The sequence below is a fragment of the Dendrobates tinctorius genome, unplaced genomic scaffold (assembly GCF_039654945.1).
Source record: "Dendrobates tinctorius isolate UK_male_01 unplaced genomic scaffold, ASM3965494v1 ptg000028l, whole genome shotgun sequence".
In the NCBI taxonomy this organism is placed as follows: domain Eukaryota; kingdom Metazoa; phylum Chordata; class Amphibia; order Anura; family Dendrobatidae; genus Dendrobates; species Dendrobates tinctorius.
This window is the reverse complement of record NW_027361696.1, coordinates 35,379,304-35,451,392: the sequence shown is the minus strand read 5'-3', so window position 1 is coordinate 35,451,392 and position 72,089 is coordinate 35,379,304. Positions and strand designations below refer to the sequence as shown.

At 45.5% G+C, this 72,089-nt stretch overlaps 1 protein-coding gene across 1 annotated transcript; it reads left to right on the top strand.

The window, feature by feature from the left end:
- Window positions 1-39,725: 39,725 nt before the first annotated feature.
- Window positions 39,726-61,684, top strand: LOC141084889 (phospholipase A2 inhibitor and Ly6/PLAUR domain-containing protein-like). Its single transcript, XM_073569843.1, has 5 exons — window positions 39,726-39,777; window positions 40,632-40,745; window positions 44,182-44,328; window positions 54,272-54,412; window positions 61,491-61,684. Exons 1-5 carry the CDS (start codon window positions 39,726-39,728, stop codon window positions 61,682-61,684), a joined length of 648 nt encoding a protein of 215 aa, XP_073425944.1.
- The last annotated feature ends 10,405 nt before the right edge of the window (window positions 61,685-72,089 follow it).

Here is a 72,089-nt window from a genome sequence, read left to right as displayed (position 1 = left end):
TTTGTTTCTTAAGTAGGGATGTCATAAGCTTACTACTTTTATTGCCATGAAGATAAAACTTCTGCTTACTTCTCATGTAAATTTTTGCTGATTGAATGTTTAAAAGGTTTTTTAATGAGGTTCTCAGATCTGTCAGTTCAGATAATGTTTTATTTACCTGAGATCTCTTATGTAGTCTCTCGTAGGAACTTATTTGATGTAGAATAGACACAACCTTTTTTGTTCGCTCTTTTTTCAAATAGGAGCCTAGGGCTATAAATTCCCCTCTCATTACTGCTTTATGTGATTCCCATACCATAGGCAAGGGCGGGCCTGAGTACAAATTATTTTGAAAAAAGAAGTCAAGAGTGTTTGTCAGTTTTTCAACGTGGGAATCCGAGTCCAACAGGGTCTCATTCAGTGACCATGACCCAGCCGGCCGTGGTAGAGTTTTTATCTCTACGTCAAGGAAAATGGGAGCGTGGTCTGAGAGAGAGATGATATCTATATTAGCTTTTTTAACTAATTGGAGATTAGCTGTTTGTATCAATAGATAATCAATTCTGTGATAGCTATTATTCGGATGGGAATAAAAAGTGTAATCTCTGCCCGAAGGAAAAAGTGTTCTCCAAGGGTCTATCAGATGCAATTTTTGTAATGAAAGGTGTAATCTTCTCAGCGCCCTTTGAGAAAGAGCCGACCTGCCCGTCGAAGTATCTAAAATTGGGTTCAAAGATACATTAAAATCCCCTCCCACCAACAACAGACCCTCAGTAAAAAGTTCTAGAACATTCATTGTTTTACACAGCCAACCTATCTGGTTCCTATTTGGGGCATATAAATTACACAGGGTAATCTTAGTGTTGGCCAAAAAGCCCTTAATTATAATGTACCTGCCTTCTGAATCCGATAAACAATCACTCAAAATAAAGGGAACATTTTTCTTTATAGCAATACTCACTCCACCCGACGCTGAACCACCCGTACTGTGATACCAGGTCGGGTAGCGAGATCTAGACATATCTGGGACTCTCCCTTCTTTAAAATGTGTCTCCTGCAGGAAAACTATACTAGACTTCTTTGAATGCAAAAGATTCATTACTTGGCTTCTCTTACTTGGGGATCATAAGCCCTTTACATTATACGAGGCCACTGTCATAGTGGCGAAGTTCACCTTATCACCCATAGTTTGGTAAAGGAAGTAATAATAAAGATTCCTCTGTCATCAAACCACCGAAATTAAAAAAAAACAAAGAGATGGAAAAAATAACAAAAACCCTAAAAATTATTAAGATAAAACAAGAGAAATATAACAAGAACCAACTACCTGCCTGTAGCAGAGGTAGGGGGTCAAACATACCTCCCATAACAGAGCAGGAAATAACATTTCCGACACACAAGTGGCACATGTTAACTTATACGGCAATTGAATGATATCAACACATGAGTAAATGTCAAACTTAGCAAGCTAAAATAAGATAGAACATGTCCGAGTGGACCGAGGGGTCCGGCTCCAGTATTGGAAAAATGCAACCGAGAGAAGCACAAGAAAGCTCAGGGGGGTATCTCCTTTTCCATTCCAGATTTCTCTCTTTTAGGAGTCGAGCGTTTCTTTCCTAGGACCCAGTCACCCTGCCCTCCAGTAAAAGCATGGACAGGGGGAGGTGTGCGATGATCCATGTCCAGAGTTAGCCAGTAAGGAATATCCATAGGGGCAATGCCAAAAGCGTCCCATATTTTGGTTAAATCTTCAGGGGTCCGAACCATTATTTGCCTACCATCTCCTTGTATAGATATACCAAACGGGAACAGCCATTTATATAAGATTTTACGTGAGCGTAACACCTCCAGGAGGGGCCTTAGGACTCTTCTTTTTGCAAGGGTTGACGGCGCAACGTCCTCATAAAGATGAATAGCAGATCCCTCATAAGAAAGATTTTTAATGTCTCTTGAGGCAGACAAAATAGCATTGGTATCCAAATAGCTCAATAGGCCGCAAATCACATCCCTCGGAGGTTCCATTGGCTTCGGCTTTGGTCTAAGTGATCTATGCACCCTCTCTATTATAATTCGATCACATGTTTCTTGTGGGATTAAGAGGGCGAAGATCTCCTTCGTAGATTTTTCTAATATTTCTGTGGAAACACTTTCAGGTAAGCCTTTTATCCGTATGTTCTTCCTGCGACTCCGATTTTCCTGATCCTCGTGAGCCAGAAAAGAGTTGTTAAGCTGTGCTCTGTGGTAGTCCAGATGCTCTCTCATGGCATTGGAGTGGCTAATGATAGAGGACTGAGAGGACTCCAAAGACTCCACTCTATTACCAATGTGTAGCAAGTCCGCTCTCATACCAGATATCTCATTAACTAATGGTTTTATAGCTTGTGCTAATAATTTTTTAAAAAACGATCTAGAAAGTTTCCCAGAATCTGATTGAGTGACATCGCTGCCTGAAGCATCATCACTGGAGTCTGAGTCCTCGACATGCTCCTCCTCCACAACCTCTGCAGGGAGCCTTTTAGCATTAGGCTTAGACGAAGCAGATTTATTTTTCAAAAATGTATCCATTTCACCCTGTTTGCTTCTATACGCCTCTGCAGCCAACGGTTTTGCACGCTCTTTGTTAGTTTTGACCATTTTGCTTAATTAAAGCGCGCCTTTAATTTACCACCCGTGCATCCAGAAAAGTCTAGTAGTGCATTTTTCTATATGAAAATAGCCCCATGCAACTTGGAGGGCGAGGGGTTAATATATGGAAACATCCGTGGGGATCTGCTGGAGCCGGTAGGGACAGGGTAACGTCAAATCCCCACCACGGCGCTGCAGAAAAGACACAATGTCCTCCTCATCAATGTCGCATAAATCTGTAGACAGCAGCACCTCTATGTGGGGAGAGCGATATCCCCCGATCCAAAAAACAACTCAGACCCTGGGAAATGTCTCAGTAAAAATAGGGGGCCGTCAACAACCCGTCTGGCCCAGAGCCAGCACCCTCCTCCACCGCACGTATCGATAGTGCTCCCCGCAGGCCCCAGAGACAGCTCACCGGGGGTTCCCTCTCACCGCCGTTTGCTCTAACGGGCGAGACCGCTCCTTGTTCCGCGGTCTCACGCCTCTATCGAGGGCCTCCTGCGGTCCGGTTTCCAGGCCTTGTGCTCAGGGGGATGTAAAGATGGCGCCCGTCTCTCTCCAGCGCTGCAGCACCCTCCACGAGGCCGCTCTGCGCTCCGGTGTCACGGCGGAGAGCAGCAGCCCCTCTCTTCTCCCTACCACCCCTCACCTTCTCCTCCAAGCCCGGGGCACTCTAAAATTAGTTTTAGCCACTTTCGTCCGGGCCAAATAAGGTAGTTTTGTGGCTGGAAGCGGGAGCTGCCATAAGACACGTCCTCCCTGTGTGAGATCCAGCTGCACACACGTTTTCTGTTGGGGGTGTTCAACCTAAGTTTTTTCTGGCTATTACTCTGATCTGCTCCCTGTCCACATTTTCCGCCAAGGCTTTTGTGGATTCGGGAGCAGCCCTAAACCTAATGGACTTGGATTTTGCTAAACGTTGTGGATTTCCGATGACACCTCTGCAGATGCCTATCCCTTTGAGGGGGATTGATGCTACTCCTTTGGCTAAAAATAAACCTCAGTTTTGGACCCGGGTGGTAATGCGGGTCGCCCCAGACCATCAAGAAAATTGCAGATTTTTGGTGTTGCATAATCTGCATGATACTATTGTTCTGGGGTTTCCCTGGTTACAAATTCATAATCCAGTTTTGGATTGGAAATCTGTGTCTGTGGTGAGTTGGGGTTGTCGGTGTGCCTTTAGTGAGGCTCCGGTGTTTTCCACCTCTCCTCAGTCGCATGATGTTCCTGATTATTTGGCGGACTTTTATGATGTATTTAGTGAGAATGAGTCTGCCCGTCTCTGCCTTCTCATAGGAGTTATGACTGTGCAATTGAACTGAGCCCGGGGTGTAAATTTCCCAAGGGTCGGCTCTTCAATTTATCTGTACCCGAGCATGAGGCTATGCGATCCTATATTAAGGAGGCGTTGGAGAAGGGTCATATTAGACCATCCTCGTCACCCTTAGGTGCCGGGTTTTTTTTGTAGCCAAAAACGATGGATCATTAAGACCTTATATTGATTATCGTGCCCTCAACAAAATTACTGTTAAATATCAGTATCCGTTACCCCTGATTTCTGATCTATTCTCCAGAGCTAAAGGTGCTTGCTGGTTTACCAAGCTTGACCTCAGGGGGGCGTATAATCTTATTCGCATTAAGCATGGGGATGAATGGAAGACGGCGTTTAATACTCCGGAGGGACATTTTGGGTACCTGGTGATGCCTTTTGGGCTCACTAATGCCCCTTCTGTCTTCCAGTGCTTCATGAACGATATTTTCCGAGATTTTGTCGATAAATTTTTGATTATCTATCTGGATGATATTTTGATCTTCTCCAAGGATTGGGATTCTCATGTGGAACATATTCGGACTGTGTTCCGGATCTTGAGGGAGAATTCCCTGTATGTCAAAGGATCTAAATGCCTTTTTGGAGTGCAGAGGATTTCTTTTTTGGGATTTATTTTGTCCACGTCAACTATTGAAATGGACCCGGCCAAGGTACAGGCCATTTACGATTGGGTTCAGCCCCCTTCTTTGAAGGCCCTCCAGAAGTTTTTGGGTTTTGCTAATTTTTATCGGAAATTTATAGCAAAATTTTCTAGTATTGCCAAGCCATTGACTGATTTGACTAAGAAGGGTGCTGATGTGTTAAATTGGTCTCCGGAGGCTGTTTCTTCCTTTCAGGAGCTGAAGCGAAGATTCACCTCCGCCCCGGTTTTGCGGCAACCTGATGTCTCACTTCCATTCCAGGTAGAGGTGGATGCTTCTGAGATTGGTGCAGGAGCTGTTTTGTCCCAAAAGGATCCTGTAACATCTAAAATGAATCCCTGTGCTTTCTTTTCCCGAAAGTTCTCTCCATCTGAACGTAACTATGATGTGGGGAATAGGGAACTGTTGGCCATGAAATGGGCATTTGAGGAGTGGAGACATTGGTTGGAGGGAGCTAAGCATCAAGTCGTGGTCCTCACTGACCACAAGAATTTGATTTACCTAGAGTCGGCTAAGCGCTTGAACCCTAGACAGGCTAGGTGGGCTTTGTTTTTTACACGTTTTGATTTTGTGGTTTCTTTTCTTCCTGGAACGAAGAATGTCAAGGCAGACGCCCTCTCTAGGAGCTTCTTTGCTGATTCTCCTGTGGTGACCAAGCCTGCTACCATCTTAGGCGAAGGGGTAGTTCTTTCTGCCTTCTCGCCCGATTTGAGACGTGCTCTGAAAGAGTTCCAGGAGGACAAACCTGAGCATTGTCCCAGTGGAAAGTTGTATGTTCCTGACCAGTGGAAGAAGAGAGTGATGTCTGAAGTTCATTGCTCTGCTTTGGCTGGTCATCCAGGTATTTTTGGTATTAGAGATCTGGTGAGTCAGTTTTTTGGTGGCCTTCCTTGTCTCGTGATGTCAGGAATTTTGTGCAGTCCTGTGGGACGTGCTCCCGGTCTAAACCGTGTTCTCGCTCTAGTGGGTTGTTGATGCCTTTACCTGTCCCCAAGAGGCCATGGACCCATATTTCAATGGATTTCATCTCTGATATGCCTGTCTCTCAAAGGATGACGGTTATTTGGGTGATTTGTGATAGGTTCTCTAAGATGGTTCATCTTGTACCACTCCCTAAGTTGCCGTCTTCCTCTGAGTTGGTGCCCCTGTTTTTACAACAGGTTGTTCGTTTGCACGGGATTCCTGAGAACATTGTATCTGACAGAGGAGTCCAGTTTGTGTCTAGATTTTGGAGAACTTTCTGTTCCAGGCTGGGAGTTCAGTTGTCCTTCTCCTCTGCTTTTCACCCTCTGACCAATGGGCAGACAGAGAGAACAAACCAGACCTTGGAGTCATATTTGAGATGTTTTATTTCTGCTGATCAGGATGATTGGGTTTCATTTTTGCCCTTGGCCAAATTTGCTTTAAATAATAGAGCTAGTTCTGCCACTTTGATGTCACCTTTTTTTTGTAACTTTGGGTTTCATCCTCGATTTTCTTCAGGGCAGGTGGAGCCCTCTGCCTGCCCAGGTGTTGACACTGTGGTGGAGAGAATGCACCAGATCTGGGACCAAGTGGTGGATAAGTTATCTCTCTCCCAGGAAAAGGCCCAGCGGTTTTCCAACCGACATAGGACCATTGGTCCCCAGTTTAAAGTTGGTGATATGGTGTGGTTATCATCAAAAAAATTGCTATGAAGGTGGCTTCTCCTAAGTTTAAGCCTAGATTTATTGGACCTTACAAGATTGTGGAGATTATTAATCCGGTCTTTTTTCGTTTGGCTCTTCCTGTCACATTTAAGATCCATAATGTGTTCCATAAATCTTTGTTGAAGAGGTTTGTTGAACCTGTTGTTCCGGGGGTGGCACCTCCAGACCCTGTATTGGTTGAAGGTAACATGGAATATGAGGTAGAGAAAGTACTGGATTCCCGTCTGGCTAGACGGAGACTCCAGTATTTGGTTAAGTGGAAGGGTTATGGTCAGGAGGATAATTCCTGGGTCTCTGCCTCTGACATTCATGCCAAAAGATTGGTGCGTGCCTTTCATCGGGCTCACCCTGATCGCCCTGGTGGCGTAGTTGAGGGTTCGGTGACCCCTCCTCAAGGGGGAGGTAGTATTGTGAGTTCATTTTCCCCTTCATTACTGAGGCCCGAGGAACTCCCTCTTCTGGTAAAGAAAGGTAGTGAGCCTGATTATCAAACACCTGAGGCTGATGATGATGACTGGCTGAGTGGAGTTACTGACTGGATATAAGGCTGCCGACGCCCTTCTGCCCTGCGGGTGATTTCTCTGTGGGATCCTTGGAGACCAATCTGAATTCCTGCTCCTCTAAAGCTAAGTTTGCTGCTCGGCCTTTTGCATTGGTGCTTTGACTTTGTTTTGCTTTGTTTTTCTGGATTTCTGCCATTCCCTGCTGGGGTGTGCTGAATTCCTTTAGCTCTGTCTTCTGAAAATACCTGAGTGCTGATTTAGTATTTGAAGCCTAGCTGCTTCAGGGCCTTTTTCATATCAGCTTGTTGGCTTATGTCTTTGATAGGGTTTTGGTAGATTGCAGACAGCAGCCTTCCTGTCCTTTCCTATCTAGGTAGTTTTGGGCCCCGTCTTTGCTCAGTCTATCTTTCTGTCTGTGTTAGTGTTTTCATCTTGCTTAACCGTCATTATATGTTGGGGGCTGCCTATTGCTTTGGGGTCTGCTCTGGGGCAGTTTAGATTTTCCCTTTCTTTCTTTAGGCCTATTTAATTCTGCGGCTGTGATCGAGGGGTCTAGGGCATCGTAGGAACCCCCCACGGCTACTGCTAGTTGTGTTGATAGGTTCAGGGGACTGCAATCTGATAGTTGCCAACTTCTCTGGTTTTCTGGACTTAGCTTGTATTTCTGTTTTTGCCTCCTACGGTGACTCATTCATAACATATATAGTTGTGTACGCCTCAAATGCATTTCCTTTTTTCCACTTTTTAGATTGCTGTGTAATCCATACTGAGAACACAGAGATTTTACATGTTTAAACTATGCTATATATACCTGCTATCCAGTGATAAAGTACCTTTTCTCAACTTTTTACAATCTGGTCAAATCCATACTGGGCCTGAGAACATCTGAGTCTGCCTCCTGATCTATAGACATATATTTTTAATGTGTAAACTAGGCTACATATATACGTGTTATCCGGTGAAACTGTACCCTTTATCAACTTTCTACAATGTTGCTGAATCCATACTGGGCCTGAGAACGGCTGCCGAGCTGTTAAGCAAGCTGCAGCACCTGTGGTTTGGACATGTAATTTTTTCAGGAATGACGGTTAGGCCTAACTCCGGAATTGAGGTTGACCTGAACTTACTGGGAAATCATCGTTCGCGGGGAATAATCTGAATCCCAGATCCTCATCACTAACGGAGTTCAGCAGGTTATCTGCACCTGTAAGCGACAAAAGCTGGTCCTTTCAGTGTAGAGTGCATGCAGCACCGGACATGTAATGGAATGCTAGACATGTTATTGCTCGATCTCACGTACCACAGCCTCGCGTATCCCTCTAGTAAGCTTGACGCGTACCGCGGGGGCCATGCCGGAGTCTCGGACGTTATCGGAATAAAGCTGAGAAATCGCTAGCACAACTACAAACACATACAGGGGCGTAACTAGAACTGATTGGGCCCCATAGCAAACTTTTAAACGGGGCCCCCTCAAAGACACACACCCTCACAGACACACCCCTTCAAGACGCACCCCCTTCAAGACACACCCTCTTACCGATAATGCATACTAGAGTCACATTAAGATCGCGGCGGAGCTGCTTACCTGACCTCTGCCGCGAACCCTGGCCTGAATTCCGCTGTGTACAGAGTGGCGGGGCCCTTGAGAGGACTATGTAATAAAAGAGGACACTGTAAATAACAAGAATACACTATGTAAGAGACAGCACTATCCATAACAGCAGAGGTGGCTATATAATAAGGGACGGCACCATATATAACTAGAGAGGATGGTACGTAATAAGGGATGGTATTATACATAATAAAAGAGGAAACTATGTAACTAAGAATGGTGTTATACAGAATTAGTGAGTACACTATATACTAAGGGACTGTGTTAGACATAGTGAGTACACTATATACTAAGGGACTGTGTTAGACATAATAAGCGATAAGAAAGTCTTCCTCCACCTCCCCCTGTTCCTAAGGCCATTATAAGTCCCCCTTCCTCCAATTCCAATCCTCCACACCCCTCATTGTCCTCCTCCCCTCGCATTCCATTATTGTCCTCTCCCCCACCCCATCATCGCCCTCTTCACCACCTCCATCATTTCCTCCTCCTCCACCACCACCATCATTGCATTCTCCCCCACCACCCCATCATCATTTCTTTTTCCCCCACCACCCCATCATTGCCCTCTCCATCACCCCCATCATTGCCTTCTCATTCAACCCATCACTGCCTTCACCCCATCACTCCCTGCTCCATCACCCTATCACTCTCATCATTGCCTGCTCCATCACCCCAACACTCCCATCATTGCCTTCTCCATCACCCCATCACTGCCTTCTCCCCATCACTCCCATCATTACTTTCTCCATCACCCCATCACTCCCATCATTGCCTTCTCCCATTACCCCCTCATGGCCTTCTTCCATTACCCCCTCATTGCCTTCTCTTATTACCCCCTCATGGCCTTCTCCCATTACCCCCTCATGGCCTTCTCCCATTACTCCCTCATGGCCTTCTCCCATTACCCCCTCATGGCCTTCTCCCATTACCCCCTCATGGCCTTCTCCCATCACCCCAGGCATCATCATGGCCTTCTCTCCCCATCGCGGTCTTCTCCTCATGTCCCCTTCTCCTCCAGGGCCAGGCTAACCTACACACACAGACACACACACAGACAGACATACACACATACATACATACCCACACACAGACAGACATACACACACATAGACATACATACACATACATACATGTCCAGGACTCAGGTCACACGGTGGTCAGGGCCCAGCCAGGAGGAGAGTGACTCACCGTCACCGGCGTCACGTCACGTGAGTGAGGAGGTCACGCGGCAGTCAGGGCCCAGCCAGGAGGAGAGTGACAAGTCAGGACTCAGAAGCCGCCGCCGCCGCTGGAGACAGCCAGCCAGGGAGCCGCCAGTGCCGCTAATTACATATGCGCATATGTAATGAGCCGCTCATTACTTATGCACATAGGTAATGAGCGGACTCAGAAAGCAGGAAGGAGTGGACAGCTGCGCTGACTGACGCCGCTGAGAACTGAAGATCATGGAGATAATAAGCCCGGGGCCCGGGGCTGCGTTAATATTGCACTACCCGGGTAGCGCCGATTGGAGCAGGGGACCCAGGCGGCGGACCCTTATATTGGGCCGGGCCTCAAAGCAACCGCTTCGGCTGCTACCCCGGTAGTTACGCCCCTGAACACATATACCACACCACACACAGAATCGACACAGCTTTCAAAGTGTGCATCTTTTCTTTAGGTGGCATGGTTGTGGTTTCCTGGGTGGAGTCCAATTAAGCCACAGGCTCCACTCCTGGTGGTGCCCTTTTGGACATTCCTTTAAGGTTCAGCTTTGCAATCATACTGCCCCCGGAAACCAAAAACTTTGCCTTCATGGACGCTGTTTGGAGGTTCGTGGGAATAACGCTGCCCGATCAGCAGTCGGCATATGGGTCGCCCTCCCAGGGCTGTGGGGTACTCGGTACCGGGCCGGTGTCAGTGGGATGTGTCACAGCAGCGGTGACCCGGACGGTGGCCCTGGGCGCCCATGTAAATGGCGTAGTATAATGGTAAAGAGTTTATATAGATAGTTTGATGCCACCTGTGGTGTTCGGCAACATAGATGTTAGGCCGACGCTGCATGCAGATCCTCTGGGACTGATGGTGTTGTGCAGCAAAGATGGTGAAGCTCCCCACAGGTGGAGCTGGAGTCCCAGGGAAGTGTAGATGTAGTGATGGGGGAAAGGCACAGGTGGTGTAGGTGCTGGTACCCAGATGTAGCGGTGCTGGAATAACTGTAGGACACCAGAGCGTGCAGTTCCAAAGCTTTACTCACAGTCTGCAGGTTAGACAGATTCCTGCCTCCGTGCTGTGTCCTCCGGGTCAGGACCTCAGCCAACCTCCGGGACCAAAATGGAAAGCTCCCTTCCAACACTCCGCCAACATGTACCTTCCTGAACGTCTCCTTTCTAGCGCTTGTGGGGGAAGCACTCACAGGACCGTGGTTCACTGAAGCGCCTCCTGTCTAACAGATGTTCCTCAGACTTTACTTGTATGGAAGACAGCTGTAGCCTTTTCCTTCTGGCTCCCACACGTCGATGCTGGGGCTCCGAGCCTTAGTTGGGTACAGAGCATTTATAGCTGCTTCTTCCCCCGGTTTCTGCTGCAGGAACGTCAGTGTCCCTACAAACTCGGAGACCGGAATCCGGACCATGCGCTCCAGCTAGGAGTGAGCCTTAACTCTGCTCATCCTCCAGCTCCCCTTCTCACGTCCACACACTTCCCCTTCCCTGCACAGAGTGCCCTAACTTACCTCCTCCCAATCACAGAGAGCAGCTACTCAGCAGTCAGGTTCAGAGGTCTCCCTGCTAGCCTGGAGTGGGAAATGTGTTGTGTGTTGGTTTCACTGCTAGAGAGATCCTTCGTTGCTCCCAAGCTTGACAACACACTCCCTAGGATGAAGGTAATGCCACAGTGGCGACCGTACTCTTGGGGACGCCACAAGTGCACTGAGGCCCAGCCACTGCTGGATGATGCTGCTGGTACATTGACCCAGACCACTACATTCCCCTCGCACTCTACACTGCCAGAATCTGACCCAGAGGAAACTCAAGTTCCTTTTCCCACATACTATACCACCTTACACGGTGACAAAGAGGAAGGCGCAGATGAAAGTGCAGGTTCCTTGAGCAGGTGGGGGTGGCATACTCATGGGCAATGGCACTGGCACAGGGCACCGCATAGTACGCAAAAGTGTCTCTGCTGGTGGGAGGGCCTAAACAGCCAAGTGCAGTGAGATGGAAGATGGGGACGACAAGGAGTTCAGAGTAGTGCTGGGATTCCCTAGCAAGGAGACTTATGTAATTGTTTTAAATGTTGGGACAGCAATTTTTGGGGAGCACTATACTCTGGTGAATGATATATGGGGTCCATGGGGCCCACCATACACTGGAGCATTCCAAAGGTGGACATCAGACACTGGAGCAGCATTTACAGGGCCCATTATACACTAGAGCAGAAGAAATGGGGACCATTATATATGGAGCATTATTTGGGCCCATAAGACAGTGGAGCTTCATCCATTGGGACCAACATATACTATAGCATTATGTGGAGCTCATCATATATGGTTTGAAACATTATATGGGATCAATGATTCCATATGGAGAAATATATGGGCCTCATTACTCTGTATAGCGCACTAAGCGCTGGCCATAATACTGTATGGAGTTATATACTGTCCGTTTTTGGAGGTATTGGAGAATTTAAAATGGATATCAGTCATGAGATGTAAGAAGTGAAGTATTTTTCATTGTACTATACTGCTATTTCTCTGCCGTATCGGCGCATCATGAGTTGTGGTATGTGTTAAAGGGGCGCTCTTTGGCCCTGGGCCCACGAAAACCTGGAGCCAGCCCTACCCCCCCACAACTGTAGCCAAATAACCCCCATTTTTCAGTGCGTAACTAGTATTATGAAGTAAATTAAGGTTGACAAGCTTAAGTAATAAGAATTGATGCTTTTGGCATTCAAATGGGCACTGTAGGTGTGTTTCCTGTCCTCCTCTCACTGCCGACTTTAATTCCCCATTGACTTACATTGGTTTTCATGTTTCGGTCGGAACCCCGACTTTTCCCTATAGTCGGCCGATTTTGCTCGACCCGACTTTTGGAAAAGTCGGGTTTCATGAAACGAAACTCGACCCTAAAAAACCAAAAGTCGCTCAACTCTACTCGTTAGGGAATCCCTGTACTAGTCTGGACTCCTCATCATCCCCATCTTCCATCTCACTGCACTTGGACTGTTTAGGCAGAGGGCGTACAGACATGATGTCATCGCGCTCTCTGACCAGAATGTCACTGTCAGGAAATGCGGAAGACGTCACGACGGTGGAGCAGGGAGAGGTAAGTATTTCAACTTTGCAAGTGCTGTGATCCTGAGCAAGCAGGGGGGGCCCCACTCATTGGCGACGGCACTGGCACAGGGCCCCAGGGCCCCTCATAGTACGGTGGTGTGTCTGACGGAGGGTTGTCCCTCCCACCGGCAGAGACACCCTCCCACCGGCAGAGACACTTTTGCGTACTATGAGGGGCCCTGTGCCAGTGCCATCGCCCATGAGTATGCCCCCCCCACCTGCTCAAGGAACCAGCGCTTTCATCTGCACCTTCCTCTTTGTCACAGTGTAAGGTGGTATAGTATGCGGGAAGGGGAACTTGAGTTTCATCAGGGTCAGATTCTGGCTGTGTAGAGTGTGAGGGGAATATAGTGGTGTGGGTCAATGTACCAGCAGAATCATCTAACAGTGGTTGGGCATTAGTGTACTTGTGGTGCTCCCAGGAGTACGGTCGCCACAGTGGCATTACCTTACTCCTAGGGAGTGTGATGTCATGCTTGGGAGCAACGAAGGATCTCTCTAGCAGTTAAACCAACACACAACACAGTTCCCACTCCAGGCCAGCAGGGAGACCTCTGAACCTGACTGTTGAGGAGCTGCTCTCTGTGGTCGGGAGGAGGTAAGTTAGGGCAGTCTGTGAAGGGAAGGGGAAGTGTGTGGACGTGAGAAGGGGAGCTGGAGGATGAGCAGAGTTAAGGCTCACTCCTAGCTGGAGCGCATGGTCGGGTTTCCGGTCTCCGAGTTTGTACGGTCTCTGACGGTCCTGCAGCAGAAACCGGAGGAAGTAGCAGCTGTTAATGCTCTGTTCCAAACTAAGGCTCGGAGGCCCAGCAGCGACGTGTGTGAGCCAGAAGGAAAAGGCTATGGCTGCCTGCCATACGAGATAGTTCCAAAAGAGAGTCAACAGGGGGAACTTCATTCAACTCAGTACTGCGAGTACCTCAGATAAGTGCTAGAACGGAGGCCACACTACCTATCTGCAGAGAGAGAATTTCAAATTTGCTTCCAGGCTGACCAACTTCTTCTCCATCTGTTCTCTGGGTCCTGGACGGCACTTAAAAAGTACAGGTAAAGGAACTGCATGACTGTCTGTCATCTTTCTCCTGCACCTGGCACATGGCTCTGCTACATCTTTCACTGCACACCATCTACCAACTCTTTCATCTGCCCTGCGACTACGGCCCTACCTGTGCAGGGCTTCTACATCATAACTGCACCACAACATCTGTCCCAGAGAAGCGACACTGCAGCGCGGGTCAATCTGATCAGAAACCACAGGTGGCGTCACGTATCATTCACCTATAAACGTTATTCACCCCTTTGCATGGATGCCCAGGGCCACGGAACGGGTCATCACCACCAACGTGACACATGCCTCTGAGACACCGACCCAGTACCAATTAACCCCACTGCCCTGGCTGGCCACCCACACTCCATGTCAGATTCATCTTGGACTGGGGAATTCACGATTTGACTTGATAACCCAGGCATGGTATGATAGAAAGAGCTACACGGACTAATGTGAAGTGTGGCCTGCTTGCATTTTTTGAAACTTCAGAAGAGGAGGGCATATTTGCTGGAGTTCCTGATGCTCCAGCTTTAAAAGCGGTTAACCTACTCCCAGAAAAGGTAGCCTTCCAGGCGTTCCGGAGCCAGATCATGAAGCAGGCTCAACACCTCCAGCCTTAGCTGCTATTGTGCTTTTGCTACTACCAGCAGATACACCACCACCATCAGCACCAGCTGGCCCCCCACCACGCCCACGTCCACGGCCTCTTCCACCAAACTTCAAAATGTTGCAGAAAATGAACCCAAAATAACATCGGATATATGGTACTGTATCAGAAGTGTACAGCTCTATATATACCATCAGTCACACAGAGATGCTCACAGGCTCAGTATGGATTAGACAAGAATATAAAAAGTACAAAAAGTGTACAGTATCATCAGATAGCAGGTATATACAGTATAGTTTAAACATTTTAAATCTCCGTAGATATTTCAGGAGGCAGACACAGACTCTCTCAGGCTCAGTATGGATTACAACACAATTTAAAAAGCCGTAAAGAGTACAGCTGTACACATTGTAGGGGTCATTGTTGTCAATGTCAGTATTTACTTCCACAGTCAGAAAATAACTCTCATTTGGTCAGTTTGGATTAGACCAGAATATAAAAAAGCAGTAAATGGGTAATGTATCACAAGCGCAGAGCTGTATACACTAGTGTTGGGGTAATTTTTAAATGTACATCTAAATTCCAGGAGTAACCCACAGACTGTCACACACTCAGGATGGATCACACCACAATATAACAAGAAGATCCGCAAGAAATAACCACACTTGTGGAACAATGTTACAGGTGTCAATGATACACTTAGAGTGGTGGGTGGAGGAGGACTTCCTGGCAGAAAGGGTACAGTATCACCAGATACCAGGTATATATAGCATAGTTTAAACATTAAAAATGTACGTCTATATATTGAGGAGTAGTGTTGAGCCACCCCGCTAGTGTTCCAGTTCGTTTTGGTTCGTCAAACACGAGGCAAGTTCGTCGAATGTTTGTCGAACGTCAAACACCATTGAAAACAATGGCAGGCAAACACAAACACATACAAACACATAGAAAACAATTACAAAACATCTTAAATGGTGTCCCAAAGCAGACAAAATGCTCAGAATACAAAAATAACATATGGAAAAGGGCAAGTACATATAGAAAAGAGGTGGAGGAGTAAAAGGAGGAGGAGGAGACACAGATATAGGCATGTCATGCCCTTATGAAGTCAAGAAAGGCTGGAATAAAAATGTAAAATACCAAAAAACAGTAAAAATCTGAAATCGAAGACGATCATATACCGTCGGACTTCCCACCATAAATTAGGCCAACTGCTGATTGGGCGGCGTTATTCCCACGAACCTCCGAAGAGCGTCCATGAAGGCAAAGTGTTTGGTTTCCGGGGGCAGTATGGTTGCAAAGCTGAACCTTAGAGGAATGTCCAGAAGGGCACCACCAGGAGTGGAGCCTGCGGCTTAATTCGACTCCACCCAGGAAACCTCATACATGCCAGCTACCGAAAAGATTGACAGATTGCAAGCTTTGTTGATTCTGTGGGTGGTGGTGTATGTCCGTTTTTAGTTGTGCAAGCGATTTGTCAGCTTAATTCCGTTAACGAACGAGACTCCGGCATGCCCCCGCGGTACGCGTCAAGCTTACTAGAGGGACACGCGAGGCTCTGGCACGCGCGATCGATCAATAACAGGTCTGTCATGCCCTTACATGTCCGGGGCTGCATGAGCGCTACCCTGAAAGGTCCAGCGTGTGTCGCTTACAAGTGCAGATAACCCGCTGAACCACGTTAGTGATGGGGATCTGGGATTCCAATTTTTCCCCGTGAACGAGGATTTCCCAGTAAGTGCAGGTCAACCGGATTTCCGGAATTAGGCCTAACCGGCATTCCAGAAAAAATGAAAAAATTAAGTGTCCAAACCATAGGTGCTGTAGCTTGCTTAACAGCTGGGCTCCTATGCTGAGTAGCACGCAGTTCTTACATAAACAGGCGGCATAGCTTGGTTCACTGGTGCATTGGTTCACTGGTGGGATCCTCTGCTGAGTAGCAGACAGTGCTACAAGGCCCAAAAGAATTTTCTGGACAAGATGCAGTAAAAAATAATTAGAAACACACACGGTGTAGCTCCTTGACAGATGTACTACACCGCTTGCTACCACACACCGCTACTATGCCATGAAACAGTCTATTAACATTGAAAACTAGAGTTGAGCAAAATGGGTCGAAAAAATTCAAAAGTCGCCGACTTTTGGCAAAGTCGGGTTTCATGAAACGAAACCCGACCCTAGGATGAGGTCGGCCACGAGGTCGGCGACTTACGCGCCAAAGTCGCGTTTCAAAAGTTTGTTTTGCGCTCTTTTTCAGCCAATCAGGATCCACGGACACTGTGGGCAATGTGATGACCTAGGCACGGGTCACCACCATCTTTCAGAAGGGCATGAAAGTGATTGGCTTGCTTTGGTGGGCGTCACAGGGGGTATAAAAGGGCGTGCACGCCGACCGCCATCTTACTTCTGCCGATCTTAGTATAGGGAGAGGTTGCTGCTGATTCTGTAGGGAGAGCGTTAGGCAGGGAAGAAGACGAAAAAACTGCTTCTGCTGCTAGCGATTTGGCCTGCACAACACACAAGTCACTATGTGTGCAGTGCAAGGGGAGGCTATATTGTGGTGTATCAGTGGTGTTGGTTGTTGGGCTGCCTTTTAAGGCTTCCTGACACGCTGGCATTGCTGTTTACCCACTGCTCCGCAAACTGCTTTTTTAAAAGCAATCCAATCTCCCTTATCCTCTAGCCACTTTTGTCACAGCTGTGCCATCGAGCCTGTCACATAGCGCTCAGATATCAGTGGGCCTCACACAATCCACAAGTGTCCAGTGTCCAAAAGCGTGCGCAGAGATTCAAAATCTCCATTATCCTCTCGACACTTTGGTCACAGGCAGCTGTGCCATCGAGCGTGTCACATAGCGCTCAGATATCAGTGGGCCTCACAAAATCCACAAGTGTCCAGTGTCCAAAAGTGTGCGCAGAGATTCAAAATCTCCATTATCCTCTCGTCACTTTGGTCACAGGCAGCTGTGCCATCGAGCGTGTCACATAGCGCTCAGATATCAGTGGACCTCACACAATCCACAAGTGTCCAGTGTCCAAAAGTGTGCGCAGAGATTCAAAATCTCCATTATCCTCTCGTCACTTTGGTCACAGCTGTGCCATCGAGCCTGTCACATAGCGCTCAGATATCAGTGGGCCTCACACAATCCACAAGTGTCCAGTGTCCAAAAGTGTGCGCAGAGATTCAAAATCTCCATTATCCTCTCGTCACTTTGGTCACAGGCAGCTGTGCCATCGAGCCTGTCACATAGCGCTCAGATATCAGTGGGCCTCACACAATCCACAAGTGTCCAGTGTCCAAAAGTGTGCGCAGAGATTCAAAATCTCCATTATCCTCTCGTCACTTTGGTCACAGGCAGCTGTGCCATCGAGCGTGTCACATAGCGCTCAGATTTCAGTGGGCCTCACACAATCCACAAGTGTCCAGTGTCCAAAAGTGTGCGCAGAGATTCAAAATCTCCATTATCCTCTCGTCACTTTGGTCACAGGCAGCTGTGCCATCGAGCGTGTCACATAGCGCTCAGATATCAGTGGGCCTCACACAATCCACAAGTGTCCAGTGTCCAAAAGTGTGCGCAGAGATTCAAAATCTCCATTATCCTCTCGTCACTTTGGTCACAGGCAGCTGTGCCATCGAGCCTGTCACATAGCGCTCAGATATCAGTGGGCCTCACACAATCCACAAGTGTCCAGTGTCCAAAAGTGTGCGCAGAGATTCAAAATCTCCATTATCCTCTCGTCACTTTGGTCACAGGCAGCTGTGCCATCGAGCCTGTCACAAAGCGCTCAGATATCAGTGGGCCTCACACAATCCACAAGTGTCCAGTGTCCAAAAGTGTGCGCAGAGATTCAAAATCTCCATTATCCTCTCGTCACTTTGGTCACAGGCAGCTGTGCCATCGAGCCTGTCACATAGCGCTCAGATATCAGTGGGCCTCACACAATCCACAAGTGTCCAGTGTCCAAAAGTGTGCGCAGAGATTCAAAATCTCCATTATCCTCTCGTCACTTTGGTCACAGGCAGCTGTGCCTTCGAGCCTGTCACATAGCGCTCAGATATCAGTGGGCCTCACACAATCCACAAGTGTCCAGTGTCCAAAAGTGTGCGCAGAGATTCAAAATCTCCATTATCCTCTCGTCACTTTGGTCACAGGCAGCTGTGCCATCGAGCGTGTCACATAGCGCTCAGATATCAGTGGGCCTCACACAATCCACAAGTGTCCAGTGTCCAAAAGTGTGCGCAGAGATTCAAAATCTCCATTATCCTCTCGTCACTTTGGTCACAGGCAGCTGTGCCATCGAGCCTGTCACATAGCACTCAGATATCAGTGGGCCTCACACAATCCACAAGTGTCCAGTGTACAAAAGTGTGCGCAGAGATTCAAAATCTCCATTATCCTCTCGTCACTTTGGTCACAGGCAGCTGTCCATCGAGCCTGTCACATAGCGCTCAGATATCAGTGGGCCTCACACAATCCACAAGTGTCCAGTGTCCAAAAGTGTGCGCAGAGATTCAAAATCTCCATTATCCTCTCGTCACTTTGGTCACAGGCAGCTGTGCCATCGAGCGTGTCACATAGCGCTCAGATATCAGTGGGCCTCACACAATCCACAAGTGTCCAGTGTCCAAAAGTGTGCGCAGAGATTCAAAATCTCCATTATCCTCTCGTCACTTTGGTCACAGGCAGCTGTGCCATCGAGCCTGTCACATAGCGCTCAGATATCAGTGGGCTTCACACAATCCACAAGTGTCCAGTGTCCAAAAGTGTGCGCAGAGATTCAAAATCTCCATTATCCTCTCGTCACTTTGGTCACAGGCAGCTGTGCCATCGAGCGTGTCACATAGCGCTCAGATATCAGTGGGCCTGACACAATCCACAAGTGTCCAGTGTCCAAAAGTGTGCGCAGAGATTCAAAATCTCCATTATCCTCTCGTCACTTTGGTCACAGGCAGCTGTGCCATCGAGCCTGTCACATAGCGCTCAGATATCAGTGGGCCTCACACAATCCACAAGTGTCCAGTGTCCAAAAGTGTGCGCAGAGATTCAAAATCTCCATTATCCTCTCGTCACTTTGGTCACAGGCAGCTGTGCCATCGAGCCTGTCACATAGCGCTCAGATATCAGTGGGCCTCACACAATCCACAAGTGTCCAGTGTCCAAAAGTGTGCGCAGAGATTCAAAATCTCCATTATCCTCTCATCACTTTGGTCACAGGCAGCTGTGCCATCGAGCCTGTCACATAGCGCTCAGATATCAGTGGGCCTCACACAATCCACAAGTGTCCAGTGTCCAAAAGTGTGCACAGAGATTCAAAATCTCCATTATCCTCTCGTCACTTTGGTCACAGGCAGCTGTGCCATCGAGCCTGTCACATAGCGCTCAGATATCAGTGGGCCTCACACAATCCAAAAGTGTCCACTGTCCACAAGTGTGTGCAGAAATTCTAAATCTCCCCTGTCCTATAGACACCTTGTACCTTGTTTTACATTACTATATAGTTTGTTGGATTTTGTCTACATTTCTACCAAAAATGAGGAGGCTGGTGGAAGAGGCCGTGGAATTGGGCGGGGGTTGGCAGCTGGTAATGATGGTGTTGGTGGTGGATCTGATGGTAGTGGCAAGAGCAAAATAGGACCGAATGCAGGAGGTGCTGACCCTGCGTCATCGTCTGGCTACATAAGGCCTCGAACGCTTAGTTTTCTAGGAGTTGGCAAACCGCTTTTAAAGGCAGAGCAACAGGAAAAAGTTTTGTCTTACATTGCTGACTCAGCCTCCAGCTCTATCGCCTCCTCTTCTTCAGTTGTAAAAAGTAAAAGCACTGAGTCGTCATTGGAGGCTCATGTTCATGAACCACACCTTTCCTTGTGTCCTTCACCCCAACCAAGATTGAAGGATGACGCAGGCCATACTACTGATTACTCCATGGAGCTGTTTTCACATACCATGCCTGGATTATCAAGTGAAATGGTGAATTACCCAGGCCAAGATGAATCTGACATGGAGTGCACTGATGCACAGCCGCTGATGGATGATTCTGCTGGTACATTCACTCAGAGCACTACATTGTCCTCGCAGTGTACAGAGCCAGATTTTGACCCTGATGAGACTCAGGTACCCCTTCCCGCACACTATACCACCATACACGGTGACACAGAGAAAGGTGCACATGACATAGAAGAGGAGGTGATGGATGACCCAGTTGTTGACCCAGATTGGCATCCATTGGAGGAAGAAGGTGCTGCTTCCAATAGCTCAGATAAGGAGCATCCACAGCAGACATCGACATCGCAACAGCTGTTATCTGGCAGGCCCGGAGCACTCCTAAGACAGGTTCCAAACATCAAAAGAGTTGCTGGACAGCTTGTCCAGAGGGTCTAAAGATCACATCGTGCTAGGCCACAAAATGTCTGCCAAAGTAGGAAGAGTGCAGTGTGGCACTTTTTTGAACAAAATCCTCATGATCAGGCCAAGGTTATCTGTAAGAAGTGCTCAAAGACCTTTAGCCGAGGGAAAAATCTGAAAAATTTGAATACCAGTTGCATGCTTAGACATTTAACCAGCATGCACTTGCAAGCATGGACACAACACCAAACCTCAAGTGCCACATGTGCAACTGATCACAACGAAGGTAGTAAGCAACGCTACATTGTTTCCCCCACTGTAAGCCCACCGGTTAGCACAGCAGCAAATGTTGAGGTGTCGTTGCAAGACCACAGCAGTCAGGGAATCCCACTGTTATATCAATGAAAGACTGATTCTAGGCCATCAGAAAGAACACCAACTCCATCACCATCATCAACCCTCTCTCAGTCTGCCCTGTCCACCGCTACTTCCACCATATGCAGCTCTCAAGTCCAGCTCACCCTCCCAGACACTATGAGTAGGTCAAGAAAGTACTCAGTCTCTCATCCGCGTACACTGGGTTTGAACGCCCACATTGCCAAACTAATCTCGTTTGAGATGATGCCCTTTCGGTTGGTGGAAAGCACAGCTTTCCGCGAACTCATGGCCTATGCAGTACCACGCTATGACCTACCCAGTCGCCACTTCTTCTCTCGCAAAGCCATCCCAGTCCTCCACCATCATGTGAAAGACCGCATTGTCCATGCACTCAAGCAGTCAGTGAGCGGAAAGGTGCACCTCACAACTGATGCATGGTCCAGTCGGCATGGCCAGGGCCGTTACGTGTCCATCACTGCGCACTGGGTTAATGTGGTGGATGCAGGGTCCACAGGGGACAGCGGTGGTGGGACAGTGCTGCATAGCCCACGGTATAGGAAACAGTTGGCTGTAGGCGTTCGACCCTCCTCCTCCTCCTCCTCCAGAAGCGAAAGCTCGTCCACAGAGCGCAGTCGTACGAGCACTCCATCTGCAGCTGCCACTGTTGCACACGATGTGTCCCCCTATCGAGCAGCTAGTGGAAAGCGTCAGCAGGCTGTGTTGCAGATGATGGGTTTGGGCGACAGACACACCGCCGAGGTGCTGGCCGAGTACTTGAAGCGACAAACTGAGTCATGGCTGGGCAGTGTACATCTTGAGGCAGGCAAGGTAGTTAGTGATAACGGCCGTAATTTTGTGGCAGCCATAGCCCTTTCAAAACTCAGCCACATACCTTGCTTGGCTCACACCTTGAACCTGGTGGTGCAGTGCTTCCTCAAAAATTATCCGGAGTTAACAGCCCTGCTCCAGAAGGTGCGAAGACTGTGCGCGCACATCCGCCGGTCGCCTGTACACTCCGTTCGTATGCAGAAGCTGCAGCGATTGCTCCACCTTCCCAACCACCGCCTCATTATCGACATTGCAACAAGGTGGAACTCCACCCTGCACATGGTGGAGCGGCTGTGCGAGCAGAGGCAGGCCATAATGCATTTGTGGGAGGATACACGGCCAAGCACTTTGAGAGCAGACATGGAGTTGACAGGTGTGCAGTGGTCGAAGCTGAAAGACCTTTGTAAGGCCTTCAGTGTTTTGAGGAATGCACACGGCTGGTAAGCGCAGACGACACCATCCTAAGCATGAGCATCCCACTTATGCGTCTGCTCATGCAAACTTTGACGCACCTTAAGGAGCAGGCGTCTGCAGCCAATGTTGATGAGGAGGAAGAGGAGGAGGGAATCCTTGATGACATTCAGCCATTGTCTGCTCAGGGACCTCTCCTGTACGAGGTGGAGGAAGAAGAGGAGGAGGAGGATGATGGGGATGATTACTTAGGGGAGGAGGATGCATCTCGTGGGGCAAGTGAAAATGTTGGCGTGGCAAGGTCTGGTACAGGGTTTGTGCGTGACTGGAGGGATGTGGATTTGCCAGAAAGTGCTCCTCCACCCAGCACTCGCAGTGCATCATTGACACCGGGAACATTGGCCCACATGTCAGATTATGCCTTGCGGATCCTAAAAAGGGACCCCCGCATTGCCAAAATGATGAACGATGACGACTACTGGTTGGCCAGCATCCTGGATCCACGCTATAAAGGCAAATTACAAAACATCATGCCACAGGAGAACCTTGACCTAATATTGGCTAATAAACAAGCAACTCTGGTAAATCGGTTGCTTGAGGCATTCCCAGCACACAGCAGCGGTGATGGTTCTCACAAGAGCCGTACGGGCCAGGGGCAGCTTGGCAGAGGTGTTCGTGGTGCACACAGCAGAAGTGGCGTTGGAGACAGGGGTTTCATGACAATGTTGTGGACTGATTTTTCAAATACCGCTCACACAACTGGTAATACTGCATCGATGGAAAGTGACAGGAGACAGCAGTTGTCAACTATGGTTACAAACTACTTTTCCTCCCATATCGATGTTCTCCCACACAGGTCATTCCCCTTTGACTATTGGGCCGCTAAACTGGACACCTGGCCTGAATTGGCCCAATATGCCTTACAGGAGCTCGCTTGCCCAGCTGCAAGTGTGCTATCGGAAAGAGTCTTCAGTGCAGCTGGATCAATCCTGACAGAAAAAAGGACCCGTCTGTCAACCCAAAATGTGGATGATCTAACCTTCATTAAAATGAACCACGCATGGGTTTCCAAGGATTTTGTCCCACCTTCCCCTGATGACACATAGGGTGACAGAATAATGGCTTGCTTTGGTCCACGTCTTCCTGGTACTTCACCTATTTCGCCTTTTGCATCAGCTGAATGTCCAACATCAACATATGCCACTTTCTAAAACTCCCTAACTGTGCTGCCTCCCCCCCCCATGGCCGGGGTCACCACCTACCGCACGACACCGTGCGAGTGCCGTTGCCCTGGACAGGTGGGTAGGCCGACTCTTGGGCGCGGGCACTGGCACAGTGTCCCTCATAGTGCAATCAAGTGTCTCTGACGGCGGTGGTGCACACCCGCCTTCAGACACACCGCTGTACAATGAGGGGCCCAGTGCCAGTACCGACGCCCACGAGTGGGCCCCCCTTGCTTGGGCAGGGCCCCAGCATTTGCAATCTTTACCTCTCCCTGCTCCTCCGCTGTGTAATCTGGGCCGTCAAATCCATACTGTGCCTGACACCGTCTGAGCCTGCCTCCTGAGACATATATTTTGAATGTGTACGCTATCCATACATGTTATCCGGGGATACGGTACCCTTTCTAACCTTTGTGCAATCACGTGCAATCCATACTGGGCCTAACACCGTCTGAGCCTGCCTCCTGAGACATATATTTTGAATGTGTACGCTATCCATACATGTTATCCGGGGATACGGTACCCTTTCTAACCTTTGTGCAATCACGTGCAATCCATACTGGGCCTAACACCGTCTGAGCCTGCCTCCTGAGACATATATTTTGAATGTGTTTGCTATCCATACATGTTACATGTTATCCGGGGATACGGTACCCTTTCTAACCTTTGTGCAATCACGTGCAATCCATACTGGGCCTAACACCGTCTGAGCCTGCCTCCTGAGACATATATTTTGAATGTGTACGCTATCCATACATGTTATCCGGGGATACGGTACCCTTTCTAACCTTTGTGCAATCACGTGCAATCCATACTGTGCCTGACACCGTCTGAGCCTGCCTCCTGAGACATATATTTTGAATGTGTACGCTATCCATACATGTTATCCAGGGATACGGTACCCTTTCTAACCTTTGTGCAATCACGTGCAATCCATACTGGGCCTGACACCGTCTAAGCCTGCCTCCTGAGACATAAATTTTGAATGTGTATGCTATCCATACATGTTATCCAGGGATACGGTACCCTTTCTAACCTTTGTGCAATCACGTGCAATCCATACTGGGCCTGACACCGTCTGAGCCTGCCTCCTGAGACATATATTTTGAATGTGTACGCTATCCATACATGTTATCCAGGGATACGGTACCCTTTCTAACCTTTGTGCAATCACATGCAATCCATACTGGGCCTAACACCGTCTGAGCCTGCCTCCTGAGACATATATTTTGAATGTGTACGCTATCCATACATGTTATCCGGGGATACGGTACCCTTTCTAACCTTTGTGCAATCACGTGCAATCCATACTGTGCCTGACACCGTCTGAGCCTGCCTCCTGAGACATATATTTTGAATGTGTACGCTATCCATACATGTTATCCAGGGATACGGTACCCTTTCTAACCTTTGTGCAATCACGTGCAATCCATACTGGGCCTAACACCGTCTGAGCCTGCCTCCTGAGACATATATTTTGAATGTGTACGCTATCCATACATGTTATCCGGGGATACGGTACCCTTTCTAACCTTTGTGCAATCACGTGCAATCCATACTGGGCCTAACACCGTCTGAGCCTGCCTCCTGAGACATATATTTTGAATGTGTACGCTATCCATACATGTTATCCGGGGATACGGTACCCTTTCTAACCTTTGTGCAATCACGTGCAATCCATACTGGGCCTAACACCGTCTGAGCCTGCCTCCTGAGACATATATTTTGAATGTGTAAGCTATCCATACATGTTATCCGGGGATACGGTACCCTTTCTAACCTTTGTGCAATCACTTGCAATCCATACTGTGCCTGACACCGTCTGAGCCTGCCTCCTGAGACATATATTTTGAATGTGTACGCTATCCATACATGTTATCCAGGTATAAGGTACCCTTTCTAACCTTTGTGCAATCACGTGCAATCCATACTGGGCCTGACACCGTCTGAGCCTGCCTCCTGAGACATATATTTTGAATGTGTACGCTATCCATACATGTTATCCAGGGATACGGTACCCTTTCTAACCTTTGTGCAATCACGTGCAATCCATACTGGGCGTGAGAACGGCTGGCGAGCTGTTAAGCAAGCTATAGCACCTGTCCAGACAAGTACAGGGATTCCCTAGCGAGGAGACTTATTTGATTGTTTTCAATGTTGGGACAGCAATTTTTGGGGAGCACTATACTCTGGAGAATGACAGATGGGGCCCACCATACACTGGAACATTCCAAAGGTGGACATCAGACACTGGAGCAGCATTTACAGGGCCCATTATACACTAGAGCATTAGAAATGGGGCCCATTATGTTTGGAGCATTATTTGGGCCCATAAGACAGTGGAGCTTCATCCATGGGGACCAACATATACTGTAGCATTATGTGGAGCTCATCATATACTGTTTCAAACATTATATGGGACCAATGATTCTGTATGGAGAAATAGATGGGCCTCGTCATGAGATGTAAAAAGTGAGGTATTTTTCATTGTACTATACCGCTATTTATCTGCCGTATCGGAGCATGATGAGTTGTGGTATGTGTTAAAGGGGCGCTCTTTCGCCCAGGGCACATGAAAACCTGCAGCCAGCCCTCCCCCCCCCCACAACTTTAGCCAAATAACCCCCATTTTTCAGTGCGTAACTTGTATTATGAAGTTAATTAAGGTTGACAAGCTTAAGTAAGAAGAATTGATGCTTTTGGCATTCAAATGGGCACTGTAGGTGTGTTTCCTGTCCTCCTCTCACTGCCGACTTTTATTCCCCATTGACTTACATTGGGTTTCGTGTTTCGGGACGACCCCGACTTTTCCCTATAATCGGACGATCTTGCTCGACCCGACTTTTGGAAAAGTCGGGTTTCACGAAACGAAACGCGACCCTAAAAAACCAAAAGTCGCTCAACTCTATTGAAAACCATTATTAATGTGAAAATGAAGTTACGCTTTTGGTGAACGAACAGTTCTCGAACGGAACCTTGAACAGCCGAATTTTAAGCAAAGTGTTCGAATGGCTCGAACACTACCCAATACAGCTGGAATTTTAACTTGGCGAACAGGTCGACTCGAACACCGCTCATCTCTAATCAGGAGGTAGACTCAGACGTTCTCAAGCCCAGTATGGATTCGACAAGATTGTAGAAAGTTGAGAAAGGGTACAGTACCACCCAATAACAGGTTTATATGAAGCATAGTTTACACATGAAAAACCTATGTCTTTATATCAGGAGGCAGACTCAGAGGGTCTCAGGCCCAGTATGGATTTGACGTGATTGTACAAAGTTGAGAAAGGGTACAGTATCACCGGATAAGAGGTATATATGTAGCCTAGTGTACACCTGAAAAACCTATGTCTATATATCAGGAGGCAGACTCAGAGTGTCTCAGGCCCAGTATGGATTTGACGTGATTGTATAAGTTGAGAAAAGGTACAGTATCACCTGATAACAGGTATATATAGCATAGTTTAAACATTAAAAACCTATGTCTATATATCAGGAGGCAGACTCAGAGGGTCTCAGGCCCAGTATGGATTTGACGTGATTGTACAAAGTTGAGAAAGGGTACAGTATCACCGGATAACAGGTATAAATGTAGCATAGTGTACACCTGAAAAACCTATGTCTATATATCAGGAGGCAGACTCAGAGGGTCTCAGGCCCAGTATGGATTTGACGTGATTGTACAAAGTTAAGAAAGGGTACAGTTTCACCGGATAACAAGTATATATAGCATAGTTTAAACATTAAAAACCTATGTCTATATATCAGGAGGCAGACTCAGATGGTCTCAGGCCCAGTATGGATTCAACATGATTGTAGAAAGTTGAGAAAGGGTACAGTATCACTGGATAGCAGGTATATATAGCATAGTTTAAACATTAAAAATCTGCGTGTATATTTCCGGAGTCCGACAAAGACACTCACAGTCTCAGTATGGATTAGACAAGAATCTAAAAAGTAGAAAAAGGGTTATGTATTCGAAGCGTACACCAGTATACACTGTTGGGTAATTTTTCAATCGTCATATATATTTCAGTCTCAGTAAGACAGTCCAGACTCTCCGCAAGAGGAAACGAGATGGATAAAAGTACAGACGGAAAGTTGACTGATTGCAGGAATTTTAGAATCACTAATCACGGTAAAAACTCCCGGGAGAATTCTCAGAGGTGATGCTGACCCTCAATCACTTTGTCTGTGGAGACAGCGAAAACAGTTCTTTGTGAAGAAAGGGTTGCTGTATCGCAGTACCGTGGATCACATCACCGTTACTCATCTCCATGAAATTGTGATCACAGGGAGAGAGGTAGACATGGTCCTCACTGCCTATCATGATCTGTCAGGTAACTTTGAAATGCAAAAGACAGAAGCCACAGGCCGTAGGCGATTCTATTGGATTGGCATGAGAGGACACATTTAAAAATGTGGGCAGGAATGTCACACGTCTGTGAGTCGGAAAACCGAGAAAGCTGATGATAAACCACCACTGCATCTCATTGTGAGTCAACGTCCATAACAAATGGAAGACATTGATCATCTGAAGATAGAGCCCAGCAGGACAGGGCATAGATACATCTTAACCATCATCTATCATTTCACCAAATTTGTAATGGCAGTCCCAGTGAAGTATTTAACAGGCCAGACTACACAGTGGTGGAGCAGGGAGAGGTAAGTATTGCAAGTGCTGGTGCCCTGAGCAAGCAGGGGGCACCCACTCGTGGGCGGCAGTACTGGCACATGGGCCCTCATAGTACGCCGGTGTGTCTGATGGCGGGTGTGCACCCCCACCATCAGAGACACTTGATTCGACTGTGAGGGACCTTGTGCCAGTGCCGTTGCCAAAGAGTGTGCCCATCCACCTGTTCAGGGCAACGGCACTCGCACGGGTGCGTGTGCCAGGTGGTGACCCCAGCCCTGTTAGGGAGGTAGAAGAAATGGCATATGTTGATGTTGGACATTCAGCAGCTGCAAATGGAGTAATTGGAGAAGTCCGCGGAAGAGGAGGCCAAAAGCAAGCCATTTTTCTGGCAACCTACATGTCAGCAGGGGAGGGTTGGACAAAATCCTTTGAAACCCATGCATGGTTCATTTTAATGAAGGTTAGATCATCAACATTTTGGGTCGAAAGATGGGTCCTTTTTCTGTCAGGATTGATCCAGCAGCACTGAAGAGTGAAGACTCGTTCAGATAACACACTAGCAGCAGGGCAAGCGAGCTCCTGTAAGGCATATTGTGCCAATTCAGGCCAGATGTCAAGTTTACTGGCCCAATAGTCAAAGGGGAATGACCGGTGAGGGAGAACATCGATATGGGAGGAGAAGTAGTTTGTTACCATAGTTGACAACTGCTGTCTCCTGCCACTTTCGATCGATGCAGTATTACCAGTCGTGTGAGCGGTACTTGAAAAATCAGTCGACAACATGGTCATGAAACCCCTGTGTCCAACACCACTTCGGCTGTGTGCACCATGAACACCTCTTCCATGTTGCCCCCTACGGCTCGTTGGAAAAACATCACCGCCGCTGTGTGCTGGGAATGCCTCAAACAAACGGTTTACCAGAGTTGCTTGTTTGTTAGCTAATATTAGCTCTAGGCTCTCCTGTGGCGTGATGTTTTGGAATTTGCCTTTATAGCATGGATCCAGGATGCTTGCCAACAAGTAGTCGTCATCGTTAATCATTTTGGCAATGCGGGGGTCCCTTTTTAGGATCTGCAAGGCATAATCAGACATGTGGGCCAATGTTTCAGGTGTCAATGATGCACTGCGAGTGCTGGGTGGAGGAGCACTTTCTGTCAAATCAACATCCCTCCAGTCACGCATAAACCCTGTACCTGACCTTGCCATGCCAACATTTTTTCTTGCCCCCTGAGAAGCATCCTTCTCCCCAAAATAATCATCCCCATCATCCTCCTCCTCCTCTTCCTCTTCTTCCTCCACCTCGTCCACGAGACTTCCCTTAGCAGACAATGGCTGATTGTCATCTAGGCTTCCCTCCTCCTCTTCCTCCTCGGCTGCAGACGCCTGCTCCTTAATGTGCGTCAAAGTTTGCATGAGCAGATGCATAAGTGGGATGCTGGCGTGGTCTGCGCTTACCAGCCATGTGCATTCCTCAAAACAGTGAAGGACTTTACAGAGGTCTTTCAGCTTCGACCACTGCACACCAGACAACTCTATGTCTGCCTGCAAACTGCCAGCCCGTGTAACCTCCCAAAAATGAATTACAGCCTGCCTCTGTTCGCACAGCCTCTGAACCATGTGCAGGGTGGAGTTCCACCTTGTTGCAATGTCGATAATTAGGCAGTGCTTTGGAAAGTGGAGCAATCGCTGCAGCTTCTGCATATGACTGGAGTGTACGGGCGACCGGCGGATGTGCGAGCACAGTCTTCGCACCTTATGGAGCAGGGGTGTTAACTCCAGATAATTATTGAGGAAGCACTGCACTACCAGGTTCAAGGTGTGAGCCAGGCAAGGTATGTGTCTGCGTTTTGAAAGGGCTATGGCTGCCACAAAATTCCGGCCGTTATCACTAACTACCTTGCCTGCCTCAAGATGTAGACTGCCCAGCCATGACACAGTTTGTCGCTGCAAGTAGTCAGCCAGTACCTCCGCGGTGTGTCTGTTGTCGCCCAAACACATCATCTTCAACACAGCCTGCTGATGCTTACCACTAGGTGTTCGATAGTGGGACACCTCATGTGCAACACAGGGGAGCAGCGGATGGAGTGCTTGTGCAACTGCGCTCTGTAGACGAGCTTTTGCTTCTGGAGGAGGAGGAGGGTCGAACGCTTACAGCCAACTGTTTCCTATACCATGGGATAGGCAGCACTGTCCTACCGCCGCTGTCCCTTGTGGACCCTGCATCCACCACATTAACCAAGTGCGCAGTGATGGACACGTAATGGCCCTGGCCATGCCTACTGGACCATGCATCTGTTGTGAGGTGCACCTTTTCACTCACTGATTGCTTGAGTGCATGGACAATGCGGTCTTTCACATGCACGTGGAGGGCTGGGATGGCTTTTCGCGAAAAGAAGTGCCAACTGGGTAGGTCATAGCGTGGTACTGCGTAGTCTATGAGCTCGTGGAAAGCTTTGCTTTCAACCAACCGGTAGGGCATCATCTCTAACGAGATTAGTTTGGCAATGTGGGCGTTCAAAGCCAGTGTACGCGGATGAGAGGATGAGTACTTTCTTGTCCTGTTCAGAGTCTCTGGTAGGGTGAGCTGTACTTGAGAGCTGCATATGGTGGAACGAGCGGTGGACATGGCGGACTGAGAGAGGGTTGGTGATGGTGATGATGTTGGTGGTGTTGCTGATGGCCTAGATTCAGTCTTTCGTTGCAATAACTAGAGTTGAGCGAAACAGGTCAAAAAAATTCAAAAGTCGCCAACTTTTGGCAAAGTCGGGTTTCATGAAACGAAACCCGACCCTAGGATGAGGTCGGCCACGAGGTCGGCGACTTACGCGCCAAAGTCGCGTTTCAAAAGTTTGTTTTGCGCTCTTTTTCAGCCAATCAGGATCCACGGACACTGTGGGCAACGTGATGACATAGGCACGGGTCACCACCATCTTTCAGAAGGGCATGCAAGTGATTGGCTTGCTTTGGTGGGCGTCACAGGGGGTATAAAAGGGCGTGCACGCCGACCGCCATCTTACTTCTGCTGATCTCAGTATAGGGTGAGGTTGCTGCTGATTCTGTAGGGAGAGCGTTAGGCAGGGAAGAAGACCAAAAAACTGCTTCTGCTGCTAGCGATTTGGCCTGCACAACACACCAGTCACTGTGTGTGCAGTGCAAGGGGAGGCTATATAGTGGTGTATCAGTGGTGTTGGTTGTTGGGCTGCCTTCTAAGGCTTCCTGACAGGCTGGCATTGCTGTTTACCCACTGCTCCGCAAACTGCTTTTTTAAAAGCAATCCAATCTCCCTTATCCTCTAGTCACTTTGGTCACAGCTGTGCCATCGAGCCTGTCACATAGCGCTCAGATATTCATTGGGCCTCAAACTGCTTTTTTAAAAGCAATCCCAATTTTTTTTTTTGTCCTGCTGAGAAGAAAAAAAAACTGCTTCTGCTGCTGATAGCAGTTTGGCCTGCACAACACACCAGTCACTGTGTGTGCAGTGCAAGGGGAGGCTATATTGTGGTGTATCAGTGGTGTTGGTTGTTGGGCTGCCTTTTAAGGCTTCCTGACAGGCTGGCATTGCTGTTTACCCACTGCTCCGCAAACTGCTTTTTTAAAAGCAATCCAATCTCCCTTATCCTCTAGTCACTTAGGTCACAGCTGTGCCATCGAGCCTGTCACATAGCGCTCAGATATTCATTGGGCCTCACACAATCCAAAAGTGTCCAGTGTCCAAAAGTGTGTGCAGAGATTCAAAATCTCACTTATCCTCTAGTCACTTAGGTCACAGCTGTGCCATCGAGCCTGTCACATAGCGCTCAGATATCAGTGGGCCTCACACAATCCAAAAGTGTCCAGTGTCCAAAAGTGTGTGCAGAGATTCAAAATCTCACTTATCCTCTAGTCACTTAGGTCACAGCTGTGCCATCAAGCCTGTCACATAGCGCTCAGATATCAGTGGGCCTCACACAATCCAAAAGTGTCCAGTGTCCAAAAGTGTGTGCAGAGATTCAAAATCTCACTTATCCTCTAGTCACTTAGGTCACAGCTGTGCCATCAAGCCTGTCACATAGCGCTCAGACATCAGTGGGCCTCACACAATCCAAAAGTGTCCAGTGTCCAAAAGTGTGTGCAGAGATTCAAAATCTCACTTATCCTCTAGTCACTTAGGTCACAGCTGTGCCATCAAGCCTGTCACATAGCGCTCAGATATCAGTGGGCCTCACACAATCCAAAAGTGTCCAGTGTCCACAAGTGTCTGCAGAAATTCAAAATCTCCCCTGTCCTATAGACACCTTGTACCTTGTTTTACATTACTATATAGTTTGTTGGATTTTGTCTACATTTCTACCAAAAATGAGGAAGGCTGGTGGAAGAGGCCGTGGAATTGGGCGGGGGTTGGCAGCTGGTAATGATGGTGTTGGTGGTGGATCTGATGGTAGTGGCAAGAGCAAAATAGGACCGAATGCAGGAGGTGTTGACCCTGCGTCATCGTCTGGCTACATAAGGCCTCGAACGCTTAGTTTTCTAGGAGTTGGCAAACCGCTTTTAAAGCCAGAGCATCAGGAAAAAGTTTTGTCTTACATTGCTGACTCAGCCTCCAGCTCTATCGCCTCCTCTTCTTCAGTTGTAAAAAGTAAAAGCACTGAGTCGTCATTGGAGGCTCATGTTCATGAACCACACCTTTCCTTGTGTCCTTCACCACAACCAAGATTGAAGGATGACGCAGGCCATACTACTGATTACTCCTTGGAGCTGCTTTAACATACCATGCCTGGATTATCAAGTCAAATGGTGAATTACCCAGGCCAAGATGAATCTGACATGGAGTGCACTGATGCACAGCCGCTGATGGATGATTCTGCTGGTACATTCACTCAGAGCACTACATTGTCCTCGCAGTGTACAGAGCCAGATTCTGACCCTGATGAGACTCAGGTGCCCCTTCCCGCACACTATACCACCATACACGGTAACACAGAGAAAGGTGCACATGACATAGAAGAGGAGGTGATGGATGACCCAGTTGTTGACCCAGATTGGCATCCATTGGGGGAAGAGGGTGCTGCTTCCAATAGCTCAGATGAGGAGCATCCACAGCAGACATCGACATCGCAACAGCTGTTATCTGGCAGGCCCGGAGCACTCCAAAGACAGGTTTCAAACATCAAAAGAGTTGCTGGACAGCTTGTCCAGAGGGTCAAAAGATCACAGCGTGCTAGGCCGCAAAATGTCTGCCAAAGTAGGAAGAGTGCAGTGTGGCACTTTTTTGACCAAAATCCTCATGATCAGGCCAAGGTTATTTGTAAGAAGTGCGCAAAGACCTTTAGCCGAGGGAAAAATCTGAAAAATTTGAATACCAGTTGCATGCTTAGACATTTAACCAGCATGCACTTGCAAGCATGGACACAACACCAAACCTCAAGTGCCACATGTGCAACTGATCACAACGAAGGTAGTCAGCAATGCTACATTGTTTCCCCCACTGTAAGCCCACCGGTTAGCACAGCAGCAAATGTTGAGGTGTCGTTGCAAGGCCACAGCAGTCAGGGAATCCCACTGTTATATCAACGAAAGACTGATTCTAGGCCATCAGAAAGAACACCAACTCCATCACCATCATCAACCCTCTCTCAGTCCGCCCTGTCCACCACTACTTCCACCATATGCAGCTCTCAAGTCCAGCTCACCCTCCCAGACACTATGAGTAGGTCAAGAAAGTACTCAGTCTCTCATCCGCGTACACTGGGTTTGAACGCCCACATTGCCAAACTAATCTCGTTTGAGATGATACCCTTTCGGTTGGTGGAAAGCACAGCTTTCCGCGAACTTATGGCCTATGCAGTACCACGCTATGACCTACCCAGTCGCCACTTCTTCTCTCGCAAAGCCATCCCAGCCCTCCACCATCATGTGAAAGACCGCATTGTCCATGCACTCAAGCAGTCAGTGAGCGGAAAGGTGCACCTCACAACTGATGCATGGTCCAGTCGGCATGGCCAGGGCCGTTACGTGTCCATCACTGCGCACTGAGTTAATGTGGTGGATGCAGGGTCCACAGGGGACAGCGGTGGTGGGACAGTGCTGCCTAGCCCACGGTATAGGAAACAGTTGGCTGTAGGCGTTCGACCCTCCTCCTCCTCCTCCTCCAGAAGCGAAAGCTCGTCCACAGAGCGCAGTCGTACGAGCACTCCATCTGCAGCTGCCACTGTTGCACATAAGGTGTCCCCCTATCGAGCAGCTAGTGGAAAGCGTCAGCAGGCTGTGTTGCAGATGATGTGTTTGGGCGACAGACACACCGCCGAGGTGCTGGCCGAGTACTTGAAGCGACAAACTGAGTCATGGCTGGGCAGTGTACATCTTGAGGCAGGCAAGGTAGTTAGTGATAACGGCCGTAATTTTGTGGCAGCCATAGCCCTTTCAAAACTCAGCCACATACCTTGCTTGGCTCACACCTTGAACCTGGTGGTGCAGTGCTTCCTCAAAAATTATCCGGAGTTAACAGCCCTGCTCCAGAAGGTGCGAAGACTGTGCGCGCACATCCGCCGGTCGCCTGTACACTCCGTTCATATGCAGAAGCTGCAGAGATTGCTCCACATTCCCAACCACTGCCTCATTATCGACATTGCAACAAGGTGGGACTCCACCCTGCACATGGTGGAGCGGCTGTGCGAGCAGAGGCAGGCCATAATGCATTTGTGGGAGGATACACGGCCAGGCACTTTGAGAGCAGACATGGAGTTGACAGGTGTGCAGTGGTCGAAGCTGAAAGACCTCTGTAAAGTCCTTCAGTGTTTTGAGGAATGCACACGGCTGGTAAGCGCAGACGACGCCATCCTAAGCATGAGCATCCCACTTATGCGTCTGCTCATGCAAACTTTGACGCACCTTAAGGAGCAGGCGTCTGCAGCCAATGTTGATGAGGAGGAAGAGGAGGAGGGAATCCTTGATGACATTCAGCCATTGTCTGCTCAGGGACCTCTCCTGGACGAGGTGGAGGAAGAAGAGGAGGAGGAGGATGATGATGGGGATGATTAGTTAGGGGAGGAGGATGCATCTCGTGGGGCAAGTGAAAATGTTGGCGTGGCAAGGTCTGGTACAGGGTTTGTGCGTGACTGGAGGGATGTGGATTTGCCAGAAAGTGCTCCTCCACCCAGCACTCGCAGTGCATCATTGACACCGGGAACATTGGCCCACATGTCAGATTATGCCTTGCAGATCATAAAAAGGGACCCCCGCATTGCCAAAATGATGAACGATGACGACTACTGGTTGGCCAGCATCCTGGATCCACGCTATAAAGGAAAATTACAAAACATCATGCCACAGGAGAACCTTGACCTAATATTGGCTAATAAACAAGCAACTCTGGTAAATTGGTTGCTTGAGGCATTCCCAGCACACAGCAGCGGTGATGGTTCTCACACGAGCCGTAAGGGCCGGGGGCAGCTTGGCAGAGGTGTTCGTGGTGCACACAGCAGAAGTGGCGTTGGAGACAGGGGTTTCATGACAATGTTGTGGACTGATTTTTCAAATACCGCTCACACAACTGGTAATACTGCATCGATGGAAAGTGACAGGAGACAGCAGTTGTCAACTATGGTTACAAACTACTTTTCCTCCCATATCGATGTTCTCCCACACAGGTCATTCCCCTTTGACTATTGGGCCGCTAAACTGGACACCTGGCCTGAATTGGCCCAATATGCCTTACAGGAGCTTGCTTGCCCAGCTGCAAGTGTGCTATCGGAAAGAGTCTTCAGTGCAGCTGGATCAATCCTGACAGAAAAAAGGACCCGTCTGTCAACCCAAAATGTGGATGATCTAACCTTCATTAAAATGAACCATGCATGGGTTTCCAAGGATTTTGTCCCACCTTCCCCTGATGACACATAGGGTGACAGAAAAATGGCTTGCTTTGGTCCACCTCTTCCTGGTACTTCACCTATTTCGCCTTTTGCATCAGCTGAATGTCCAACATCAACATATGCCACTTTCTAAAACTCCCTAACTGTGCTGCCTCCCCCATGGCTGGGGTCACCACCTAGCGCACGACACCGTGCGAGTGCCGTTGCCCTGGACAGGTGGGTAGGCCGACTCTTGGGCGCGGGCACTGGCACAGGGTCCCTCATAGTGCAATCAAGTGTCTCTGACGGCGGTGGTGCACACCCGCCGTCAGACACACCGCTGTACTATGAGGGGCCCAGTGCCAGTACCGACGCCCACGAGTGGGCCCCCCTTGCTTGGGCAGGGCCCCAGCATTTGCAATCTTTACCTCTCCCTGCTCCTCCACTGTGTAATCTGGGCCGTCAAATCCATACTGTGCCTGACACCGTCTGAGCCTGCCTCCTGATGTATAGACATATATTTTGAATGTGTACGCTATCCATACATGTTATCCGGGGAAACGGTACCCTTTCTAACCTTTGTGCAATCACGTGCAATCCATACTGGGCCTAACACCGTCTGAGCCTGCCTCCTGAGACATATATTTTGAATGTGTACGCTATCCATACATGTTATCTGGGGATACGGTACCCTTTCTAACCTTTGTGCAATCACGTGCAATCCATACTGGGCCTAACACCGTCTGAGCCTGCCTCCTGAGACATATATTTTGAATGAGTACACTATCCATACATGTTATCTGGGGATACGGTACCCTTTCTAACCTTTGTGCAATCACGTGCAATCCATACTGGGCCTAACACCGTCTGAGCCTGCCTCCTGATGTATAGACATATATTTTGAATGTGTACGCTATCCATACATGTTATCCGGGGATACGGTACCCTTTCTAACCTTTGTGCAATCACGTGCAATCCATACTGGGCCTAACACCGTCTGAGCCTGCCTCCTGAGACATATATTTTGAATGTGTACGCTATCCATACATGTTATCCGGGGAAACGGTACCCTTTCTAACCTTTGTGCAATCACGTGCAATCCATACTGGGCCTAACACCGTCTGAGCCTGCCTCCTGATGTATAGACATATATTTTGAATGTGTACGCTATCCATACATGTTATCCGGGGAAACGGTACCCTTTCTAACCTTTGTGCAATCACGTGCAATCCATACTGGGCCTAACACCGTCTGAGCCTGCCTCCTGATGTATAGACATATATTTTGAATGTGTACGCTATCCATACATGTTATCTGGGGTACGGTACCCTTTCTCACCTTTGTGCAATCACGTGTAATCCATACTGGGCGTGAGAACGGCTGGCGAGCTTTTAAGCAAGCTACAGCACCTGTGGTTTGCACACGTAAGTTTTTCATTTTTTCAGGAATGACGGGTAGGCCTAATTCCGGAACTGCGGTTGACCTGCACTTACTGGGTAATCATTGTTCGCGGGTAATAATTGTAATCAGTGATCCCCATCACTAACGTTGTTCAGCGGGTTATCTGCACCTGTAAACGACAAACGCTGGCCTTTTCAGTGTAGCGCACATGCAGCCACGGACATGTAAGGGCATGACACACCAGTTATTGGCCAATCTCATGTGCCAGAGCCTCACGTGTCCCTCTAGTAAGCCGGACTCGGACCGCGGGGCATGACGGAGTCTCGTTCGTTAACGGAATTAAGCTTGCAATGTGTGCATCTGTTCTGTAGCTGGCATGGTTGAGGTTTCCCAGGTGGAGTCGAATTTAACCATAGGCTCCACTCCTGGTGGTGCCCTTCTGGACATTCCTTTAAGGTTCAGCTTTGCAACCATACTGCCCACGTAAAACAAACACTTTGCCTTCATGAACGCTGTATGGAGGGTCATGACTCGTGGGAATAACGCCGCCCAATCAGTTAACCTGCTAGAGAGATCGTTCGTTGCTCCCAAGCATGACATCACACTCCCTAGGAAGAAGGTAATGCCACTGTGGCGACCGTACTCCTGGGGGCGACACAAGTGCACTGATGCCCAGCCACTGCTCGATGAATCTGCTGGTACATTGACGCAGACCACTACATTCCCCTCGCAAGCTACACGACCTGAATCTGACCCTGATGAAACTCAGGTTACCCTTCCCATATACAGTTCCATCTTACACGGTGACAAAGAGGAAGCTGCAGATGAAAGTGCAGGTTCGGCCCACCCGCCATCAGACACACCACCGTACTATCAGGGGCCCTGTGCCAGTGCCGTCGCCAACGAGTGGGCCCCCCCTGCTTGCCCAGGATCACAGCACTTGCAAAGTTGAAATACTGTGCAGTGAGATGGAAGATGGGGACGAGGAGTCCAGACAAGTACAGGGATTCCCTAGTGAGGAGACTTATTTGATTGTTTTCAATGTTGGGACAGCAATTTTTGGGGAGCACTATACTCTGGAGAATGATAGATGGGGCCCACCATACACTGGAACATTCCAAAGGTGGACATCAGACACTGGAGCAGCATTTACAGGGCCCATTATACACTAGAGCATTAGAAATGGGGCCCATTATGTTTGGAGCATTATTTGGGCGCATAAGACAGTGGAGCTTCATCCATGGGGACCAACATATACTGTAGCATTATGTGGAGCTCATCATATACTGTTTCAAACATTATATGGGACCAATGATTCTGTATGGAGAAATAGATGGGCCTCGTCATGAGATGTAAAAAGTGAGGTATTTTTCATTGTACTATACCGCTATTTCGCTGCCGTATCGTAGCATGATGAGTTGTGGTATGTGTTAAAGGGGCGCTCTTTCGCCCAGGGCACATGAAAACCTGCAGCCAGCCCTCCCCCCCCACAACTTTAGCCAAATAACCCCCATTTTTCAGTGCGTAACTTGTATTATGAAGTTAATTAAGGTTGACAAGCTTAAGTAAGAAGAATTGATGCTTTTGGCATTCAACTGGGCACTGTAGGTGTGTTTCCTGTCCTCCTCTCACTGCCGACTTTTATTCCCCATTGACTTACATTGGGTTTCGTGTTTCGGGACGACCCCGACTTTTCCCTATAATCGGACGATCTTGCTCAACCCGACTTTTGGAAAAGTCGGGTTTCACGAAACGAAACGCGACCCTAAAAAAACAAAAGTCGCTCAACTCTAGTCTTCACCACAGTGGAGTTTGGAGTGTGACTATTTGAGGTTGTAGACAGGTGTCTTGTATACTCATAACAAGTTAAAACAGGTGCCATTACTACAGGTAATGAGTGGAGGACAGAGGAGCCTCTTAAAGAAGAAGTTACAGGTCTGTGAGCGCCAGATATCTTACATGTTTTTAGGTGACCAAATACTTATTTTCCACCATAATTTGGAAAATAAATCTTGCCAAATCAGACAAGGTGATTTTCTGGATTAGTTTTCTCATTTTGACTCTCATAGTTGTGGTCTACCTATGATGTCAATTACAGGCCTCTCTGTTCTTTTTACGTGGGAGAGTTTGTACAACTGGTGGATGTCAATACTTTTTTCCCCATTGTAAGTAAACTTGAAGTTCCAGTTCCTATTGAGCAAGTTTATATTTCTTCAAAATCTCCTCCCTTGCCCTACCTCCAATAATAAAGTATAAATATGAATCTCACGTAATGTTCTTATTTCATTTGGAAGACCTCAACGAAAATTTCTACTGCACAATAAATGATGAGCTCCCTAATTGGAATTTTAAGCCTCCTCTCAACTCTTTCAGCAACAAGTAAGTTTTTAGATTTGTATTTATGGATCCATAAATAATTTTAGTACTATAATGATATAAAATATTAGATATTAAAAAATAAACAATAATAAAATAATAGATAAAATTTATAATTAAAACATTAAAGGAAATAAATAAAAATGATAAAATAATAATTCCTAAATATTTTAATTAAAAGCTATGTTACTAATTACAAGAATAATGCATGTAATAAAATCAATAATCTAGTCTAAATATAATATAAAAGACTATAAAAGACTATTAATAAGAAATAACATTACAGTAAATAAGTCAAAATAATTCATTTTTATAATATCTCTGATTATTATAACAAAGCACAATATTTTCATTAGTAAATATGATAAAGCTAAATAATAATACAAATAATATCACAAAAATATAATAAAGTAACATTAATAAATGATACTGTTAATGCAAATTCCCAGAAATTATTAAAAATAATACAACAATAATTTCTAAGTATCATAGTGAAAAGCAATATTAATAATAGGAAAAATAAAACAACAATAAGTAAATAATAAAAGCACTAGTAATAGTAGCAAGCCATTAAAAGAATAATCTAAATATAATAAAGAAAACAACATTACCAGTAAGAAAAAATAATGCATTAAAGGAGTAATTAGATACAATAAAATTAATGCAATAATAGTAAAAATTATAACATTAAACAATATTACAAATAAATATGACAGATACCCAAAAATCTAAAAATTGCAATAACAATGAAGTAATAGAAAATGTGGCTTTATTTTTTTTATTTCTTTAAATGTGATCATTCAAGTGATTTCAATGTAATAAGTGAACAATGTGCTGTTTTTATAACATTTCTTTAGGTTATGCCCTCTCATGTACGCAGTGCAGTTCTGCATCTGCATCATGCACAGGCAGCAGTGTGACTTGTCGCTCAGGCTATATGTGTGGCTCCTCATACACAGAAACTGCTGTTGGTGAGTTATATGAGAAAGCACAATCGTTTGGAGTGTAATGTGGTGTTGTAGAGCAGTGTTCAATTGCATTTAGATAAATACAGCTTATCCTTGGAAAACTGAAAAGTTCCAAATCTTCTGAAGTCCTTTGCCTTTCAAAGCAGTGTTCCATCCCTTATGTACAGTATGACCACTAAGACTTACTATGCTCTGTTAAAATGATGCGATTGTTCAAGCATGTATTTCACCACTCATTTCAATTTCATGGGATATGTGGAGACAGATTCTGTGTATTCTTACAAAGTACTATTTTCAAGACGGATAGTTGTCCTTGCCATATTGCACTCCGCAGACAGCAAGTCATCACCCATCCTATGTATAGCTGATAAAGGTGATTTCCATCTTACCAAGTTAAGTTTCGTGTACCACCAAAAGATTAAAAAATTGACAGCAGTATAAATATATGTGTATATATACAGTGTGTATATATAAATATATATATACAGTATATACTAGATGGTGGCCCGATTGTATCGCATCGGGTATTCTAGAGTCTCTGTTAAAATAAAAAATAGTGATATACTCACCTCCTGATGGCCCCCAGACTCTTTCTCTCCTCTCACCACGCTCCCTGCATCTTCCGGTCCCAGTAATGCTTAGCGCGAAACACCGCTGATGACGTCGTGCTCTCGCGAGAGTGATGTCATCTCTGGCCCTTCTCGCTAAGCATTACCGGGACCGGAAGATGCCGGGAGCGTGGTGAGAGGAGGGACAGAGTCCGGGGGTCGTCGGAAGGTGAGTATATAACTATTTTTTATTTTAGCAGAGATTCTAGAATACCCGATGCGATAGAATCGGGCCACCATCTAGTGTATTATACTCCTGTTACACCCGGAGCTGCTGTCATTGTTCTGCTGCTACCTAATGTATTGTATCCAGGTACAGCCAGAGCTGCAGTCACTGTTCTGCTGTTACCTAATGTATTGTACTCCAGTTACACCCAGAGCTGCTGTCACTGTTCTGCTGTTATCTAATATATTGTACTCCAGTTAATCCCAGAGCTACAGTCACTGTTCTGCTTTTACCTAATGCATTGTAGTCCAGTTACACCCAGAGCTGCAGTCACCGTTCTGCTGTTACCTAATGTATTGTACTCCAGTTACACCCAGATCTGCAGTCACTGTTCTGCTGTTACCTAATGTACTCCTGTTACACCCAGAGCTGCAGTCACTGTTCTGCCTATTCTGCTGTTACCTAATGCAGTGTACTCCAGTTACACCCAGATCTGCAGTCACTATTCTGCTGTTATCTAATGTATTGTAGTCCAGTTACACCCACATCTGCACGCACCGTTCTGTTCTTACCTAATGTATTATACTCCTGCTGCAGCTAGAGCTGCAGTCACTGTTCAGATCTTACCTAATTATTTGTACTCCAGTTACACCCAGAGCTGCATTCACTTTTCTGCTGTCACCTAATGTATTGTGCGCAAGTTACACCCGGGGCTGTAGTCACTGTTCTACTGTAACCTAATTACCTAATGTATTGTACTCCAGAATATGCACAGGACTTTGCCTGTGTAATGAGCAATGCAGCAGTGATGCCTTTAAAGGGAATCTGTCACCCTTTTTTGAGATATCATATAATGATATCATTCAATTGTGTGTCACATAAGGATTCTCTTAGTACTTTTGCTTCCCCCTGACCCCGCACCTTTCATGCATAAATACCTTTTTTATATCGGTTCATATGTATGTAAACTGCCACGGTCCGGTCTGATGGGCGGGGCTTATTCAACTGCTCCCCCCTCCCTGTCTTACTCTACACAAGAAGAAATGCGTAGAGCAAGACAGGGTGGGGGGAGCAGGTAAATAAGCCCCACCCAGCAGACTGTACAGCGGCAGTTTACATACATCTGAACTGATATAAAAAAGGTATTTATGCATGAAAGGTGCGGGGTCAGGGGGAAGCAAAAGTACTAAAAGAATCCTTATGTGACACACAATTGAATGATATCATTATATGATATCTCAAAAAAGGGGTGACAGATTCCCTTTAACGGCTGTAATGTGCCTGTACAATAAGCAATGCGGCCGTGTTGCCACGACGACTAAGCAACTGTCGCTGATTGGTCGCGGCCTAACTGCCGCGACCAATCAGCGAGGTGGGATTTCCATTACAGACAGATAGAATTAGACAATTATATAGTAGATATATATATATATATATATACACACACAGTGGGGAAAATACAGTAAGTATTTGATACACTGCATATTTTACATGTTTTCCCACCTACATAGAATGGATACTTTCTAGTTTTTATTTCTACATTCTGTCTCTCGCAGTTGAATTGTACCTACGTAAAAAATTGCAGACCTTGTAAAATCAGCATTTTTTCCACAGTATATACCATATTTTTCGAATTATAGGACACATATTTTTACCACAAATTTGGGAGGAAATTGGGGGTGCGTCTTATAATCTGAAGGTAACTTAAGTGGGGGGAGGCAGCTGCAGTCGAGCTCAGGCCACAGGAGGCAGGATCGCTGCTTCATTAGGCCCGCAGCGGCAAGGATGAGGCGACATTGCAGACCCTGATCTCTCATAAAATGTCGGCGCCCATGATCGGAGTACCCTTTCCCATTGATTTCTCTGAGGTGGGCTTCGGGAAAATGGCTACCAGATAGGATGCATGTGCAGATTGAGATCTTGGGTGATGAGATCTCGGGAGATGAAAACTCGCCTCCCTAGATCTCAATTTGCCCAGGCGTTGCCTCCAGCGGCCATTTTCACAAAGCCCACTGCAGGGAAATCAATGGGAATGGAGAATCAGCTCACAAGCGCTGACATCTTATGAGAGCCCAGGGCCCACAGTCTTGCACTGCCTGGATACTCCCTCCTCCTACCCCGGAGCTCACAGCATCATCCTCCTTCTTCCATTGTTGGCCTCCTGAGGTATCGGCCCTGCCTCCTGTGACCCCACTTCACTGCTGCCACCCTTCCAGGTAAGCTACCACTAAAGTGGACTATAAGACACACCATCATTTTATTTAAAAAAATAATATTTTCCACCCCAAAATTTGAGGTGTGTCTTATGGCTTGGTTTGCTTTACAGTCTGCAAAATAAGGTATTTATAAATGAGTGTTTTCTCTATTATATAGACAATACATAGTATTTCACTCTGGTATATCTGATTAGTCTTCTATTACATAAACAGTCAGTGTGTAATACTTAGTTTCCCCTGCGGGGGCTCTGCAGGGAAAGTAGTCACTCACTGCCAGGTTTCCCTTTGAACAATAACTGATCTGTGCGGTTCACAACTTTAGAAGTAGTTTGTGACCAGCTTTTTAAGTAGAATCTTTTCTAGTAGGATTGTCCCATGCAAAAAACACATTTCAATTGTGCCAGTTGGAAAATTTTAGTATGTAAAAAACGACTTTGGTTCATTTCTAGGTGCGACGACTCAAGAATCTTTCATCAGGTCATGCATCGCTTCATCTGAATGCAGCTTCAGTGGCAGCTTGAGCATACAGAATGGATACATAAGGATGGGCATTTCCTGCTGCAACAGTGACAACTGTGATCCTGTGACTCCTTCATGTAAGTCATCCACTTCTGCCTCCTTCAACATATGCCTTTAGTTTGAAAAGTAAATGGACTCCAAATTTACTAATGAACCACAATTTAATTTCCAGACAGATCCTGATGATTTCAGTAATGTGTGATAGTATTTCTTGGAGGTGCTCTGTAAACTACTATGCACCAGAATAGAAAATATTCCCAGAAAAAAGATGGCGTGTGCACAGTAACAATACTTTCTCTTGTGGTGCATAGCGAGCATGCGCTTTATGGAGTTTACTCATAGCTTAAGTAATACAGTATTATGCCATTTTCATGTTGAGCATGAATATTAAGAACTTCCTGATGCTGGATTTGTAGCTGCGCCATGTGTAATTCTGCACTAAGTTTTTAGTCCCACCATTAATATATACAGCTAGTGTTTTATCACTGATTGTATTCATGTTACATGCATATGTGTTCCTATTGGTCTCATCAGTGAGCATTGCATTTATTGTTCGCAGTTACTTATTGATACATCTGCATAAAATTTGCATTATTGTTCAAAGTGTGTTCTCCTAATGCTTGCCTAACACAGCATTTAATATGACATTTTGAATGTGTGCAATCCATGTTACATACAGTTGTGGCCAAAAGTATTGACAACCCTGCAATTTTGTCAGATAATACTCAGTTTCTTCCTGAAAATGATTGCAAACACAAATTCTTTGGTATTATTAGCTTCATTTAATTTGTCTTAAATGAAAAAACACAAAAGAGAATGAAGCAAAAAAGAAAATCATTGATCATTTCACACAAAACTCCAAAAATGGGCCAGACAAAAGTATTGGCACCCTCAGCCTAATACTTGGTTGCACAACCTTTAGCCAAAATAACTGTGACCAACCACTTCCGGTATCCATCAATGAGTTTCTTACTACAATGCTCTGCTGGAATTTTAGACCATTCTTCTTTGGCAAACTGCTCCAGGTCCCTGATATTTGAAGGGTGCCTTCTACAAACTGCCATTTTTAAATCTCTCCACAGGTGTTCTATGGGATTCAGGTCTGGATTCATTGCTGGCCACCTTAGAAGTCTCCAGTGCTTTCTCTCAAACCATTTTCTAGTGCTTTGAAGTGTGTTTTGGGTCATTGTCCTGCTGGGAGACCCATGACCTCTGAGGGAGACCCAGCTTTCTCACACTGGGCCCTACATTATGCTGCAAAATTTATTGATAGTCTTCAGACTTCATAATGCCATGCACACGGTCAAGCAGTCCAGTGCCAGAGGCAGCAAAGCAACCCCAAAACATCAGGGAACCTCCGCCATGTTTGACTGTAGGGACCGTGTATTTTTCTTTGAATGCCTCTTTTTTCTCCTATGTTGATGCCTTTGCCCAAAAAAGCTCTACTTTTCTCTCATCTGACCAGAGAACATTCTTCCAAGACGTTTTAGGCTTTTTCAGGTAAGTTTTGGCAAACTCCAGCCTGGCTTTTTTATGTCTCGGGGTAAGAAGTGGGGTCTTCCTGGGTCTCCGACCATACAGTCCCTTTTCATTCAGACGCCGACGGATAGTACGGGTTGACACTGTTGTACCCTCGGACAGCAGGGCAGCTTGAACTTGTTTGGATGTTAGTCGAGGTTCTTTATCCAACATCTGCACAATTTTGCGTTGAAATCTCTTGTCAATTTTTCTTTTCCGTCCACATCTAGGGAGGTTAGCCACAGTGCCATGGGCTTTAAACTTCTTGATGACACTGCGCAAGGTAGACACAGGAACATTCAGGTCTTTGGAGATGGGCTTGTAGCCTTGAGATTGCTCATGCTTCCTCACAATTTGGTTTCTCAAGTCCTCAGACAGTTCTTTGGTCTTCTTTCTTTTCTCCATGCTCAATGTGGTACACACAAGGACACAGGACAGAGGTTGAATCAACTTTAATCCATGTCAACTGGCTGCAAGTGTGATTTAGTTACTGCCAACACCGGTTAGGTGCCACAGGTAAGTTACAGGTGCTGTTAATTACACAAATTTGAGAAGCATCACATGATTTTTCGAACAGTGCCAATACTTTTGTCCACCCTCTTTTTTATGTTTGGTGTGGAATTATATCCAATTTGGCTTTAGGACAATTCTTTTTGTGCTTTTTCATTTAAGACAAATTAAATGAAGATAATAATACCAAAGAATTTGTGTTTGCAATCATTTTCAGGAAGAAACGGAGTATTATCTGACAGAATTGCAGGGGTGTCAATACTTTTGGCCACAACTGTAAATACCATCTTTGATTTGTCCGTGTTGCCTTATGTTGCACTTTATTAGCTGTGTCTGCTCTGCGGAGAATCAACTTTGAATTGAAATTTCCTTAAATTCACAGGTCACTGGTCAAAACAGTTGCCATTTTTTGCTTGTCTTTTGTAGGGATGGGAGCTCAGAGCACACAGCATGGGAATAGAAAAGTCTAATGCAATTATGATCTACTAATGTGCTACTTCCGTGCTAGTTTTAAAAGATTCAAGTCATATATAGGGAAATGCCGTAGCTGAATAGTCACTCAGTATGATATAGAGTATAGGGAAGTGCTGTAGTTGTATTATCACTCACTATTCTAGATAGTGAAGTTCTGTAGCTGTATAGTCACTCAGTGTTATATATAGGAAAGTACATTAGCTGTATAATCACTCAGGGTGATATAAAGTGAAGTACTATAGCTGTATAATCACTAAATGTTATATATAGGGAAATATTTTAGCCGTATACAACAGAAAAAAATGCAGGGAAAAACGGAATGCCTCACCGTGTCAATGTGCTTGGTAGCCTTGAATTTGCCAGCAGCGATCCAAAAAATTCCGTCTGATCATCGGGTCACAATGAGAGGAAAAAAAAGTTGTCGGATCACACAGCTGAATAATAAAAAATAATTCTTCTTTATTTCACACCATCATAAAACCGTGTAGATATATCCACAAATGGATAAAAACAGAGTCACATTCTTACGTGTTTCTGGCTATCAGCCCTTAGTCAAAGAATGTTTCCGTTAACTAGTGAGAACCTTTCTCCAGCATGGCTTGGTGTGTGATTGATGATAGTTTTTCATGGGTTAATAAATATCATAATACCACCCCCTGACGAAAGCAGCATGCCGAAACACGTGTTGGGGTGGACACTATCCAGGAGCCAGTGTGCTACACTATTATTATAAGTAGAGTTGAGCGATACCGTCCGATACTTCAAAGTATCGGATCGGAATGGATCGGCCGATCTTTAAAAAAAGTATCGGTATCGCCGATTCCGATACCGGAAGTCCCATTCAAGTCTATGGGACTTCCGGTATCGGAATAAGAAAAACCCTGTTTTTGCCTTGTACAGCCTCTCTGGGGTCTGTACGGGCCTTTCGGGGGGCTGTGCCGGCCTGCCAGGGGGTCTGTGCAGGCTCCGGTGGTCTGTGCCGGCCTGCCGGGGGGCTGTGCCGGCCTGCCGGTGGTCTGTGCAGGCTCCGGTGGGCTGTGCCAGCCTGCCGGGGGGCTGTGCCGGCCTGCCGGTGGGCTGTGCCGGCCTGCCGGGGGGCTGTGCCGGCCTGCCGGTGGTCTGTGCAGGCTCCGGGGGGCTGTGCCGGCCTGCCGGGGGGCTGTGCCGGCCTGCCGGTGGTCTGTGCAGGCTTCGGGGGTCTGTGCAGGCATCGTCCGATGGGACTACAAGTCCCATCGGGCGATGCCTGCTACCATGACAGTGATTGACACATTAGCCAATGATGGGACAGTAGTAGTCCCATCATCCGGCTAATGTGTTAAATGTTAAAAAAAAAAAAAAAAAAATACTACATACATACTACATACATACTACATGCATGCTACATACATACTACATGCTACATACATACTACATGCTACATACATACTACATGCATGCTACATACATACTACATGCTACATACATACTACATATATACTACATGCATGCTACATACATACTACATGCTACATACATACTACATGCTACATACATACCACATGCTACATACATACTACATATATACTACATACATACTACATACATGCTACATACATACTGCATGCTACATACATACTACATACATACTACATACATACTACATGCATGCTACATGCATGCTACATACATACTACATACATACTACATACATACTACATACATACTACATGCATGCTACATGCATGCTACATACATACTACATGCTACATACATACCACATACATACTACATACATACTACATACATACTACATGCTACATACATACTACATATATACTACATGCATGCTACATACATACTACATGCTACATACATACCACATACATACTACATACATGCTACATGCTACATACATACTACATATATACTACATGCATGCTACATACATACTACATATATACTACATGCATGCTACATACATACTGCATGCTACATGCATGCTACATACATACTACATACATACTACATGCTACATACATACCACATATATACTACATACATACAATACATTCATACAATACATACATAGACATACAGTACATATAACATAGAGTAACATACTTACCAATACTTGTCACATTGTTCCCCGAAGCCATTGTCTTTTCCGGAATAAATATTAACATAACAAACCACAAAAATACTCACCCACGATCCGAAGCAGTCCACGAGTGTGTCCCACGACGATCTTGGGTAGAGAACTGCAGCATCAGCTGATGCTGCCGTTCTCTACGGGCTGCAGGAATCCAATGACGGAAGGTAGGTATCCTTCCGCACTGTATTCCTCCGCCACTTAAAAAAAAAAAAAGTCCCTAGTCTCACTTTATGCCATTGCTGTGTGGGAATTTCCCACGCAGCAATGGCATAAAGTGAGACTAGGGACTTTTTTTTTTTTTAAGTGGCGGAGGAATACAGTGCGGAAGGATACCTACCTTCCGTCATTGGATTCCTGCAGCCCGTAGAGAACGGCAGCATCATCTGATGCTGCAGTTCTCTACCCAAGATCGTCGTGGGACACACTCGTGGACTGCTTCGGATCGTGGGTGAGTATTTTTGTGGTTTGTTATGTTAATATTTATTCCGGAAAAGACAATGGCTTCGGGGAACAATGTGACAAGTATTGGTAAGTATGTTACTCTATGTTATATGTACTGTATGTCTATGTATGTATTGTATGAATGTATTGTATGTATGTAGTATATATGTGGTATGTATGTAGCATGTAGTATGTATGTAGTATGTATGTAGTATGTATGTAGCATGCATGTAGCATGCAGTATGTATGTAGCATGCATGTAGTATATATGTAGTATGTATGTAGCATGCATGTAGTATATATGTAGTATGTATGTAGCATGTAGCATGTATGTAGTATGTATGTGGTATGTATGTAGCATGTAGTATGTATGTAGCATGCATGTAGTATATATGTAGTATGTATGTAGTATGTATGTAGTATGTATGTAGTATGTATGTGGTATGTATGTAGCATGTAGTATGTATGTAGCATGCATGTAGCATGCATGTAGTATGTATGTAGCATGCATGTAGCATGCATGTAGTATGTTTGTAGTATGTATGTAGTATGTATGTAGTATGTATGTAGCATGCATGTAGTATGTATGTAGTATATATGTAGTATGTATGTAGCATGTAGCATGTATGTATTATGTATGTGGTATGTATGTAGCATGTAGTATGCATGTAGTATATATGTAGTATGTATGTAGCATGTAGTATGTATGTAGTATGTATGTAGTATGTATGTGGTATGTATGTAGCATGTAGTATGTATGTAGCATGCATGTAGCATGCATGTAGTATGTATGTAGCATGCATGTAGTATGTATGTATGTAGTATGTATGTAGCATGCATGTAGTATGTACACTCACTGGCCACTTTATTAGGTACACCTGTCCAACTGTGTGTTAAGACTTAATTTCTAATCAGCCAATCACATGGCGGCAACTCAGTGCATTTAAGCATGTAGACATGGTCAAGACAATCTCCTGCAGTTCAAACCGAGCATCAGTATGGGGAAGAAAGGTGATTTGAGTGCCTTTGAACGTGGCATGATTGTTGGTGCCAGAAGGGCTAGTCTGAGTATTTCAGAAACTGCTGATCTACTGGGATTTTCACGCACAACCATCTCTAGGGTTTACAGAGAATGGTCCGAAAAAGAAAAAAAATCCAGTGAGCGGCAGTTCTGTGGCCGGAAATGCCTTGTTGATGCCAGAGGTCAGAGGAGAATGGGCAGACTGGTTCGAGCTGATAGAAAGGCAACAGTGACTCAAATTGCCACCCGTTACAACCAAGGTAGGCAGAAGAGCATCTCTGAACGCACAGTGCATCGAACTTTGAGGCAGATGGGCTACAGCAGCAGAAGACCACACCGGGTACCACTCCTCTCAGCTAAGAACAGGAAACTGAGGCTACAATTTGCACAAGCTCATCGAAATTGGACAGTAGAAGATTGGAAAAACGTTGCCTGGTCTGATGAGTCTCGATTTCTGCTGCGACATTCGGATGGTAGGGTCAGAATTTGGCGTAAACAACATGAAAGCATGGATCCATCCTGCCTTGTATCAACGGTTCAGGCTGGTGGTGGTGGTGTCATGGTGTGGGGAATTTTTTCTTGGCACTCTTTGGGCCCCTTGGTACCAATTGAGCATCGTTGCAACGCCACAGCCTACCTGAGTATTGTTGCTGACCATGTCCATCCCTTTATGACCACAATGTACCCAACATCTGATGGCTACTTTCAGCAGGATAATGCGCCATGTCATAAAGCTCGAATCATCTCAGATTGGTTTCTTGAACATGACAATGAGTTCACTGTACTCAAATGGCCTCCTCAGTCACCAGATCTCAATCCAATAGAGCATCTTTGGGATGTGGTGGAACGGGAGATTCGCATCAGGGATGTGCAGCCAACAAATCTGCGCCAACTGTGTGATGCCATCATGTCAATATGGTCCAAAATCTCTGAGGAATGCTTCCAGCACCTTGTTGAATCTCTGCCACGAAGAATTGAGGCAGTTCTGAAGGCAAAAGGGGGTCCAACCCGTTACTAGCATGGTGTACCTAATAAAGTGGCCAGTGAGTGTATGTAGTATGTATGTAGTATGTATGTAGCATGCAGTATGTATGTAGCATGTATGTAGCATGCATGTAGTATATATGTAGTATGTATGTAGCATGTAGTATGTATGTAGCATGCATGTAGTATATATGTAGTATGTATGTAGCATGTAGTATGTATGTAGCATGTAGTATGTATGTAGCATGTAGTATGTATGTAGCATGCATGTAGTATGTATGTAGCATGCATGTAGTATGTATGTAGTATGTATGTAGTATTTTTTTTTTTTTTTTTTTAACATTTAACACATTAGCCGGATGATGGGACTACTACTGTCCCATCATTGGCTAATGTGTCAATCACTGTCATGGTAGCAGGCATCGCCAGATGGGACTTGTAGTCCCATCGGACGATGCTTGCACAGACCCCCGGACATCAGCACAGCCCCCCGGCAGGCCGGCACAGCCCCCCGGCAGGCCGGTACAGACCCCCACAGGGTGCACAGACCACCGGCAGGCCGGCACAGCCCCCCGGCAGGCCGGTACAGACCCCCACAGGGTGCACAGACCACCGGCAGGCCGGCACAGCCCCCCGGCAGGCCGGTACAGACCCCGGGCACTCCACACAGCCCCCCGGCAGGCCGGCAGAGACCCCCGCAAGGCCCGAAATGACGGCGCATCATGATGCGCACACACCGCGCATCATGATGACGTCAGGCTGTCAATCAACTTTGAACTTCCGATTCCGATGCCGAATTCCGATATTGAAAAAATATCGGAAGTCGGTATCGGAATTCCGATACAGCAAGTATCGGCCGATACCCGATACTTGCGGTATCGGAATGCTCAACACTAATAATAAGTCATTTCCTACTTTGGTCTTATTTCTTATAATTCTTCACATGATCTTCCACACGTTTTATCACACCCTCACTATCACTATATGCTATACATTTATACTTATAGGTTTTTATGCTATGGTAACATCCTTAATTACATAGTTTTATTTTGTGTTGCCATTTGGTACTTTGACCACTTGATGGTATACACTTATACATATTGCTGCTACAGTTACACTTTTTGTTACACTGCACTAGCAATTTTATCAATCAATTCATATTTACTCATATTATTAATATATTTTTTATATATTTTTTTTTTATATATTTTGCACTTTTTGTTCTATTGATTCTTGAGAGTGTATACTAATTTTTTTATATTATATACACCATAATGTCACTTTTTCACCCACTTCTATTTGCATATTATACCCCTGGATGTGTTTTCCTTCTTTTATTACTTTATATTTTATCCAATACATTTCAGTTTGTCCTGTTATTTCTTAGGCCTGTTTCACACATCAGTTTTTGAGGTCAGTTAAAATCCGCCAAAATGGCGGAAAAAGGATCCGCGGGCGACGAAACACCAACCGGGAGCCACTGGTCCGTTGGTGCGCTGGGATCCGCTGTTAAAGGAACCGCGCCTGGGAAAAAAAAAACCTCATACCAGCGATGTAGCGGTATCCGGGAGCCGAAAGAAGAGAGAGGGCATCTGCATGTCGAGCGGGCATGGTGATGTCGCGAAAGCGGTGAGGTCGCGGGCACGGAGATCTCGCGGGAGCAGTGAGGTCGCGGGCACAGAGATCTCACGGGAGCAGTGAGGTCGCGGGCACGGAGATGTCGCGGGAGCGGGGACGGTAATGTCGGGCACGGAGATGTCGCGGGAGCGGGGACGGTGATGTCGGGCACGGAGATGTCGCGGGAGCGGGGACGGCACGGAGATGTCGCGGGAGCGGTGATGTCGGGCACAGAGATGTCGCGGGAGCGGTGAGGAGAGAGAGAGAGAGAAAGAGAGATTTTATCGGCTCCCGGAAGGGTTAATGGTGAAATTAGTGGACCGTCAATGAAAAAAAACATTGTATGGTCCGTTTCATCCGCTCGGGAGACGCTAAAATCTTGGCGGATCCGTACAAAAACGGGTGTGACGGGCGACCATCAGTCAAGATCCGCCAATAATGTAAGTCTATGGGTGAAAAAAATGGATCCGCCCCTTTTTGGCGGATCCGTTTTTAAAAAAAAATGACGGATCTTGACTGATAGTAAAAAACTGATGTGTGAAACAGGCCTTACCTGTATTAAATAATAAATTATTTATCATTTTTGGACTATATGGTCGGGTCTCTGCTTTTTTTCTTTTGTGTTATGTAAATTTCTGACTGTCCACGTATTATCACTTTGGTCCGGCTTCTTGGTCATAGGGTTTTTACCTCTATATGATTTTATATTGTGTATTCACCAAATACCACGGATACCCTCACTACCATCTAGCATTCCTTTATTGCCTTTATTTTTGATAAGTGCTGTATTTGTATAGTCATGCAGTGTGATAAATAAGTAATGTAGCTGTCTAGTCATGGAGTGTGATATATAGGAAAGTACTGTAGCTGTATAGTCATGGAGCGTGATATATAGGAAAGTACTGAAGCTGTATAGTCATGGAGTGTGATATATGGGAATTAGGGAAGTGGTGTAGCTGTATAGTCTCTCAGTGTCACTGAGAATGAATTGATATGTGATATACAGCATGGAACGTCTCTCTTTCTGTCTTGTCTTTGGAAGGGGACAATTATTGGCTTTTAAGTATTGTGACTTGAGGCAGATTAATTATCTACAAATATATATTCAGAGATTGGAGGCAGCACACAATTCAGAGTGAAGAAAAGACTTCATGTGGCCCAACATGTCGACGTTTCGGTTAATTAGTGAGAAACTTTCTCAAGCATGGCTTGGTGTGTGATGGATGATAGTTTTTTATGGGTTAATAAATACCATAATGGTTTAAATTTATGAAGTCATGTCATTGTTTTACTTATTTTTTTCCCTTCTATTTGACTTTAGTACCATCACGAAGCTCTAACCTTAATGGACAGGTCTGCCGAACCTGCATATCTGCTGATTCTACATGGTGTTATACTTCGGATACTTTAAACTGCACTGGGGATGAGAATATGTGTCTTTTAGAAACAACAAAAATATCAGGTACCAAACTGAATTCCTTTTTTTTAGCATCACTCCACAAGAGGCAAATTATTCAGTTACAATTTCTTTGTCACACTGAACAACAAAAAGAAAACACTTTTGTGCTCAGCAAATTGTTCTCCGATATGTCCATTAAGAGTACATTTATGCAGAAGGATGAATAATTCATAGAAAATACATATATGCCATTTCATACAGCTGACAATGAGAGCATGCAATAATAGGGACAACTGAAAGAAAAATTCCATTTTGTCCATTTGGCATCTATGAGCTTTTCATACCTTTAATTAGGGTAAGGCTAAATTCACCCATTCGTGTGTAACACAGGTACTTGAATGCAGTGACACCAATGGCGGATCTTAATAGGGGCGGATGGGGCGGTCGCCCCGGGCCCAAGGTTTTTTGGGGGCCCAGGGGCCCAGGGGCAGGGGCGGGCTGGGCCGGGTGGCAGAGAGGCAAATGCCCCCCGGACCGCTCCCCCAGCACCTGTACAGGGCCGGCCGTGCTGTGACGCCGCCGGCGGCAGACAGCCGCCCGCGTCACATTCTATGAGGGGCCGGGAGCTGTGCACGGCCGTCACCTTGACGACTGCTCAGCTCCGGCTGTACTTCCGGGTCAGATGTCGGGCGTGCGCGATGACGTCATCGTACACGCGCCAACATGTCCCGGAGGATGCTGAAAGCAGAGGTGCTGCTGGGGAGCGAGCCGGCTGTGAGGTAAGTATGGGGAACTTTTTTTATTTTTTTATTTATAAAATGAATTAAATGGGGGAGGGGGTGAATGGGGGCTGTACACAATGAAGGGGGGGTGACTGGGGCCTGTATATGATGACGGGGGGGTGACTGGGGGCTGTATATGATGAAGGGGGGGTGACTGGGGCCTGTATATGATGAAGGGGGGTGACTGGGGGCTGTATATGATGAAGGGGGGTGACTGGGGGCTGTATATGATGAAGGGGGAGTGACTGGGGCCTGTATATGATGAAGGGGGGTGACTGGGGCATGTATATGATGAAGGCGGGTGACTGGGGGCTGTATATGATGAAGGAGGGTGACTGGGGGCTGTATATGATGAAGGGGGAGTGACTGGGGCCTGTATATGATGAAGGGGGGGTGACTGGGGCCTGTATATGATGAAGGGGGGGTGACTGGGGGCTGTATATGATGAAGGGGGGGTGACGGGGCTGTATATGATGAAGGGGGGTGACTGGGGGCTGTATATGATGAAGGGGGGGGTGACTGGGGGCTGTATATGATGAAGGGGGGGTGACTGGGGCCTGTATATGATGAAGGGGGTGACTGGGGGCTGTATATGATGAAGGGGGGTGACTGGGGGCTGTATATGATGAAGGGGGGGTGACTGGGGCCTGTATATGATGAAGGGGGGTGACTGGGGGCTGTATATGATGAAGGGGGGTGACTGGGGCCTGTATATGATGAAGGGGGGGTGACTGGGGGCTGTATATGATGAAGGGGGGTGACTGGGGGCTGTATATGATGAAGGGGGGGTGACTGGGGGCTGTATATGATGAAGGGGGGTGACTGGGGGCTGTATGTGATGAAGGGGGGGTGACTGGGGCCTGTATATGATGAAGGGGGGGTGACTGGGGGCTGTATATGATGAAGGGGGATGACTGGGGGCTGTATATGATGAAGGGGGGGTGACTGGGGGCTGTATATGATGAAGGGGGGTGACTGGGGGCTGTATATGATGAAGGGGGGTGACTGGGGGCTGTATATGATGAAGGGGGGGTGACTGGGGGCTGTATATGATAAAGGGGGGGTGACTGGGGGCTGTATATGATGAAGGGGGGTGACTGGGGGCTGTATATGATGAAGGGGGGGTGACTGGGGTTGTACAGGATGAAGGGGGTGAGTGGGGGCTTCACAGGATGAAGGGGGGATGAGTGGGGGCTTCACATGATGAAGGGGGGTGAGTGGGGCTGCACATGATGAAGGGGGGGTGAGTGGGGCTGCATATGATGAAGGGGGGTGAGTGGGGCTGCACATGATGAAGTGGGGGATAAGTGGGGGTGCACATGATGAAGTGGGGGATAAGGGGGACTGCACATGATGAATTAAGGGGTAAGTGGGACTGCACATGATGAATTGGGGGTAAGGGGAACTGCACATGATGAATTAAGGGGTAAGTGGGACTGAACATGATGAATTGGGGGTAAGAGGGACTGCACATGATGAATTGGGGGTAAGGGGGACTGCACATGATGAATTGGGGTAAGGGGGACTGCACATGATGAATTGGGGGTAAGGGGGACTGCACATGATGTGGGGGTAAAATTAACTGCACATGATGATGGGGGAGTGGGGCTGCACATGAAGTTGGGAGGGAAGGGGACTGCACATGATGAAATGGAAGGTGGAATAAGGGGCTGCAACTGATGAAGCGGCACTGCAGATGAAGTGAGAGGGTGATAGGGGACTGCAATGGATGAAGTAAGGGGACTTCAAATTAAAGTGGGGACATTAAAGTGGATCCCCTATGGCCAGGATCACGTTGGGCGATTTTGTGCGTATTGGCGGTAGGCCTACAGCTTATGTGCAACGTCTTTTTAGGCCATGTCCACACGTGGTGGAATGGTGGCGGGTTTTCCGTATGGACCCGCAGAAAACCAAGTGCTGCGGTCCGTACGGCTGTCAATTCCCGCACGGGGACCGCAGCGCTCAGGTGGGAAGGGGGGTACAGGGGCCCAGGTTTTATGAACAGCCCCGGGCCCATAGTCCACTTAATCCGCCACTGAGTGACACACAGGTGCGGAGTAGGGGTTAACTACTATTTACTTAGCTAACAGTAAGGGTTTCGTTTCACTTAGCGACGCACAAGCGATCCCGACAGCGATGCGACCTGGTAGGGAGGGCTGGTGCATCGCTAAATGATCGCTAGTAAGCTGCCAAACAGGCAGATCTCTTCAGCGATGCAGCAACGATCCAGCGATCAAACACAGTGATGCATGTTGGCCAGCGGGACGCTGACAACAAAAAAATGGCCCAGTATATTCCTGCGCAATCAGCGATATCCAATAGGGGGGCCAGTCGCTGCTGCGTGTCACATGTAGCGAGATCGCAGGCAGGATCGCTGTTGCGTCACACTTTTTTAAAAAAAAAAAAAAAATGGTGACGCAATAGCGATCTCGCTATGTGAGATGGGGCCTTTAGAAACTCCTCGCAGGAAGATATCAGGGAAAAAGGGGATGCAGGGTAAACAGTATAACTGCTATTTAACTATATAGTCTTTATATCAGTTTTAACATATCATAGCTACACTGTCCGGTACTCTCTGGAGGTCTAACAGTTGATGAGATACCTCCGGAAGCCAGTGCAGCATCTTCAGGCGTCCTTGCCCAACACACGGTCTCACTTCTGGCGGCAGCGAGCTATCACCAGTTTTGCCCGCTGAGAACCTAGTCCATCTAACTGCAGAGCTGAAGAGTGAAGCTCTCCGCAATATATCAATTGGCGTATGTGCCTCTGAGCTGCCGCCATTACCTAGATATCTGCACTGCAACACTCTGTCCGGAATGTCTCTCCCTGAACGCCTGCTGGTACTTGTGAGACTTTACTGCACCCATCCTGGATCTGTTCTCTGCGGCTGGGAGCCTTTCCCAACAAACTCCGTTTGGCATGCTCTGACCTGCACGCTCGGTGATGCTCCCCAGGTGATTTCTGGACTTAGCCTCTGGAACATCTGTTCGCCGCTACCTATTGCTAGTTACTATAGCTTTGGCTGGAGAGCCAGCAGTAACCAAGCGAACAGCTTGAATCTGAGCAAGACACTGTGACCGATGTCTTTGATGAGCAGCTCCCACTGTGGCCAAAGCAGAATGGGAGACCACAGAAGCAGACAAAGCTTTGAATCTACCCTGTGCAGAAGGAGAATCCTGGTGCCTAACAGTTGTCTGCCCGTTTTTTTTATCCATTGACTCTTAGCAAAGTATCAGTTAAAAATGGATAAAACTCAGATGGATCATTGGTGTACAAAGTCTATCTTATTAGTTTCAACCGGATCTCACAAATTCCTGTAGAAGTAAGATAAGTCGGCACTCCATATAGCAAGTAGTGGTGCTCGTGGAAAGTCAATGCAGAGCAAAGGAAGCCCAGTACCGGCACTCACGTGTTGGATAATTACTTTTTTTTTCAATGCACAAATCCAATTAGGCTTTTTTCAATTATTAAGTTAATCGCTTAGTCTGAGCCACAAATGGATGAAAACAGATCACGGTATGAATATCAGGAACCAAAGACACAAACCTGTTTTTAAGGGTTTGTGTAGACAAGCATATAAATTGGAACTGAGCTTTAAGAACTTTGATTGGGTTGCACACAGAGAGCACATCGACCCATGTTATTCAATGTTATTCAGATGACCAATTTTTTTTTTTTTTTTTTGGGGGGGGGGGTCCAGTTATCAGAAAAAAAGAAATTGCAGAATGCTCCATTTTCTTACAAATCTCAGATGAGACTAGCACATTCAAGTCTATGGGTGAGTAAACATTACAATCCATACAGAACATCCAATTTTTACAAATATATTTTCAATATTACCTTAGGAAGTTGTAATAAAAAACACACATTTTATACTGAAGATCAGAAGACCCCAACATATCTGACCTTGAAAGCCACATTCAGCTTGTGGACCACATCCAGCGCTTGACCCACTCACATTAGTGACACCGAGAGCTCCCATTACCGGTCTAATGACAGCCAAAGCTTTTCCATTGAAATCACACCAAGGCAGTATGCCAAGCTCCAGGATTTCCTATCTTACCCCCATTGAGATCTGCTCTTTTGTTCACGACTACACACAATATTCATTATCTAGAGATCTGCTCTTAACAACTGTTTGCTACTTTTTAGTTCAGGATATTTGTGTTTTTTGCTTTTTGCTTTCTCTGGTTAATGGTCATGTGTTAATATGCACTTACATTGTGCATACACATTAACTTACTTTTTCAGTTCAGATTTGTTTTTTATTCATTTCATTGTGCATTCAGTGCATATATGGGTGTGACCGCCCTCTTTCTGAGCTGGGAAAACCATCCTGTCTGGCCTAAGCTTTTACTAGTGGTTCAGCCGCTCGATCCTTGTTCACATTCAAGTCACTTGGCAAGTGAAATGGTTTTAAATACTAGAGTAGGGACTGTCCCACAAGGGTTGCCGTGACCTGGTGGGATGGCTTGTACATTATTTTGATCAAAATTATGCTTACTATATACTAGTGTTGAGCATTCCGATACTGCAAATATCGGGTATCGGCCAATATTCGCTGTATCGGAGTTCCGATACAGAGTTCCGATATTTTTACTATATCGAATACCGGAATCGGAAGTTCCCATAATGCAATGAGCCAGTTGTGTTAGCCATGTTAACTAATGGCATGGCTGTGATTGGCTGCTGAAATGATGTCATCATGATGCGCGGTCTGTGCGGGCCTGCCGGGGGTCTGTGCGGACCTGCCGGGGGTCTGTACGGGCCTGCCGGGGGTCTGTGCGGGCTGCCGGGGGTCTGTGCGGGCCTGCCGGGGGTCTGTGCGGGCTGCCGGGCGTCTGTGCGGGCCTGCCGGGGGTCTGTGCAGACCGGCCGGGGTTGTGTGCGTGTGCAGGCATCGTCCCCGCCCGCACACACACACACACACACACGCACAGTCTCCGCCCACACACCGCCTACACTCTTCCCCCCTCCCGAACTGGATGTGCAAGTAAAGAAAGGGTTTATTCTCATTCAGATATTTGTGCCCCATTGACTTGCATGGGTTTCCGGCATCGGAATCGGCGATACCCGATATTTTTGGGGTATCGGTCCGATCCAATCCGATCCGATATTTCCCGATATCGGAAAGTATCGCTCAACACTACTAAATCTAAATACCCTTATTATTATTATTACCTTTATGCATTATTTGCAGTTTATTTTTTACTTTTTAGTTCAGGATATTTGTGTTTTTTGCTTTTTGCTTTCTCTGGTTAATGGTCTTTTGCTAATATGCACTTACATTGTGCATACACATTAACTTACTTTTTCAGTTCAGATTTGTTTTTTATTAATTTCATTGTGCATTCAGTGCATATATGGGTGTGACCGCCCTCTTTCTGAGCTGGGAAAACCATCCAGTCTGGCCTAAGCTTTTACTAGTGGTTCAGCCGCTCGATCCTTGTTCACATTCACGTCACTTGGCAAGTGAAAAGGTTTTAAATACTAGAATAGGGATTGTCCCACAAGGGTTGCCGTGACATGGCGGGATGGCTTCTACATTATTTTGATCAAAATTATGTTTACTAAATAACCTTATTACTATTATTACCTTTGTGCACTATTTGCAGTTTATATTTTACTTTTTAGTTCAGGATATTTGTGTTTTTTGCTTTTTGCTTTCTCTGTTTGCTACACGTGATGCTAATGCACCAAGCCGGCAGACAACTGCGACCAACACATCATAAGCCCAAAAGCCACATGTGGTTCTTGAGCTACAGGTTGGAGACCCCTGCTGAAGATGTAACAAAACGGATGTCAGATGGATGTAAAAACTGAAACATGGATGGCACATAGATAAAAATAGAAAGAAAATCATCCTAGTTTAATTCTGATTTTTGTACATTCATCTGCCCCTTGCCCAAATCTGATGTTTGTAAGGTTTAGGATGCAGTCACACATTCAGTATTTGTTCAGCATTTTACATCAGTATTTACAAACCAAAATTATGAGTGGAACAATCAGTGGTAAAGTATAATAGAAACAGGTCTCTGCTTTCGCATTTTTCCCCCACTCCTGGTTTTTGTTTAAGAACACTGATATAAAATATTGACCAAATACTGAGGGTGAGAATGTGGGCCTTGATAATACTACATGGAACACTATGCTGTATGTGAAAAAAAACAGACAGCACTGGATTGTATGTGAATTTAGCCTTAGAGTGTAGACTTATGGCACTTTAAAGGAGATTTAGGAAATGTATCAAAAAATACCTATAATTTATTTGGGCTTTATGGTCAACAAGGCTGTTTTTTACTTTAACAATCTTCTTACTCAATGCATAATTATAATTCTAATAATTTACATCTTTGCAGGATCAGAGTCGTCTTCTGTAGCAATTCGAGGTTGCGCAACAAAATCCATCTGTGATCTTGGCAGCCAGTCGCAAACTGTTGGAGATATTTCAGTGGAAGTGAAATTTATCTGCACCAGTGGTGGCCGAAGTGTCCATAAGTTGGTCCTGACTCCGGTCATCTTGTGTCTTCTTCTGCTGAAATTGTACTACTAACTGTTTAAAATTTTTTACAAATCCTTACAAAAAAATGCCAAATGTTTTCAGGATGAAATGTTTTACATTGTTCATTCAATTGCCAAACTTTTTATTTTTTTTTAAATAAACTTTGGCTTTATGCAAGAATCTGTTGGCGATCCTTCACTTGTAATATTACTTTTCCTTTCAAACTGTTAATCCTAGCTCACTTTCATTAAAAGAAAAATTGTCACCCGCTGTACTCATATAAAGTTTTAGCTTTTCACAGGACTATTATTCATTATTTAACGGCCTTCATCTTGTTATTGAGCCATGGCAACTTGATGGATGAACACTTTTTAAGAAGTTCAATCTTATGGGAGCTTAGATAGGTCCACCAGGATCTTCTCTGCCATTATCTTTACAGTATCAAGCCATTGAATTGCTGACTTTCTTCTTTGACTTGTTCTTTCTTCCAACCATTAAGTCCTTCTCCTGTGATTGATTTCTTTCTATGATTGGACCAAACTAGGCAAGTCATGGCTTGGTGATCCTTGCTTTGAGTGACATCTCTGACTTGATTTGCTCCAAAATTGATCTGTTTTGTTCTTCTTGCCATCCATGGTATTGATAACATCCTTCTCCAACACTACATTTCAAAAGCATCTATTCTTCACCTGTCTACTTTCTTTAGCTTTCAGATTTTGCATCAGTATGTTACCAAATAAAATACCAAACTATATACAAGACATTTCTTCATCGTCAGTGAAATGTTCCCTGATTTGATGACCTTGCACAATACATAAGTACAAGATGCATAAAGGTGTTTTCCAGTCTCAAAATAAATTTCCTTACATCACTTCAAATTTCCAAATCCTGATAGTGTGTAATAAGATCACTGTCAGGATTCAGCTGTATCTTCAGCATGAGTGGGAAGTCACATGATCACAAGTATATAAAACAATGAAAAAAGCTAATGAGAACCTAGTTGGGACATGGCCATAAGAGATTTTATTTGCATAAAATAAATACGAATTGAATCTGCTAGGCATGGATTAAAAAATAATATACTGTATGTTCTACTCACCTCTCCTCAGTCTTCACAAAACTTGTCCTGCCTTGTCCATTTCCAATGTGTTGCTCCCATCCGCTCCTCTGGGACTTCTAATGTAGGCCAGTGCTGACTCAGCCCCACATGGTCACATGTGGCCTGATACATGTTAATGATATGTGCCATGCCTCACACAGTGACATGTAATGTTACACATGTTGGCACATGCAGTTTAGTTAGCAGTGGCACCTGCCAGAAGACCTGAAGGGAGAAGAACAAAGAAGTGGAGGACTAACTTGTTAGCAGTGTTGGTGGAACAAGTAAAGAGAAGAATGAGAAAATTTAAGCATGAAAGTTTAGATACAAAGAAGAGATTCTAATTCGTTTATAAGGTAAATTTGAATTTCTTTCACTCTGTCACTTTGGACAGAGGAAAAGGACTGGATTGAATACAACAATCCAAAAAGTCAATATTGACCCTTTAACGAGCCTTGCCACGTGACAAGATAAGAAGCCAAATTAGACACTCCATTTGCCGGCACATATTTCAGATTATTTGCCCCTCATAAGCTTAAAACAGGAGGACTTTATTTGGAATAATAACACTTATACTCATCTCCGAAGCTGGCATCATTACAGCATTGTTGGCACTGGCTCTTCTGGGATTCGCCTGACATTATTATGTCACAAGATCCTTGAGGCCAATCAGCAGTCATGTCACTTTCCCCTCCTGGCAAATCAGACATTCAGAGGAAGAGAGAAAGCAGTCACCAATCTCACTTCCTCCGGATGACAATTACTTTTGAAGTAAGGTGAAGTGGACACTGATTGGCCGCAGGGATAACATAACAATGTCATACAAGCCCCAAGAGAGCCAGTGCCAACACTCCTGGAATTGTTCTGGCACCGGAGGTGAGTAAAAGTGTTATAATTGACTGCTAATACCATTCTCTAATGCTCATGAGATGACATTGCTGGTGTCATCTGCTAATGATATGAGATGTCTCTACCCTGCCTCGCATGATAATGTTGTAACACTACAAAACATGCAATCTAAAAAAATGAGATGACTTTTTTGCTCCTGTTGTCCAATGATAATGAGATGACTGCTAATTCCATCTTCTAATAATAATTTGATGACTGTTGACCCTGGTCCTCTAATGAAAGTGAGACCCATCCTTGCAATGATAATGAATTGACACTGTTGATACTTCCCTTTAATGATAATGAGACTACTGCTGATACCATTTTCAAATTTGAATTAGTTTACTTTGCTGGTCCTGTTCTCCAATGATAATGAGTAGACTGCTGATTCCATCCACTAATGAAAATCAGTGAATTGCTGATCCAGACTTTTAATGATTATGAGATGACTCTGCTGGTCCAGTCCTCTAATGATAACGAGAGGACTATTCTGACCCTGTCCTTTAATGATAATGAGGTACCTTTGCTGACCACTTCACCTAATGCAAATGATTGGTGATGGTCGAGCACTAAAATGCTTGTATGCTTGTTGCTCATAGCATTTTGGTCACCATTTGGAAGGAGTTGGACTCATACACTGGAAAAGCCAATGCAGTATGTGCAAGGGCTTAAAAAATGTGCTTCTCACAAAAGTAGAATATCATCAATAATTTAGTTATTTCAGTTCTTCAACACAAAATGTGAAACTCAAAAATTATTATATAGAGTCATTACAAACAGAGTGATCTATTTCAAGTGTTTATATATGTTAATATTGATGATTATGGCTTACAGAAAACCCAAAAGTAATTATCTCAGTAAATTAGAATAATTAACAACAAACACTTACAAAGAGTTTACAAAGGTCCCTTAGTCTGTTTTAGTTAGCTCCACAATCATGGGGAAGACTGCTGACTTGTCCAGAAGGCAGTCATTGACACACTCCACAAGGAGGGTAAGCCACAAACGGTCATTGCTAAAGAAGTTGGCTGTTCACAGAGTGTCCAAGCATATTAATGGAAAGTTGAGTGGAAGGAAAAAGTGTGGCAGAAAAAGGTGCACAAGCAACCGGGATAACCACAGCCTTGAAAGGATTGTTAAGAAAAGGCCATTCAAAAATTTGAGGAAAATTCACAAGGAGTGGACTGCTGCTTGAGTCATTGCTTCAAGAACGACCACACACAGACGTATCCAGAACATGGGCTACAAGTGCTGAATTCTTTGTGTCAAGTCACTCATGACCAATAGAAAACGCCAGAAGCGTCTTACCTGGGCCAAGGAGAAAAAGAACTGGACTGTTGCTAAGTGGTACAAGGTGTTGTTTTCAGATAAAAGTAAGTTTTGCATTTTATTTGGAAATTAAGGTCCTAGAGTCTGGAGGATGAGTGGAGAGGCCACAATCCAAGCTACTTGAAGGCTAATGTGACGTTTCCACAATCAGTGATGGTTTGTCATCTGCTGGTGTAGGTCCACTGTGTTTTGTCAAGACCAAAGTCAGCACAACCGTCAAAGTCAGCACAACCGTCTACCAGGAAATTTTAGAGCACTTCATGCTTCCCTCTGCCATCAAGCTTTTTGGAGATGGAAATTTAGTTCTCCAGTAGGACTTGGCTCCTGTCCACACTGCCAAAAGTACCAAATACTTAGTTTAAAAACAACAGTATCACTGTGCTTGTTTGGCCAGCAAACTCGCGTGACCTTAACCCCATAGAACCAACAATGCAGATGAACTGAAGGCTCCTATCAAATCAACCTGGGCTTCCATAAGTCCTCAGGCTGATCGCCTCCATGCTGTGCTGCATCAATGCAGTAATTGATGCCAAAGGAACCCGGACCAATTATTGAGTGCATTTACTGAACATACATTTCAGTAGGCCAACATTTCGGATTTTAAAATCATTTTTCAAGTTGGTGTTATAGAGTATTCTAATTTACTGACATAACAACTGTTGGGAATTCATTAGCTGTAAGAAACACTCATCAATATTAACAGAAATATACACTTGAAATAGACCACTCTGTTTGTATTGATTCTATATAATATATGAGTCACACTTTTTGTATTGGAGAACTGAGATTAATTAACTTTTTGTTGATACTCTAATTTTGTGAGAAGTATAAATATATATATATATATATAAATATATGTTTATATACAGTATATATATATATATATATATGTATATATATACTATATATATATAAATATAAGTATATATATATATGAAGAGTTCAGAAATCAATATTTTGTGGAATAGCCATGATTTTTAATCACAAATTTCATGCGTCTTGGCATGCTTTCCACCAGTCTTTCACACTGCTGTTGGATGACCTTATGCCACTCATTGTACAAAAATCTAAACAGTTCTTCTTTGTTTGATGGCTTGTGACTATCCATCTTCCTCTTGATTACATTCCAGAGGTTTTCAATGGGGTTCAGGTCTGGAGATTGGGCTGGCCATGACAGGGATTTGATGTGGTGGTCCTTCATCCACACAATGATTGACGTAGCTGTGTGGCATGGTGCATTGTCTTGCTGGAAAAACCAGTCCTCAGAGTTGGGGAACATTGCCTGAGCAGAAGAAATCAACTGTTTTTCCAGGAAAACCTTGAATGCGGCTTGTTTCATATGTCCTTCGCAAAGATTAACCTGCCCAATTCCAGCTTTGCTGAAGCATCCCCAGGTCATCACCGATCCTCCACCAAATTTCACAGTGGGTGCAAGACACTGTGGCTTGTACGCCTCTCTAGGCCTCCGTCTAACCATTAGAAAACCAGGTGTTGGGCAAACCTGAAAATTAGACTCCTCAGAGAAGATTACTTTACTCCAGCCCTCTATGGTCCAATCCTTATGGTCTTTGGCAAACTTCAGCCTGCATCTCCTTTGCTTCTCAATGATGAAAGGCTTTTTTCTAGCTTTACATGACTTGAGCCCTTCCTCTAGGAACCTGTTACGAACTATTCTTGCTATGCACTTCACGCCAGCTGCCATTTGCCATTCCTTTTGTAGGTCACTTGATGTCATCCTGCAGTTGCTGAGTGACATTCAAATAAAATGACGGTCCTCCCAGTCAGTGGAGAGTTGTTTTCGCCCTCTGCCGGTCTGTAGCTTGGTTGTCCCCAATGTCTGCTGCTTGATCTTGCTGTAATGGACTGTCGTCTTAGAAATTTTAAGCATGGAGGCAACATAACGCTCACTGTATCACTCTGCTAGTAAAGCCAGAATTGAGCCCTTCTTTTCCTCACTCAAGACTTTTCTTTTCAATTCCTTTGGCATGGTTTAACCCCTTCACCCCCAAGGGTGGTTTGCACATTCATGACCGGGCCAATTTTTACAATTCTGGCCACTGTCACTTTATGAGGTCATAACTCTGGAACACTTCCATGGATCCCGGTGATTCTGACAATGTTTTCTCGTGACATATTGTACTTCATGTTACTGGTAAAATTTCATTCAAATAACTTGCGTTTATTTGTGAAAAAAACAGAAATTTGGCAAAAATTTTGAAAATTTCGCAATTTTCCAACTTTGAATTTTTATGCCCTTAAATCACAGAGATACGGCACACAAAAAACTTGATAACTAACATTTCCCACATGTTTACTTTACATCAGCACAATTTTGGAACCAAAATTTTTTTTTGTTAGGAAGTTATAAGGGTTAAAAGTTGACCAGCGATTTCTCATTTTTACAACACCATTTTATTTTTAGGACCACATCACATTTGAAGCCACTTTGAGGGGTCTATAGGATAGAAAATACCCAAAAGTGACACCATTCTAAAAACTGCACCCCTTAAGGTGCTCAAAACCACATTCAAGAAGTTTATTAACCCTTTAGGTGCATCACAGGAATTTTTTTGAATATTTAAAAAAAAATGAACATCTAACTTTTTTTCACAAAAAAAGTACTTCAGGTTCAATTTTTTTTATTTTACCAAGGGTAAAAGGAGAAATTGGACTGCAAAAGTTATTGTGCAATTTGTCCTGAGTACGCTGATACCTGATTTGTGGGGGGGAACGACTGTTTCGGCGCATGGCAGAGCTCAGAATGGAAGGAGCGCCGTTTGACTTTTTCAATGCAAAATTGGCTGGAATTCAGATCGGACGCCATGTCACGTTTGGAGAGAACCTGATGTACCTAAACAGTGGAAACCCCCTACAAGTGACCCCATTTTGGAAACTAGACCCCCCAAGGAACTTATCTAGATATGTGGTGAGAACTTTGAACCCACAAGGGCTTTACAGAAGTTTATAACGTACAGCAGTACAATTAAAAAATCATATTTTTTCCACAAAAATGATCTTTTCACCCCAATTTTTATTTTCCCAAGGGTAACAGGACCCTAAAAGTTATTGTGCAATTTGTCCTGAGTATGCTGATACCCCACATGTGGGGGTAAACCACTATTTGGGCGCATGGCAGAGCTCGGAAGGGAAGCAGCGCCATTTGACGTTTTTGGCTGGAATTGAGATCGGACATCATGTCGCGATTGGAAAACCCCTGATGTACCAAAACAGTGGAAACCCCCCACAAATGACACCATTTTGGAAACTAGACCCCCTAAGGAACTTATCTAGATGTGTGGTGAGAACTTTGAACCCCCAAGGGCTTCACAGAAGTTTATAACATAAAGCCGTACAATTAAAAAATCATATTCTTTCCACAAAAATGATCTTTTCACCCTCAATTCTTATTTTTCCAAGGATAATAGCACCCTAAAAGTTATTGTGCAATTTGTTCTGAGTACGCTGATACCCCACATGTGGGGGTAAACCACTATTTGGGCGCATGGCAGAGCTCGGAAGGGAAGCAGCGCCATTTGACGTTTTTGGCTGGAATTGAGATCGGACACCATGTCGCGATTGGAAAACCCCTGATGTACCTAAACAGTGGAAACCCCCCACAATTGACACCATTTTGGAAACTAGACACCCTAAGGAACTTATCTAGATGTGTGGTGAGAACTTTGAACCCCCCAGTGCTTCACAGAAGTTTATAACGCCCGGGCGTGAAAATAAAAAATTCGTATTTTTTCCTCAAACATGATCTTTTAGTCACCATTTTTTTTATTTTCCCAAGGGTAACAGGAGAAATTAGACCCCAAAAGTTGTTGTCCAATTTGTCCTGAGTATGCTGATACCCCATATGTGGGAGAAAACTACTGTATGGGCACACGTCGGGGCTCGGAAGGGAAGTAGTGACGTTTTGGAATGCAGACATTGATGGAATGGTCTGCGGGTGTCATGTTGCCTTTGGAGAGCCCCTAATGTACCTAAACAGTGGAAACCCCCCACAAATGACCCCATTTTGAAAACTAGACCCCCTAAGGAACTTATCTAGATGTGAGGTGAGCACTTTGAACCCCCAAGGGCTTCACAGAAGTTTATAATGCCAGGGCATGAAAATAAAAAAATCGTATTTTTTCCACAAACATGATCAATTAGTCCCCATTTTTTTTATTTTCCCAAGGGTAACAGGAGAAATTGAACCCCAACAGTTGTTGTCCAATTTGTCCTGAGTAAGCTGACACCCCATATGTGGGAGAAAACTACTGTATGGACACACGTCAGGGCTCGGAAAGGAAGTAGTGACGTTTTGGAATGCAGACGTTGATGGAATGGTCTGCGGGTGTCATGTTGCCTTTGGAGAGCCCCTAATGTACCTAAACAGTGGAAACCCCCCACAAATGACCCCATTTTGAAAACTAGACCCCCTATGGAACTTATTTAGATGTGAGGTGAGCACTTTGAACCCCCAAGGGCTTCACAGAAGTTTATAATGCCAGGGCATGAAAATAAAAAAATTGTATTTTTTCCACAAACATGATCAATTAGTCCCCAATTTTTTTATTTTCCCAAGGGTAACAGGAGAAATTGAACCCCAAAAGTTGTTGTCAAATTTTTCCTGAGTACGCTGACACCCCATATGTGGGAGAAAACTACTGTATGGACACACGTCAGGGCTCGGAAGGGAAGTAGTGACGTTTTGGAATGCAGACTTTGATGGAATGGTCTGCGGGTGTCATGTTGCCTTTGGAGAGCCCCTAATGTACCTAAGCAGTGGAAACCCCCACAAATGACCCCATTTTGGAAACGAGACCCCAAAAGGAACTTATCTAGATGTGTGGTGAGCACTTTGAACCCCCAAGTGCTTCACAGAAGTTTATAATGCCCGGTCATGAAAATAAAAAAATCGTATTTTTTCCACAAACATGATCAATTAGTCCCCAACTTTTTTATTTTCCCAAGGGTAACAGGAGAAATTAGACCCCAAAACTTGTTGTCCAATTTGTCCTGAGTATGCTGATACCCCATATGTGGGAGAAAACTACTGTATGGGCACACGTCGGGGCTCGGAAGGGAAGTAGTGACGTTTTGGAATGCAGACATTGATGGAATGGTCTGCGGGTGTCATGTTGCCTTTGGAGAGCCCCTAATGTACCTAAACAGTGGAAACCCCCCACAAATGACCCCATTTTGAAAACTAGACCCCCTAAGGAACTTATTTAGATGTGAGGTGAGCACTTTGAACCCCCAAGGGCTTCACAGAAGTTTATAATGCCAGGGCATGAAAATAAAATTTTTTTATTTTTTCCACAAACATGATCAATTAGTCCCCAATTTTTTTATTTTCCCAAGGGTAACAGGAGAAATTGAACCCCAAAAGTTGTTGTCCAATTTGTCCTGAGTAAGCTGACACCCTATATGTGGGAGAAAACTACTGTATGGACACACGTCAGGGCTCGGAAAGGAAGTAGTGACGTTTTGGAATGCAGACATTGATGGAATGGTCTGCAGGTGTAATGTTGCCTTTGGAGAGCCCCTAATGTACCTAAACAGTGGAAACACCCATAAATGACCCCATTTTGGAAACGACAACCCCTAAGGAACTTATTTAGATGTTTGGTGAGCACTTTGAACTCCCAAGAGCTTCACAGAAGTTTATAATGCCCGGGCATGAAAATAAAAAAATCGTATTTTTTCCACAAACATGATCAATTAGTCCCCAATTTTTTCATTTTCCCAAGGGTAACAGGAGAAATTGGACCCCAATTTGTCATGAGTACGCTGACACCCCATATGTGGGAGAAAACTACTGTATGGACACACGTCGGGGCTCGGAAGTGAATCAGTGCCATTTTGGAATGCAGACTTTGATGGAATGGTCTGCGGGTGTCATGTGCGTTTGGAGAGCCCCTGATGTACCTAAACTATTGAAACTCCCCACAAGTGACCCCATTTTGGACACTAGACCCCCCCACGGAACTTATCTAGATGTGTGGTGAGCACTTTGAACCCCCAAGTGCTTCACAGAAGTTTATAACGCTCGGACGTGAAAATAAAAAAATCATTTTTTTCCACAAAAATGATATTTTTGCCCCCAATTTTTTATTTTCCCAAGGGTAACAGGAGAAATTGGACCCCAAAAATTGTTTTGCAATTTGTCCTGAGTAGGCTGATACCCTACATGTGGGGGTAAAACACTGTTTGGGTGCATGGCAGAGCTTGGAAGGGAAGGAGCACCATATGACTTTTTCAACTCAGAATTGGCTGGAATTGAGATCAGATGCAATGTTGAATTTGGAGAGCCCCTGATGTGCCCAACCAGTGGAAACCCCCAATTCTAACTCCAACCCGAACCCCAACACACCCCTAACCCTAATCTCAGCCCTAACCCTAGCCCTAACCCTAGCCCTATCCCTAACCCTAGCCCTAACCCTAACCCTAGCCCTAACCCTAACCCTAGTGGAAAAATGGAAATAAATACATTTTTTTAATTTTATTATTTTTCCCTAACTAAGGGGGTGATAACGGGGGGTTTGATTTACTATTTATGGCGGTTTTTATGTTTGGCGGCTGTCGCACGCTGAAAGACACTTTTTATTGTAAAAATAGTTTTTGCATCACCACATATTGAGAGCTATAATTTTTCCGTATTTTGACCAACCGAGTCATGTGAGGTCTTATTTTTTGCAGGACAAGTTGACGTTTTTATCGGTACCATTTTCGGGCACGTGACATTTTTTGATCGCTTTTTATTCCGATTTTTGGAACGCAGAATGAATAAAAACCAGCGTTTCATGAATTTCTTTTGGGGGGTGCGTTTACACCGTTCCGCGTGCGGTAAAATTGATAAAGCGGTTTTATTCTTCAGGTCAGTACGGTTACAGCGATACCTCATTTAGGTCGTTTTTTTATGTTTTGTCGGTTTTATGCAATGAAAACTATTTTATATAAAAAATAATTATTTTTGCATCGCTTTATTCTGGGAGCTATAACTTTTTTATTTTTTCGCTGATGATGCTGTGTGGCAGCTCGTTTTTTGCAGGACAAGATGACGTTTTCAGCGGTACCATGGATATTTATATGCGTCTTTTTGATCGCGCGTTATTACACTTTTCGTTTGGCGGTATGATAATAAATCAT

Bases quoted from the DNA above. Each gene is read 5' to 3' on its own strand.
- LOC141084889 (XM_073569843.1), top strand. From the start codon at position 39,726: ATGAGCTCCCTAATTGGAATTTTAAGCCTCCTCTCAACTCTTTCAGCA. The intron at 39,778-40,631 runs GTAAGTTTTTAG...ACATTTCTTTAG, and splicing joins CTCAACTCTTTCAGCAACAA to GTTATGCCCTCTCATGTACG. The intron at 54,413-61,490 runs GTACCAAACTGA...ACATCTTTGCAG, and splicing joins AGAAACAACAAAAATATCAG to GATCAGAGTCGTCTTCTGTA.